Source organism: Oncorhynchus gorbuscha, unplaced genomic scaffold (assembly GCF_021184085.1).
Source record: "Oncorhynchus gorbuscha isolate QuinsamMale2020 ecotype Even-year unplaced genomic scaffold, OgorEven_v1.0 Un_scaffold_1554, whole genome shotgun sequence".
In the NCBI taxonomy this organism is placed as follows: domain Eukaryota; kingdom Metazoa; phylum Chordata; class Actinopteri; order Salmoniformes; family Salmonidae; genus Oncorhynchus; species Oncorhynchus gorbuscha.
This window is the reverse complement of record NW_025744799.1, coordinates 4,417-76,505: the sequence shown is the minus strand read 5'-3', so window position 1 is coordinate 76,505 and position 72,089 is coordinate 4,417. Positions and strand designations below refer to the sequence as shown.

The following is a 72,089-nucleotide window of genomic DNA, read 5'->3' as shown; positions in this document are numbered from 1 at the left end:
TAACAGGGATGTAAATATATACCATATGTTACAGGGGCAGTCAAGAAATGGAACAGCAAGGCCACAGAGCATGACATAAGTAGAGCTGTGGGAGACCACCTCAAGCCCCTGGTAGAGCAGGGGGTGGTGTTTACCACTCCACCACACCTACAGCAGGCTGGAAAAGTGGGATTGATACTGTTTGATCCATTTGTTTGTTTCAGTTTTCAGGAGTTGAATCCTTTGACATATGGTTGATTTTTACATTTTCAACAAAAAAAATGTACTGGATTGGTTGAAAAGAGAAATTTACATATCATGCACTATTTTACCAGTGGCTGCATTTATACTGTTATTCATACTAAGATACTATTCATGGACCAAGATATTTTTTGTTGCCTTTGGACATGTTTATTCATTGGTTTTTGAGTCTGTTGATTGGTCGGTCATTGGTTTTGAGTCTGTTGATTGGTCGGTCATTGGTTTTTGAGTCTGTTGATTGGTCGGTCATTGGGTTCATTGGTTTTGAGTCTGTTGATTGGTTGGTCATTGGTTTTGAGTCTGTTGATTGGTCGGTCATTGGGTTCATTGGTTTTTGAGTCTGTTGATTGGTCGGTCATTGGTTTTTGAGTGTTGATTGGTCGGTCATTGGCTTCATTGGTTTTTGAGTCTGTTGATTGGTCGGTCATTGGCTTCATTGGTTTTTGAGTCTGTTGATTGGTCGGTCATTGGGTTCATTGGTTTTTGAGTCTGTTGATTGGTCGGTCATTGGGTTCATTGGTTTTGAGTCTGTTGATTGGTCGGTCATTGGTTTTTGAGTCTGTTGATTGGTCGGTCATTGGGTTCATTGGTTTTTGAGTCTGTTGATTGGTCGGTCATTGGGTTCATTGGTTTTGAGTCTGTTGATTGGTCGGTCATTGGGTTCATTGGTTTTTGAGTCTGTTGATTGGTCGGTCATTGGTTTTGAGTCTGTTGATTGGTCGGTCATTGGGTTTTGAGTCTGTTGATTGGTCGGTCATTGGTTTTGAGTCTGTTGATTGGTCGGTCATTGGTTTTGAGTCTGTTGATTGGTCGGTCATTGGGTTCATTGGTTTTTGAGTCTGTTGATTGGTCGGTCATTGGTTTTGAGTCTGTTGATTGGTCGGTCATTGGGTTTTGAGTCTGTTGATTGGTCGGTCATTGGGTTTATTAGTTTTGAGTCTGTTGATTGGTCGGTCATTGTTTTTTGAGTGTGTTGATTGGTCGGTCATTGGGTTCATTGGTTTTTGAGTCTGTTGATTGGTCGGTCATTGGTTTTGAGTCTGTTGATTGGTCGGTCATTGGGTTTATTGGTTTTGAGTCTGTTGATTGGTCGGTCATTGGGTTCATTGGTTTTTGAGTCTGTTGATTGGTCGGTCATTGGTTTTGAGTCTGTTGATTGGTCGGTCATTGGGTTTATTGGTTTTGAGTCTGTTGATTGGTCGGTCATTGGGTTTATTGGTTTTGAGTCTGTTGATTGGTCGGTCATTGGTTTTGAGTCTGTTGATTGGTCGGTCATTGGGTTTATTGGTTTTGTGTCATGCAGGTGAAAGAGGACCCAAAAGCGACTTAACAGAAACAGAGTTTATTCAAGTCCAAACAGAAAACGACAAATCCTGAATCCTTAACAGGAAATGTCCAAACAGGGAATAACAGAAATCCTCTAGTCTGTAGAGGGGAATAACAGGAGAAGCGGCCACAGACTGCAGGTCGCCGGGTAGGCGCAGGCCGTAGTTGACAGAGACACCTGCTCACGCGCAGCATCTGATGAAGGCAAAAACACGACAGGACAGGGCGATACACAATCACAGCACGGTGAATTCTAAACAAGGAACCGACAGGACAGGAACGGAACACAAAGGAAGAAATAGGGACTCTAATCAGGGGAAAGGATCGGGAACAGGTGTGGGAAGACTAAATGATGATTAGGGGAATAGGAACAGCTGGGAGCAGGAACGGAACGATAGAGAGAAGAGAGAGCGAGAGAGTGAGAGAGGGAGGGGGAGAGAGAGGGATAGAAAGAGGGAAAGAACCTAATAAGACCAGCAGAGGGAAACGAATAGAATGGGGAGCACAGGGACAAGACATGATAATAAATGACAAACATGACAGTACCCCCCCACTCACCGAGCGCCTCCTGGCGCACTCGAGGAGGAATCCTGGCGGCAACGGAGGAAATCATCGATGAGTGAACGGTCCAGCACGTCCCGAGACGGAACCCAACTTCTCTCCTCAGGACCGTAACCCTCCCAATCCACTAAGTATTGGTGACCCCGTCCCCGAGAACGCATGTCCATGATCTTATGTACCTTGTAAATAGGTGCGCTCTCGACAAGGACGGGAGGGGGAGGGAAGACGAACGGGGTGCGAAGAAAGGGCTTAACACAGGAGACATGGAAGACAGGATGGACGCGACGAAGATGTCGCGGAAGAAGCAGTCGCACAGCGACAGGATTGACGACCTGGGAGACACGGAACGGACCAATGAACCGCGGAGTCAACTTACGAGAAGCTGTCGTAAGAGGAAGGTTGCGAGTGGAAAGCCACACTCTCTGGCCGCAACAATACCTTGGACTCTTAATCCTGCGTTTATTGGCGGCTCTCACCGTCTGTGCCCTGTAACGGCAAAGTGCAGACCTCACCCTCCTCCAGGTGCGCTCACAACGTTGGACAAACGCTTGAGCGGAGGGAACGCTGGACTCGGCAAGCTGGGATGAGAACAGAGGAGGCTGGTAACCCAGACTACTCTGAAACGGAGATAACCCGGTAGCAGACGAAGGAAGCGAATTGTGAGCGTATTCTGCCCAGGGGAGCTGTTCTGCCCAAGACGCAGGGTTTCTGAAAGAAAGGCTGCGTAGTATGCGACCAATCGTCTGATTGGCCCTCTCTGCTTGACCGTTAGACTGGGGATGAAACCCGGAAGAGAGACTGACGGACGCACCAATCAAACGACAGAACTCCCTCCAAAACTGTGACGTGAATTGCGGGCCTCTGTCTGAAACGGCGTCTAACGGGAGGCCATGAATTCTGAATACATTCTCAATAATGATTTGTGCCGTCTCCTTAGCGGAAGGAAGTTTAGCGAGGGGAATGAAATGTGCCGCCTTAGAGAACCTATCGACAACCGTAAGAATAACAGTCTTCCCCGCAGACAAAGGCAGACCGGTAATGAAGTCTAAGGCGATGTGAGACCATGGTCGAGAAGGAATGGGGAGCGGTCTGAGACGACCGGCAGGAGGAGAGTTACCCGACTTAGTCTGCGCGCAGTCCGAACAAGCAGCCACGAAACGGCGCGTGTCACGCTCCTGAGTCGGCCACCAAAAGCGCTGGCGAATAGACGCAAGAGTGCCTCGAACACCGGGATGACCAGCTAACTTGGCAGAGTGAGCCCACTGAAGAACAGCCAGACGAGTGGAAACAGGAACGAAAAGGAGGTTACTAGGACAAGCGCGCGGCGACGCAGTGTGTGTGAGTGCTTGCTTAACCTGTCTTTCAATTCCCCAGACTGTTAACCCGACAACACGCCCATAAGGAAGAATCCCCTCGGGATCAGTAGAAGCCACAGAAGAACTAAACAGACGGGATAAGGCATCAGGCTTGGTGTTCTTGCTACCCGGACGGTAAGAAATCACAAACTCGAAACGAGCGAAAAACAACGCCCAACGAGCTTGACGGGCATTAAGTCGTTTGGCAGAACGGATGTACTCAAGGTTCTTATGGTCTGTCCAAACGACAAAAGGAACGGTCGCCCCCCAACCACTGTCGCCATTCGCCTAGGGCTAAGCGGATGGCGAGCAGTTCACGGTTACCCACATCATAGTTGCGCTCAGATGGCGACAGGCGATGAGAAAAATAAGCGCAAGGATGAACCTTATCGTCAGACTGGAAGCGCTGGGATAGAATGGCTCCCACGCCTACCTCTGAAGCGTCAACCTCGACAATGAATTGTCTAGTGACGTCAGGAGTAACGAGGATAGGAGCGGACGTAAAACGTTCTTTTAGAAGATCAAAAGCTCCCTGGGCGGAACCGGACCACTTAAAACACGTCTTGACAGAAGTAAGAGCTGTGAGAGGGGCAGCAACTTGACCGAAATTACGAATGAAACGCCGATAGAAATTAGCGAAACCTAAAAAGCGCTGCAACTCGACACGTGACCTTGGAACGGGCCAATCACTGACAGCTTGGACCTTAGCGGAATCCATCTGAATGCCTTCAGCGGAAATAACGGAACCGAGAAAAGTAACGGAGGAGACATGAAAAGAGCACTTCTCAGCCTTTACGTAGAGACAATTCTCTAAAAGGCGCTGTAGAACACGTCGAACGTGCTGAACATGAATCTCGAGTGACGGAGAAAAAATCAGGATATCGTCAAGATAGACAAAAACAAAGATGTTCAGCATGTCTCTCAGAACATCATTAACTAATGCCTGAAAAACAGCTGGCGCATTGGCGAGACCGAACGGCAGAACCCGGTACTCAAAATGCTCTAACGGAGTGTTAAACGCCGTTTTCCACTCGTCCCCCTCTCTGATGCGCACGAGATGGTAAGCGTTACGAAGGTCCAACTTAGTAAAGCACCTGGCTCCCTGCAGAATCTCGAAGGCTGATGACATAAGGGGAAGCGGATAACGATTCTTAACCGTTATGTCATTCAGCCCTCGATAATCCACGCAGGGGCGCAGAGTACCGTCCTTCTTCTTAACAAAAAGAACCCCGCCCCGGCCGGAGAGGAAGAAGGCACTATGGTACCGGCGTCAAGAGACACAGACAAATAATCCTCGAGAGCCTTACGTTCGGGAGCCGACAGAGAGTATAGTCTACCTCGAGGAGGAGTGGTCCCCGGAAGGAGATCAATACTACAATCATACGACCGGTGAGGAGGAAGGGAGTTGGCTCGGGACCGACTGAAGACCGTGCGCAGATCATGATATTCCTCCGGCACTCCTGTCAAATCGCCAGGTTCCTCCTGAGAAGTAGGGACAGAAGAAACGGGAGGGATGGCAGACATTAAACACTTCACATGACAAGAAACGTTCCAGGATAGGATAGAATTACTAGACCAATTAATAGAAGGATTATGACATACTAGCCAGGGATGACCCAAAACAACAGGTGTAAACGGTGAACGGAAAATCAAAAAAGAAATAGTCTCACTGTGGTTACCAGATACTGTGAGGGTTAAAGGTAGTGTCTCAAATCTGATACTGGGAAGATGACTACCATCTAAGGCGAACATGGGCGTAGGCTTCTCTAACTCTCTGAAAGGAATGTCATGTTTCCGAACCCATGCTTCGTCCATGAAACAACCCTCAGCCCCAGAGTCTATCAAGGCACTACATGTAGCACCCGAACCGGTCCAGCGTAGATGGACCGACAAAGTAGTACAGGATCTTGATGGAGAGACTTGAGTAGTTGCGCTCACCTGTAGCCCTCCGCTTACAGATGAGCTCTGGCTTTTACTGGACATGAATTAACAAAATGTCCAGCAACTCCGCAATAGAGGCACAGGCGGTTGGTGATCCTCCGTTCCCTCTCCTTAGTCGAGATGCGAATCCCTCCCAGCTGCATGGGCTCAGTCTCAAAGCCAGAGGAGGGAGATGGTTGCGATGCGGAGCAGGGAAACACCGTTGATGCGAGCTCTCTTCCACGAGCCCGGTGACGAAGATCTACCCGTCGTTCTATGCGGATGGCGAGAGCAATCAAAGAGTCCACATCTGAAGGAACCTCCCGGGAGAGAATCTCATCCTTAACCACTGCGTGGAGTCCCTCCAGAAAACGAGCGAGCAGCGCCGGCTCGTTCCACTCACTAGAGGCAGCAAGAGTGCGAAACTCAATAGAATAATCCGTTATGGACCGTTCACCTTGGCATAAGGAAGCCAGGGCCCTAGAAGCCTCCCCACCAAAAACTGAACGGTCAAAAACCCGAATCATCTCCTCTTTAAAGTTCTGGAACTTGTTAGAGCAATCAGCCCTTGCCTCCCAGATAGCTGTGCCCCATTCTCGAGCCCGGCCAGTAAGGAGTGAAATGACGTAAGCAACCCGAGCTCTCTCTCTAGAGTATGTGTTGGGTTGGAGAGAGAACACAATCTCACACTGCGTGAGAAAGGAGCGGCACTCAGTGGGCTGCCCGGAGTAGCAAGGTGGGTTATTAACCCTAGGTTCTGGAGGCTCGGCAGGCCAGGAAGTAACAGGTGGCACGAGACGTAGACTCTGGAACTGTCCAGAGAGGTCGGAAACCTGAGCGGCCAGGTTCTCCACGGCATGGCGAGCAGCAGACAATTCCTGCTCGTGTCTGCCGAGCATGGCTCCTTGGATCTCGACGGCAGTGTAACGAGCGTCTGAAGTCGCTGGGTCCATTCCTTGGTCGGTTCCTTCTGTCATGCAGGTGAAAGAGGACCCAAAAGCGACTTAACAGAAACAGAGTTTATTCAAGTCCAAACAGAAAACGACAAATCCTGAATCCTTAACAGGAAATGTCCAAACAGGGAATAACAGAAATCCTCTAGTCTGTAGAGGGGAATAACAGGAGAAGCGGCCACAGACTGCAGGTCGCTTCGGGTAGGCGCAGGCCGTAGTTGACAGAGACACCTGCTCACGCGCAGCATCTGATGAAGGCAAAAACACGACAGGACAGGGCGATACACAATCACAGCACGGTGAATTCTAAACAAGGAACCGACAGGACAGGAACGGAACACAAAGGAAGAAATAGGGACTCTAATCAGGGGAAAGGATCGGGAACAGGTGTGGGAAGACTAAATGATGATTAGGGGAATAGGAACAGCTGGGAGCAGGAACGGAACGATAGAGAGAAGAGAGAGCGAGAGAGTGAGAGAGGGAGGGGGAGAGAGAGGGATAGAAAGAGGGAAAGAACCTAATAAGACCAGCAGAGGGAAACGAATAGAATGGGGAGCACAGGGACAAGACATGATAATAAATGACAAACATGACATTTTGAGTCTGTTGATTGGTCGGTCATTGGTTTTGAGTCTGTTGATTGGTCGGTCATTGGTTTTGAGTCTGTTGATTGGTCGGTCATTGGGTTTGAGTCTGTTGATTGGTCGGTCATTGGGTTTATTTGTTGTACGATATGTTCAAACCGAGCATTATTTATGAAGCACATTTCAGACACAGATGCAACGCAGTGCGCTTCACAGGGAAAACTAATAAATTATATGAAAATAAAAACGGAAATATTTACACCACAACAAACATAAGAGGATTAAAAAAAACTAAAGAATAACAAAAACTGAAAGACTAATGATCTAAGGAAGTGACGTTGATTAAAATAGTACGGACTGGGTGTAATATCCAATAGAAAAAAAATAAGCTTGTTTTACAACATCGTTTGTAAACAACATAATTGCAACAAAAAAAAATTCAGTTGGTAGCATAAATATTTATGATTACAACATTTTACATGAATTGTAAATATGCTGAAATATCAAAACAGAATATACACTCCTTCGCTTCGCAATAATTCACTTCATGGTGAGGCGTAATATTTGTTCCCGGCACCCCAGTGCGCATGTGCATTTCCTATTCGGTGAAGTAACGTAACACTGCCGTAATGCATTACTGCTTAGTAACAGCACAGTAACTACTATAAACAGATGTAGATCCCAGATACTACAGCATGGAATAATAAAACATGTATCTGTTGTCAGGCTGAATGTTTGAAATATGAGGTGATTTGAGTCATGCTTCTTCAGTTGTAGGAAAAAAGACCACATTTACATTTACATTTAAGTCATTTAGCAGACGCTCTTATCCAGAGCGACTTACAAATTGGTGCATTCACCTTATGACATCCAGGGGGACAGTCACTTAACAATAGTGCATCTAAAACTTAGGGGGGGTGGGGTGAGAGGGATTACTTAACCTATCTTAGGTATTCCTTAAAGAGGTGGGGTTTCAGGTGTCTCCGGAAGGTGGTGATTGACTCCGCTGTCCTGGCGTCGTGAGGGAGTTTGTTCCACCATTGGGGGGGCCAGGGCAGCGAACAGTTTTGACTGGGCTGAGCGGGAGCTGTACTTCCTCAGTGGTAGGGAGGCGAGCAGGCCAGAGGTGGATGAACGCAGTGCCCTTGTTTGGGTGTAGGGCCTGATCAGAGCCTGGAGGTACTGAGGTGCCGTTCCCCTCACAGCTCCGTAGGCAAGCACCATGGTCTTGTAGCGGATGCGAGCTTCAACTGGAAGCCAGTGGAGAGAACGGAGGAGCGGGGTGACGTGAGAGAACTTGGGAAGGTTGAACACCAGACGGGCTGCGGCGTTCTGGATGAGTTGAAGGGGTTTAATGGCACAGGCAGGGAGCCCAGCCAACAGCGAGTTGCAGTAATCCAGACGGGAGATGACAAGTGCCTGGATTAGGACCTGCGCCGCTTCCTGTGTGAGGCAGGGTCGTACTCTGCGGATGTTGTAGAGCATGAACCTACAGGAACGGGCCACCGCCTTGATGTTAGTTGAGAACGACAGGGTGTTGTCCAGGATCACGCCAAGGTTCTTGGCGCTCTGGGAGGAGGACACAATGGAGTTGTCAACCGTGATGGCGAGATCATGGAACGGGCAGTCCTTCCCCGGGAGGAAGAGCAGCTCCGTCTTGCCGAGGTTCAGCTTGAGGTGGTGATCCGTCATCCACACTGATATGTCTGCCAGACATGCAGAGATGCGATTCGCCACCTGGTCATCAGAAGGGGGAAAGGAGAAGATTAATTGTGTGTCGTCTGCATAGCAATGATAAGAGAGACCATGTGAGGTTATGACAGAGCCAAGTGACTTGGTGTATAGCGAGAATAGGAGAGGGCCAAGAACAGAGCCCTGGGGGACACCAGTGGTGAGAGCGCGTGGTGAGGAGACAGATTCTCGCCACGCCACCTGGTAGGAGCGACCTGTCAGGTAGGACGCAATCCAAGCGTGGGCCGCGCCGGAGATGCCCAACTCGGAGAGGGTGGAGAGGAGGATCTGATGGTTCACAGTATCGAAGGCAGCCGATAGATCTAGAAGGATGAGAGCAGAGGAGAGAGAGTTAGCTTTAGCAGTGCGGAGCGCCTCCGTGATACAGAGGAGAGCAGTCTCAGTTGAATGACTAGTCTTGAAACCTGACTGATTTGGATCAAGAAGGTCATTCAGAGAGAGATAGCGGGAGAGCTGGCCAAGGACGGCACGTTCAAGAGTTTTGGAGAGAAAAGAAAGAAGGGATACTGGTCTGTAATTGTTGACATCGGAGGGATCGAGTGTAGGTTTTTTCAGAAGGGGTGCAACTCATTAGCACTTGGATGTAGTAAAGAAATACTGGAGTGATGTAGATTTGTTTATAAAATGTATTATAGACCAATTTATTATACTGCTTTAATTATACTATCCCGAAACCGAAGGTAGATTGGACAAAACCAAATGTACATTGGACGTCGGCATAGTCTTGTTTTCAAAGTCATGTTGCTAGATGGGATAGTCTTGTTTTCAAAGTCATTTTGCTAGATGGGATAATCTTGTTTTCAAAGTCATGTTGCTAGTTGGGATAGTCTTGTTTTCAAAGTCATGTTGCTAGATGGGATAGTCTTGTTTTCAAAGTCATGTTGCTAGATGGGATAGTCTTGTTTTCAAAGTCATGTTGCTAGATGGGATAGTCTTGTTTTCAAAGTCATGTTGCTAGATGGGATAGCCCCAATGTCAAAACAGTTTTAACGTGTCCATATCAATCACCAATATGCAGAAACAGTTTGAGATATATTGAAAACCTAAACATAAAATGTACACAAACATCTGCCACAATATTACTTGTATCCTTTTTAAACAAGCTCCTTATAAACTGCACAAGCACCAAAAACACTGTTGTTTTGACAAGTAGCAATAAATCACTGATATCGATTAGGGGGGAAATTAGGTTGTACGTGCTGTTGAAACTGACACAACTAAACAAAACACCTGAAAATGGGAGATATATTTTACCTCACTGGTTAGAGGACAACCTGCAGAAGACAGTCAGCTACATTTTGGAGGGATGCGTTTCAATTATATGTCTCCAAAATTAAACTAGCAGCTCAAACACCACACGGAATCTGGGAATAATGTGTACATCACTGGTTAGAGGACAACTTGTAGACAACAGCTAGCTACATTTTGATGCATTTGAATTCAAGTGGGTTGCCAACGAGGTAAGTGTAACACAACACGTTTTTGGTTAAATAATACTCTTTCAATACAGAGCCTGGATTTTTCCCCTGATGAGGCTCATATCCACATGACACTTAAATCAACAGAACATCATTAAAATACTCCTACTACAATGTTAAACCATTCTACATTGTGACATCATTAAAATACTCCTACTACAATGTTAAAACATTCTACATTGTGACATCATTAAAATAATCATATTACAATGTTAAAACATTCTACATTGTGACATCATTAAAATACTCCTACTACAATGTTAAAACATTCTACATTGTGACATCATTAAAATACTCCTACTACAATGTTAAAACATTCTACATTGTGACATCATTAAAATACTCCTACTACAATGTTAAAACATTCTACATTGTGACATCATTAAAATACTCCTACTACAATGTTAAAACATTCTACATTGTGACATCATTAAAATACTCCTACTACAATGTTAAAACATTCTATATTGTAACATTATTTCATTGATATCATGAAACAACTCCTTCATGTATTTTCTGGTGTTTAATCAGAGATCTTTTATCAGAGTATCTCATGTCACATTGACTACAGCTATGAGGTTTCTCTCCTGTGTGTGTCCGCTGGTGCATAGTCAGACTGCTAGATGTAACAAAACTCCTCCCACATTGATCACAGCTATAAGGTTTCTCTCCTGTGTGTGTTCTCTGGTGTGATTTTAAATTTTTTGATGAAACAAAACTCTTTCCACAGTCCGAGCAGTGGTAAGGTTTTTCTCCTGTGTGGATTCTCTGATGTATTTTAAGATCTGCTAAAAAGATGAATCTCTGCCCACAGTCAGAGCAGCAGTGAGGTTTCTCTCCAGTGTGTATTCTCAGGTGTGCTATCAGGTTGCCTGAGTGAGAAATTCTTCCCACATTGATTACAGCTATAAGGCTTCTCTCCTGTGTGTGTTCTCTGGTGTGATGTTAAATTTCCTGAGATAACAAAACTCTTTCCACAGTGAGAGCAGTGGTAAGGTTTCTCACCAGTGTGTATTCTCTGGTGTATGGTCAGACAGCTAGATGTAACAAAACTCTTTCCACAGTGAGAGCAGTGGTAAGGTTTCTCACCAGTGTGTATTCTCTGGTGTATGGTCAGACAGCTAGATGTAACAAAACTCTTCCCACATTGATCACAGCTATTAGGTTTCTCTCCTGTGTGGATTCTCTGGTGTATGGTCAGGTGGCTAGATGAGGTAAATCTTTTCCCACACTGATAACAGCTGTAAGGTTTCTCTCCTGTGTGTGTTCTCTGGTGTATGGTCAGGTGGCTAGATGAGGTAAATCTTTTCCCACACTGATAACAGCTGTAAGGTTTCTCCCCTGTGTGTGTTCTCTGGTGTGCTTTCAGGCTGCTTGTAACACTAAAACTCTTCCCACATTGATCACAGCTATTAAGTTTCTCTCCTGTATGTATTCTCTGATGTCTTTTAAGGCCAGCTGGTGTTTGAGGTGTTCTGATGTGGAGACTCTTCTCTGTCTCCTCAGCATCATGAGGTTGTTGAGGCTCCCCAGAGGATCCACGGTAGTCACGTCTCTCTCCTGTGTGAACAACAAAGTCAGACAGATGGTTAAAGGCCCACAACAGCAGAAATCCACTATAGAAATACCCATTTACCTGAATATTATACAATGACTTATCAACTATATCTATATACTCAATTAACATCACAAACAGCTAACATTATTAGAGCAACACCTTGCTAAGAAAAGACAATATTTCGCCTTTAATGTAATGGCATGAAAATAATTGGCTGAATATCATACAATGACTTATCAACAGCTCTAACAATTTGACCTCCACAGGAAAACCAACACTGGCAGTTATAGAAAGACCCATATAATATATCACCATTGATTCCTGAAGAATAGAGCTTATAAACGACTCATGTTTCAACTGTCTGTTATATATCCTAGAAACCTGGTTAAACTATCATTATGACATCATGGATGAATTCTAGAATATACTATATATCCTAGAAACCTGGTTAGAAACCTGGTTAAACTATCATTATGACATCATGGGTGAATTCTATTTTCCATATTTGTCGCAGCTGGCCGTGATCGGGAGGTCCATGGGGCGATGCACAATTGGCCTAGCGATGCGCAATGAGACAAGGATATCCCAGTTAGATTTGGGTATGTCTTCTGCCTCTGGGGCTGAGCTACAGGCAGTTAGATTTGGGTTAGATGTCTTCAGGTGGAAATTGAGAACAAACCGATGTAGCCATAACAGGTTAACCTGTTAAGGATACCCCCCCACTTTGTGCAATTTCCGCCTGAAGGCATACCCTATTCTAACAGCCTGTAGCTCAGGCCCAGAAGCAGAAGAGATACCCTATTCTAACAGCCTGTAGCTCAGGCCCAGAAGCAGAAGACATACCCTATTCTAACAGCCTGTAGCTCAGGCCCAGAAGCAGAAGACATACCCTATTCTAACAGCCTGTAGCTCCAGGACCTGAAGCGAAGACATACCCTATTCTAACAGCCTGTAGCTCAGGCCCAGAAGCAGAAGAGATACCCTATTGTAACAGCCTGTAGCTCAGGCCCAGGCCCAGAAGCAGAAGACATACCCTATTCTAACAGCCTGTAGCTCAGGCCCAGAAGCAAGGATATGCATATTCTTGTTACCATTTGATAAAAAAACACTCTGAAGTTTGTGTAAATGTGAATTGAATGTAGGAGAAGATAACACAATAGATCTGGTAGAAGAAAATACAAGGAAATAAACAGGCGTTTTTCAGTTCTTTTATTGTTGTAGCATCTTTAAAATCAACTAGAACATCAAAATATTCAGTTATGCTACTGTGGATACTTTCAAATGAGAGACTAACCAGGAAACAGTATTTGCCCAAAGTTTCAGACAGATACCTCTAGGAATGAGTGAGGTACATGCCATTGGGTATGTAGTCACCCAGGTGTCCCTCACAAGTTTACCAAATGTACCCAAGTGGCCGAATTGGTACATGGGTACATTGCTGAAAAAAACTATATACAAAATACAAAAAAATTATTCCAACATACCGGAAAAATATATTTTGGAAAATTGAAGAAAAAAAATAGACATTTCCAAAACAATAATAATAACAAGGGAAACTATTTACACTCAATGTTCAATAATGTGAAGACCCTCTACACAATATTGTGCTTCTGATGCCACAGCGCATAGCAGTCTCTTTCTGCTGTGAAGCAGAGGGTCACTTCACAGGTGCTGCAGCCGACAGAGGATTTCTTGTGGCAAAGAGCACAACGAAGCCTCCTTACTGAATTCCTTTTGCACTCATTCTCGCCTGCAGTAAGGAATTTCAGCATGTGCAAACCACTGGTTGAAGGAGCAGAAGGGACAGAGGTAGAGGGGACTGAAGGTGCTGCAGTGGACCTGCTGTAGCTAGCAAGCTCACGGACGAGCTGCTCCCTGAATACCAGCTGTGAGATGGGGGGCTGTCCACAGCTCTTAGCCATTTCCTTCTGGAGGATGAAGGCATTCACCACAGCAATGTCAATGAAATGGTAAAACAATGTCTTGTACCATTTCCTTGTCTTATGGAGAACATTGTAGTACCCTATAAGAGCGTCTGACAAGTCTACACCTCCTCTGCTCTGGTTGTAGTCCTTGATGGCTGCAGGAATGGGGACACTTTTTGTGGTCCATGCCCCAGTAGCGTCCTTCACACGCCTGATGACGTGATCGCTACTGAAGGACTTGTGGATTGTGGAGCACATCACCACCTCTCTGGCGTCCATCCACTTCACAAACAGCAGGCCATCTTCTCGGATCCATCGCATGGTCCCGCGCTCAGCCTGCTTGGGCATGTCGTCCACCTTAGTCTTCGGGAAGCCCACCCTGGTGGTACGAATGGTGCCACAAGCCCACACCCCCAGCTTCCTCAGGTCTGCAAACAGGGCAGGGCTTGTGTAGAAGTTGTCCACAAACAGTTTGTAGCCCTTCCCCAGCAGTTGAAAATCCAACAACGCCATTACAGAGGCATAGCAGAGTTCCTTACCGGTAGCAAAACTGTTCTTCCCCTCGTAGACAAAGAAATTGCACGTGTAGGCACACGCAGAATCAGCCAACACAAACAGCTTCAGACCACACTTGGTTGGTTTGTTTCTCATGTATTGTTGGAGGCCAATGCTGTCCTTTGAGGCCACCATCCTCTCATTGATTGACACGTTCTGGGCTGGCTGAAAGTACGTCTTGCAGGCTTCGACAATGCTGTGGTAGAGAGGTTTGATTTTGCACAGTGTATCAAACCTCGCTGTGCCTCTCTTCTTCTCATTCTCTTCATCGACCTTTGGGTCACAGATGTGAAGCGCCTGGGAGAGAACCAGAAACCTTTTGCGGGACATAACAGTCGAGGGGAAAGGCAGTTGGTAGAGAGATGACGTTTTCCAGTAGGCCTTCAGGCTTTTCAGCCTCACAAGCCCCATGTAGATGACCAGAGAAAGGTAGCAGAAAAAGTCTGCCGTGGTTATGGGCTTCCATGCTGCCGTTTTGCCTGCTTGCTTCTTCTTCCCATTCTTATTCGTGTTGGACACGAGCGACTCTACAACGGATTGGGTGAAGAACAGCTGAAAAAGCTGAAGGGGGCTGTACGTAGCAGTCATGTTTAGCTGAGGTCCTGGCTTCCTTTTCGGCCTAAAGGTCGGTTTGGGTGGCTCCACATCGTCTTCTAGGACGGTGTGCCAACGCCAGTCTGTCCCTCTGTTAGCGGGTGGCACACTTCTTCCCCTCTTCCTCTTCTTTGTCGGTCCTCTAGACGGCCCGGGAGGTGTGGAGCCAGAGACAGCAGGGGTACAGCTGGATGAACCAGCTTCAGAGGGGGATGGACAAGTTGGCACTGGGGGCTCCCAGTCGGGGTCAGTGCCACTGTGAAAGAAAATGTTCAGTTAGAATAGTTTCACATATGAGCCCTGCATCAACAGGTATAATAAAAACACACATTATTTATATACATGTGAGTACAGGGAACATAAAGTGCTGTTCCATTTCACTTTGTTGTGGGCTTGTCTGTGTTTGCCTACATTCTACACCATACAATTAATTTATACATATATACACACACATATATACATACATACACAAACATAGGCTATGGGTCGTTCTCATACATACAAACAGACCCTCACTCACAATGACTAGCCAACACCGCCAGCATTCAAAAGCACCGCCAGCATTCAAAAGTGACCAAAACATCAGCCAGGAAGCATAGGAACTGAGAAGTGGTCTGTGGCCCCCACCTGCAGAACCACTCCTTTATTGGGGGTGTCTTGCTAAACGCCTATAATTTTCCACCTGTTGTCTATTCCATTTGCACAACAGCATGTGAAATTTGTCAATCAGTGTTGCTTCCTAAGTGGATAGTTGGATTTCACAGAAGTGTGATTGACTTGGAGTTACATTGTGTTGTTTAAGTGTTCCCTTTATTTATTTTTTGCAGTGTCTATACAGTGGGGCAATAAAAGTATTTAGTCAGCCACCAATTGTGCAAGTTCTCCCACTTAAAAAGATGAGGGGCCTGTAATTTGTAAACATACATATATATATGTCTGTCATAGTTGTAGTGTCTGTCATAGTTGTAGTGTGTAGTGTCTGTCATAGTTGTAGTGTGTAGTGTCTGTCATAGTTGTAGTGTGTAGTGTCTGTCATAGTTGTAGTGTGTAGTGTCTGTCATAGTTGTAGTGTGTAGTGTCTGTCTGTCATAGTTGTAGTGTCTGTAGTGTCTGTCATAGTTGTAGTGTGTAGTGTCTGTCATAGTTGTAGTGAACTTCCGGGTTGGAGCGAGCGGTCGCATCGGCACTTCGCTCCGCAGGTAGTATAACTCTTTCATTACATTTCATTATAGTACAACGGTTTGATTTGTCTAATCTTAGCAATTTCTTCTTAGCTAGCTACATAGCCGTCTTTGTATCAAAGATAATTGCATAATTATCGTATCGTCCTAACGTATTCTTCACTGCTATTTGCCCAGCAGCTTCGTCGTCCTAACGTAGTCTACACTGCTATTTGCCCAGCAGCTAGCCAGCTAGCAAACGCCCACCGATTAGCAGCACTGTAGTAACTATTACACTCAACTGAACGACTTCATTAGTGTAGTGTTAGCTAGCTACATAGCTGTCTTTGCTGTCTTCGTATCCAAGATAATTGTGTAGTTTAGAGTGTGTAGTCTTAGAGTGATTATCTTAATTTACCGAGGTTAGCTAGCCAGCTATTTGTTGTCCTATTTGTCGTCCTTAACGTAGGAGACTCTGCTAGCTAGCCAACAGCTAGCCAACGGCTAGCCAACAGACTCAACAACCCGATCGCATTCACAGGTAGTATCACATTTTCATTTCATTTCATTACAGTACAACGGTTTGATTTGTTTGATCGTAGTTAGCTACATAGCTAGCTACATAGCCGTCTTTGTATCAAAGATAATTGTGTAGTCTAGAGCGATTTTCTAGGTTAGCTAGCCAGCTATTGTCGTTCTTTTAACGCAACGTAACGTAAACAACACTGCTAGCTAGCCAGCTAGCCCCCGAATAGCAACACTGCAGAAACTATTACACTCAACGGAACGACTTGATTAGTGTAGTGTCAACAACGCAGCCACTGCCAGCTAGCCTACTTCAGCAGTACTGTATCATTTAATAATTTTAGTCAATAAGATTCTTGCTACGTAAGCTTAACTTTCTGAACATTCGAGACGTGTAGTCCACTTGTCATTCCAATCTCCTTTGCATTAGCGTAGCCTCTTCTGTAGCCTGTCAACTATGTGTCTGTCTATCCCTGTTCTCTCCTCTCTGCACAGACCATACAAACGCTCCACACCGCGTGGCCGCGGCAACCCTAATCTGGTGGTCCCAGCGCGCACGACCCACGTGGGGTTCCAGGTCTCCGGTAGCCTCTGGAACTGCCGCCAACAAGGCAGAGTTCATCTCAGCCTATGCCTCCCTCCAGTCCCTCGACTTCTTGGCACTGACGGAAACATGGATCACCACAGACAACACTGCTACTCCTACTGCTCTCTCTTCGTCCGCCCACGTGTTCTCGCACACCCCGAGAGCTTCTGGTCAGCGGGGTGGTGGCACCGGGATCCTCATCTCTCCCAAGTGGTCATTCTCTCTTTCTCCCCTTACCCATCTGTCTATCGCCTCCTTTGAATTCCATGCTGTCAGTTACCAGCCCTTTCAAGCTTAACATCCTTATCATTTATCGCCCTCCAGGTTCCCTCGGAGAGTTCATCAATGAGCTTGATGCCTTGATAAGCTCCTTTCCTGAGGACGGCTCACCTCTCACAGTGCTGGGCGACTTTAACCTCCCCACGTCTACCTTTGACTCATTCCTCTCTGCCTCCTTTCCACTCCTCTCCTCTTTTGACCTCACCCTCTCACCTTCCCCCTACTCACAAGGCAGGCAATACGCTCGACCTCATCTTTACTAGATGCTGTTCTTCCACTAACCTCATTGCAACTCCCCTCCAAGTCTCCGACCACTACCTTGTATCCTTTTCCCTTTCGCTCTCATCCAACACTTCCCACACTGCCCCTACTCGGATGGTATCGCGCCGTCCCAACCTTAGCTATCTCTCCCCCGCTACTCTCTCCTCTTCCATCCTATCATCTCTTCCCTCTGCTCAAACCTTCTCCAACCTATCTCCTGATTCTGCCTCCTCAACCCTCCTCTCCTCCCCTTCTGCATCCTTTGACTCTCTATGTCCCCTATCCTCCAGACCGGCTCGGTCCTCCCCTCCCGCCCCGTGGCTCGACGACTCATTGCGAGCTCACAGAACAGGGCTCCGGGCAGCCGAGCGGAAATGGAGGAAAACTCTCCTCCCTGCGGACCTGGCATCCTTTCACTCCCTCCTCTCTACATTTTCCTCCTCTGTCTCTGCTGCTAAAGCCATTTTCTACCACTCCAAATTCCAAGCATCTGCCTCTAACCCTAGGAAGCTCTTTGCCACCTTCTCCTCCCTCCTGAATCCCCCCCCCCCCTCCTCCCTCTCTGCAGATGACTTCGTCAACCATTTTGAAAAGAAGGTCGACGACATCCGATCCTCGTTTGCTAAGTCAAACGGCACCGCTGGTTCTGCTCACACTGCCCTACCCTGTGCTCTGACCTCTTTCTCCCCTCTCTCTCCAGATGAAATCTCGCGTCTTGTGACGGCCGGCCGCCCAACAACCTGCCCGCTTGACCCTATCCCCTCTTCTTCTCCAGACCATTTCCGGAGACCTTCTCCCTTACCTCACCTCGCTCATCAACTCATCCCTGACCGCTGGCTACGTCCCTTCAGTCTTCAAGAGAGCGAGAGTTGCACCCCTTCTGAAAAAACCTACACTCGATCCCTCCGATGTCAACAACTACAGACCAGTATCCCTTCTTTCTTTTCTCTCCAAAACACTTGAACGTGCCGTCCTTGGCCAGCTCTCCCGCTATCTCTCTCTGAATGACCTTCTTGATCCAAATCAGTCAGGTTTCAAGACTAGTCATTCAACTGAGACTGCTCTTCTCTGTATCACGGAGGCGCTCCGCACTGCTAAAGCTAACTCTCTCTCATCTGCTCTCATCCTTCTAGACCTATCGGCTGCCTTCGATACTGTGAACCATCAGATCCTCCTCTCCACCCTCTCCGAGTTGGGCATCTCCGGCGCGGCCCACGCTTGGATTGCGTCCTACCTGACAGGTCGCTCCTACCAGGTGGCGTGGCGAGAATCTGTCTCCTCACCACACGCTCTCACCACTGGTGTCCCCAGGGCTCTGTTCTAGGCCCTCTCCTATTCTCGCTATACACCAAGTCACTTGGCTCTGTCATAACCTCACATGGTCTCTCCTATCATTGCTATGCAGACGACACACAATTAATCTTCTCCTTTCCCCCTTCTAATGACCAGGTGGCGAATCGCATCTCTGCATGTCTGGCAGACATATCAGTGTGGATGACGGATCACCACCTCAAGCTGAACCTCGGCAAGACGGAGCTGCTCTTCCTCCCGGGGAAGGACTGCCCGTTCCATGATCTCGCCATCACGGTTGACAACTCCATTGTGTCCTCCTCCCAGAGCGCTAATAACCTTGGCGTGATCCTGGACAACACCCTGTCGTTCTCAACTAACATCAAGGCGGTGGCCCGTTCCTGTAGGTTCATGCTCTACAACATCCGCAGAGTACGACCCTGCTTCACACAGGCAGGTCCTAATCCAGGCACTTGTCATCTCCCGTCTGGATTACTGCAACTCGCTGTTGGCTGGGCTCCCTGCCTGTGCCATTAAACCCCTACAACTCATCCAGAACGCCGCAGCCCGTCTGGTGTTCAACCTTCCCAAGTTCTCTCACGTCACCCCGCTCCTCCGTTCTCTCCACTGGCTTCCAGTTGAAGCTCGCATCCGCTACAAGACCATGGTGCTTGCCTACGGAGCTGTGAGGGGAACGGCACCTCAGTACCTCCAGGCTCTGATCAGGCCCTACACCCAAACAAGGGCACTGCGTTCATCCACCTCTGGCCTGCTCGCCTCCCTACCACTGAGGAAGTACAGTTCCCGCTCAGCCCAGTCAAAACTGTTCGCTGCTCTGGCCCCCAATGGTGGAACAAACTCCCTCACGACGCCAGGACAGCGGAGTCAATCACCACCTTCCGGAGACACCTGAAACCCCACCTCTTTAAGGAATACCTAGGATAGGATAAGTAATCCTTCTCACCCCCCTTTAAGATTTAGATGCACTATTGTAAAGTGACTGTTCTACTGGATGTCATAAGGTGAATGCACCAATTTGTAGGTCGCTCTGGATAAGAGCGTCTGCTAAATGACTTAAATGTAATGTAATGTAGTGTCTGTCATAGTTGTAGTGTGTAGTGTCTGTCATAGCCTGTAATTACAGGCCTCTCATCTGTTTTGGTTGGTGATCATGTACTAATATCATGCAATAAAATGCTGATTAATTACTTAAAAATCATACAACGTGATTTTCTGGATTTTTGTTTTAGATTCCGTCTCTCACAGTTGAAGTGTACCTATGATAAAAATGACAGACCTCTACATGCTTTGTAAGTAGGAAAACCTGCAAAATCGGCAATGTATCAAATACTTGTTCTCCCCACTGTATATAAATTAATAAAAAAATCTCAAATTAATATGAAACCATTTAAACAACTGCATTAGCATGAGAAACAAACACATTTTTTACTTACTGATCGAAAAGTGTATCTTCTTCCAAAAACATGTCATCCGCGCTGGAATCCAAACTCAGATCACTCACAGAGTCCTCATCCATTCCTTCTGTGTCACTCTCAATTTCTGCAATAATATCATCAACATGTTTATACTTGGACCTTTGATTTAGCTTTTCCACTCTTAGCAGTCCATGTTTAACTATTTCAGATTTCAGAGAAGTTTGTAGAAGAGAACGAACAGCTGTGAAACGTAAACTACAATGAGTCCGGTTTCCTTTCACCAGGGAATGAACTCTGTTGTGCACAGCTCTACCATGATGGCTGTTTGTCCTACAAACGGCGTTCACATACTGCTGGAAATCCCAGCTCATTGGCTACCCAGCTAGGTTTCAAAACGATAGGTGGTCATTGGACACCACCAGGTGTTGTATAGCCAATACATAATGTAGAATGACGAAACGAGTGTCCGAGCATTGAAACGGAACTCGACCGTGTTAAACAACGCTTAGCCAATTAGATTTCATAAAATCGTTTTTGCTGCAAGTTGAAAGAGTCGGGAATTCGTGCAGAATGCCGTTTCCAACATGGACCATGTTGGGATGTACACGACCCTTCTAAAGTTCAGGGTCACTTAGAAATGTCCTTTTGTCAATTAAAATAACATCAAATGGATCATAAATACAGTGTAGACATAGTTAATGTTGTAAATGACTATTTTAGCTGGAAACTGCTGATTATTTGTGGATTATCTACACAGAGCCCCATTATTATCTACAGAGCCCCATTATTATCTACAGAGGCCCATTATTATCTACAGAGGCCCATTATTATCTACAGAGGCCCATTATTATCTACAGAGGCCCATTATTATCTACAGAGGCCCATTATTATCTACAGAGGCCCATTATTATCTACAGAGGCCCATTATTATCTACAGAGGCCCATTATTATCTACAGAGGCCCATTATTATCTACAGAGGCCCATTATTATCTACAGAGGCCCATTATTATCTACAGAGGCCCATTATTATCTACAGAGGCCCATTATTATCTACAGAGAGCCCCATTATTATCTACAGAGCCCCATTATTATCTACAGAGGCCCATTATTATCTACAGAGGCCCATTATTATCTACAGAGGCCCATTATTATCTACAGAGCCCCATTATTATCTACAGAGGCCCATTATTATCTACAGAGGCCCATTATTATCTACAGAGGCCCATTATTATCTACAGAGGCCCATTATTATCTACAGAGGCCCATTATTATCTACAGAGGCCCATTATTATCTACAGAGGCCCATTATTATCTACAGAGGCCCATTATTATCTACAGAGCCCCATTATTATCTACAGAGGCCCATTATTATCTACAGAGGCCCATTATTATCTACAGAGGCCCATTATTATCTACATAGAGCCCCATTATTATCTACAGAGGCCCATTATTATCTACAGAGCCCCATTATTATCTACAGAGGCCCATTATTATCTACAGAGCCCCATTATTATCTACAGAGCCCCATTATTATCTACATAGAGCCCCATTATTATCTACATAGAGCCCCATTATTATCTACAGAGAGGCCCATTATTATCTACAGAGCCCCATTATTATCTACATAGAGCCCCATTATTATCTACATAGAGCCCCATTATTATCTACATAGCCCCATTATTATCTACAGAGGCCCATTATTATCTACAGAGGCCCATTATTATCTACATAGAGCCCCATTATTATCTACATAGAGGCCCATTATTATCTACAGAGCCCCATTATTATCTACAGAGCCCCATTATTATCTACAGAGGCCCATTATTATCTACAGAGGCCCATTATTATCTACAGAGGCCCATTATTATCTACATAGAGCCCCATTATTATCTACATAGAGGCCCATTATTATCTACATAGAGGCCCATTATTATCTACAGAGGCCCATTATTATCTACATAGAGCCCCATTATTATCTACATAGAGGCCCATTATTATCTACATAGAGGCCCATTATTATCTACAGAGGCCCATTATTATCTACAGAGGCCCATTATTATCTACAGAGGCCCATTATTATCTACAGAGGCCCATTATTATCTACAGAGGCCCATTATTATCTACAGAGGCCCATTATTATCTACAGAGGCCCATTATTATCTACAGAGGCCCATTATTATCTACAGAGGCAGAGTTCCTCTGTCCAGTGTCTGTTCTTTTGCCCATTTTAATATTTTATATTTAATGGCCAGTCTGAGATATGGCTTTTTCTTTGCAACTCTGCCTAGAAGTCCGGCATCCCGGAGTCACCTCTTCACTGTTGATGTTGAGACTGAAAAGAGGAACTCTGCCTAGAAGGCCAGCATCCCGGAGTCGCCTCTTCACTGTTGATGTTGAGACTGGACAGAGGAACTCTGCCTAGAAGGCCAGCATCCCGGAGTCGCCTTTTCACTGTTGATGTTGAGACTGGACAGAGGAACTCTGCCTAGAAGGCCAGCATCCCGGAGTCGCCTTTTCACTGTTGACGTTGAGGCTGGTGTTTTGTGGGTACTATTTAATGAAGCTGACAGTTGTGAGGCGTCTTTCTCAAACTAGACACTTATGTACTTGTACTCTTGCTCAGTTGTGCACCGGGGCCTCCCACTGGTTGCTGATAATGGGTTTCTGCCTATTTAGATATTCCATTAAAAAAAACTGGAGTTTCCAGCTACAATAGTCATTTACAACATTAACAATGTCTACACTGTATTGCTGATTAATTTGATGTTATTTTAATGGACAACAAATGTGCTTTTCTTTCACAAACAAGGACATTTCTAAGTGACCCCAAACTTTACAACAGTACTGTATATATAGAAATACACGTTTAAAATGTGTACCAATCGATTGGTCAAAAGAACAGGTGACTGAGTCAAACAAGATTTTTATTAGTCGGGACAGCCCCACTGGTAACAGATACCAGTCCATCTTCATATCAACTAACAGAACTCTGCTGGTTGTCCTGGTAACAGATACCAGTCCATCTTCATATCAACTAACAGAACTCTGCTGGTTGTCCTGGTAACAGATACCAGTCCATCTTCATATCAACTAACAGAACTCTGCTGGTTGTCCTGGTAACAGATACCAGTCCATCTTCATATCAACTAACAGAACTCTGCTGGTTGTCCTGGTAACAGATACCAGTCCATCTTCATATCAACTGACAGAACTCTGCTGGTTGTCCTGGTAACAGATACCAGTCCATCTTCATATCAACTAACAGAACTCTGCTGGTTGTCCTGGTAACAGATACCAGTCCATCTTCATATCAACTAACAGAACTCTGCTGGTTGTCCTGGTAACAGATACTAGTCCATCTTCATATCAACTAACAGAACTCTGCTGGTTGTCCTGGTAACAGATACCAGTCCATCTTCATATCAACTAACAGAACTCTGCTGGTTGTCCTGGTAACAGATACCAGTCCATCTTCATATCAACTAACAGAACTCTGCTGGTTGTCCTGGTAACAGATACCAGTCCATCTTCATATCAACTAACAGAACTCTGCTGGTTGTCCTGGTAACAGATACCAGTCCATCTTCATATCAACTAACAGAACTCTGCTGGTTGTCCTGGTAACAGATACCAGTGGGCAGATCAATTGTATTTGTTCAAACTAAACAACAGCACTTACTTTTATGTGTCAAATCTGATCCGGTCTTCTCTCCTCCTCCTCTCACAGTTCCACTCAGCCCTGTTGCTTTCCTGCAGTCCACCAGCAGCACAGACAACCTCTTCATCCCGGGAGAGGCACGACACTGGGACTCCGGGAGGACGGAACGGCTAGCGTTGTCCTGGTAACCATAAAGAGGGGACACAGACACATATCATTATGGATGCTGATGTCACTGTTGTCATAAAGTGCTTTACAGAAGCCCAGCCCAGACCACAATAGAGCAAGCTGTATGCTAGACCAGACCAAGCTGTATGCTAGACCAGACCAAGCTGTATGCTAGACCAGACCAAGCTGTATGCTAGTCCAGACCAAGCTGTATGCTAGTCCAGACCAAGCTGTATGCTAGTCCAGACCAAGCTGTATGCTAGACCAGACCAAGCTGTATGCTAGACCAGACCAAGCTGTATGCTAGACCAGACCAAGCTGTATGCTAGACCAGACCAAGCTGTATGCTAGACCAGACCAAGCTGTATGCTAGACCAGACCAAGCTGTATGCTAGACCAGACCAAGCTGTATGCTAGGCCAGACCAAGCTGTATGCTAGGCCAGACCAAGCTGTATGCTAGGCCAGACCAAGCTGTATGCTAGGCCAGACCAAGCTGTATGCTAGGCCAGACCAAGCTGTATGCTAGACCAGACCAAGCTGTATGCTAGACCAGACCAAGCTATATGCTAGACCAGACCAAGCTGTATGCTAGGCCAGACCAAGCTGTGTGCTAGACCAGACCAAAGCTGTATGCTAGACCAGACCAAGCTATATGCTAGGCCAGACCAAGCTGTATGCTAGACCAGACCAAGCTGTATGCTAGACCAGACCAAGCTGTATGCTAGACCAGACCAAGCTGTATGCTAGTCCAGACCAAGCTGTATGCTAGACCAGACCAAGCTGTACCATCTGGTGTTCTGATGTGGAGAGACTCTTCTCTGCCTCTTCAGCTTCATGAGGTTGTTGAGGCTCCCCAGAGGATCCACGATTGTCACGTCTCTCTCCTGTGTGAATGAGAACATCAAATGCTTAGCAGGACAGGAAAATGGTCCAATTCACACACTAATCAAGAGAACATCCCTGGTAAATCATTACTGCCTCCGATCTGTCGGACTCAAACTGAAAAATGGATACTCTTAGTGTTTTGTATCCGTAAATAAAAATTAAAAATAAAAACAAGAAAATGGCACCATCTGGTCTGCTTAATATAAGGAATTTGAAATGATTTATATTTTAAGTACATTTTAGACTTTTACTCAAGTAGTATTTTACTGGGTGATTCACTTTTACTTGAGTAATTTTCTATTGAGGTATCTTTACTTTTACTCAAGTATGACAATTGCGTACTTTTCCCCCCACCACTGTGATGCAAATGTTAAAGGGCCGTTCCACAAAATGGATGCCTTTTGCGTCCCTTCGACATTTTAACTATACATTTATACACTGTATATTATATTTTAAACGCCTGTTATAATAGATTAAGTGCACGTTAATATAGACCACATGGAAAATTCAATAAATCAAATTTTGAAGTTCCAAAAATATCTGTACCAATGGCAGATTGCCCCTTAAACAATTCCTACAGTACTGAACAACATACTAAAGTGCAGAACTTCAGTATAATGCCTTTTTTAAAATACATTATTTCAACAACTGCATAGTGCCCCTGTTTATAAAACAGTACTCACTGGTGGTAATCGGATGTTCGGTCTCGTCTTCTTTTATTGAGAAATCCTCCTCTTTTACTTCAAAATGTTCTTCCTCCTTTTTGATTCTGAAAGCTCCTACCCCTTTTTCCACTTTGACAACCTCGTTCCCATATTCCTCTTTCACTGTAATATCATCCTCTTGTTTCACTGTAATATCATCCTCTTGTTTCACTGTAATATCATCCTCTTCTTTCATTCTTCAAGCTTCTTTGCCTCCTTTCACCAGTTTCTTTCTCCGTCGAGATTAGTGAGTTTATGCTCCGGGAGATTAGCCTAGTGCAGCATCAATGTAACACATTTGCTAATTTAACAAGCCAATTACGTTTAAATGAACCAGTAGACAGGTAAACAGAATTATGTTCAAAACACTAAGAGTAATATACACAAGATTAGGTCTAAAGAGCTTCAATTTTTAGGTTTGCTAGCAAAGCACCGCGTGGGTAAACCAGGAACATTTTGTCGCTGTTGAAGAAGTCTCCAGTTCCGTCCACTAGATAATACGTCACGCAAGAAGCATCACCTGAAAAATTCATATCGCCATCTGCTGACTGGAGTGGGTAACGCAAATTGGAAAAATATGAATTACAATGTTCAGTCTGGCAAGCAATGTCATACGAAGTCATTTAAAAAATAACCAGATGTTATGTTTTTACTTCTTACAGCCAATACTTTCCTCCAGGATTGGCCTGCCTATTTAGGCAGGATTAGGTGACAGATAGAATAGGGTGCCATACTCCGAGCTAAATTGACCAAGGCTCATCACGAACAACACATAACACTTCATATAATGCTGCCCAAATACAATGAAAACTTCTCTCACCCAGTGGCATATGGGCTATTTAGGTGAGCGTTGGTGTCTCCCATCTCCACTAGATCTCTGTCAGAGTGACCATCGGGTTCTCGGTAACCTCCCAGACCAAGGCCCTTCTCCCCTGATTGCTCAGTTTGGCCAGGCGGCCCGCTCTAGGAAGAGCCTTGGTGGTTCGAAACCTCTCCTTTTAGGAACGATGGAGGCCACTGTGTTCTTTGGGAACTTCAATGCGGCAGAATTATTATTTTTTTGTCTCCCTTCCCCAGATCTGTGTCGGACCTCTACGGGCAATTCCTTCCACCTCATCTCAAGGATGATTAATGGAAACAAGATGCACCTGAGCTCAATTTCGATTCTCATAGCAAAGGGTCTGAATACTTATGTAAATAAGTTATTTCTGTTTAAATATATATACATTTGTAATCATTTCTAAAAACCTGAATACTTTCCAAAAGCACTGTATGTATAAACATATATTTTCCTTTGTTTTCCACTAACCCTACCACCCCTTCCCTGATTGGAGGAAACTAATGCACAGCAACTATTAGGCTTCTACGTCCAGCTCATACATACTATGTACATTTTAGACACAATGAATTATACAATAGTTATATTTAGTTTGTTTTTAATCCTATCCTTCAGTCACCCTAAACCTCTCCCATCTATCTCTGAAGACCATCCAGTCCTATCCTTCAGTTACCCTAAACCTCTCCCATCTATCTCTGAAGACCATCCAGTCCTATCCTTCAGTTACCCTAAACCTCTCCCATCTATCTCTGAAGACCATCCAGTCCTATCCTTCAGTTACCCTAAACCTCTCCCATCTATCTCTGAAGACCATCCAGTCCTATCCTTCAGTTACCCTAAACCTCTCCCATCTATCTCTGAAGACCATCCAGTCCTATCCTTCAGTTACCCTAAACCTCTCCCATCTATCTCTGAAGACCATCCAGTCCTATCCTTCAGTTACCCTAAACCTCTCCCATCTATCTCTGAAGACCATCCAGTCCTATCCTTCAGTTACCCTAAACCTCTCCCATCTATCTCTGAAGACCATCCAGTCCTATCCTTCAGTTACCCTAAACCTCTCCCATCTATCTCTGAAGACCATCCAGTCCTATCCTTCAGTTACCCTAAACCTCTCCCATCTATCTCTGAAGACCATCCAGTCCTATCCTTCAGTTACCCTAAACCTCTCCCATCGATCTCTGAAGACCATCCAGTCCTATCCTTCAGTTACCCTAAACCTCTCCCATCTATCTCTGAAGACCATCCAGTCCTATCCTTCAGTTACCCTAAACCTCTCCCATCGATCTCTGAAGACCATCCAGTCCTATCCTTCAGTTACCCTAAACCTCTCCCATCTATCTCTGAAGACCATCCAGTCCTATCCTTCAGTTACCCTAAACCTCTCCCATCTATCTCTGAAGACCATCCAGTTTGATTTCTATTTGCCATATATTATTAACTGTGATGTTTCACAAAAGTTCTTGACCTTTATATTCTCATAGTTTCTGCAGATAGTAAATTAAAAATAAACATGTTTGCTAAAAGTATTATTATATTATTGATCAATTGACTATGACTTTTCAAATCCCCCAGTAGTGCTGTCTGCAGAGTTAGCTCCAGGTAAATGTTGCCATTCCTTGACATGCGACCAAAAACAAGCTACATATGGACAGAACTAAAACAAATGATCTAATGATTCTGTCTCTTCGCAGCTAAATCTGCAGAGAGGTTCATTGTGTCCTCCATATATAGAACATTGTATTGGTTGCAAGAATTTTGTATAATAATTCAAATTGAAAAGTTCCAAGTTTTGAATCTTGCGTCATTCATAATTTTGGAATCAGAAGCGTTTTGTCGCTGTTGAAGAAGCCTCCTGTCCCGCCTAAATGAATTTCATGCTCTGCCATTTCAGTGGATGTTGTCTAGGGGTTCCGAGCCTAAATGAATTTCATGCTCTGAACATTTCAGAGGATGTTGTCTAGGGGTTCCTAGCCTAAATGAATTGCATGCTCTGCCATTTCAGCGGATGTTGTCTAGGGGTTCCGAGCCTAAATGAATTGCATGCTCTACCATTTCAGTGGATGTTGTCTAGGGGTTCCTAGCCTAAATGAATTTCATGCTCTGCCATTTCAGCGGATGTTGTCTAGGGGTTCCTAGCCTAAATGAATTTCATGCTCTGCCATTTCAGTGGATGTTGTCTAGGGGTTTCGAGCCTTAAGAAGTTTTAAGGAGAAGTTTATCTTTAAACGCTTCAACGTTTCAGTTTAATGTTCGATAGCAAACCACCGCGTTGGTTGAATCAGAAGCGTTTTGTCGCTGTTGAAGAAGCCTCCTGTCCCGTCCACTAGATTATACGTCACGCAAGAAGCATCACCTGATAGACTCACATTGCCATCTGCTGACTGGAGTGGGGTAACAAACTCTCTCATTATGTCACAAGGCATTTCCTGGCTGTTTAATCTGGCTTTTCCATCAACCAGAAGATGGTTGACATTAGCATCATCGCTAACAGCTACACATAGTGGTAGACTGCACTCAGACAGGGGCATTTCCTGCCTGTTTAATCTGGCTTTTCCATCAACCAGAAGATGGTTGCCATTAGCATCATCGCTAACAGCTACACATAGTGGTAGACTGCACTCAGACAGGGGCATTTCCTGGCTGTTTAATCTGGCTTTTTCATCAACCAGAAGATGGTTGTCATTAGAATCATCGCTAACAGCTACACATAGTGGTAGACTGCACTCAGACAGGGGCATTTCCTGACTGTTTAATCTGTCTTTTCCATCAACCAGAAGATGGTTGCCATTAGCATCATCGCTAACAGCTACACATAGTGGTAGACTGCACTCAGACAGGGACATTTCCTGACTGTTTAATCTGGCTTTTCCATCAACCAGAAGATGGTTGTCATTAGCATCATCGCTAACAGCTACACATAGTGGTAGACTGCACTCAGACAGGGGCATTTCCTGGCTGTTTAATCTGGCTTTTCCATCAACCAGAAGATGGTTGCCATTAGCATCATCGCTAACAGCTAAAGGGAGTGGTAGACTGCACTCAGACAGGGGCATTTCCTGACTGTTTAATCTGGCTTTGCCATTAGCATCATCGCTAACAGCTACACATAGTGGTAGACTGCACTCAGACAGGGGCATTTCCTGGCTGTTTAATCTGGCTTTTCCATCAACCAGAAGATAGTTGCCATTAGCATCATCGCTAACAGCTACACATAGTGGTAGACTGCACTCAGACAGGGGCATTTCCTGCCTGTTTAATCTGGCTTTTCCATCAACCAGAAGATGGTTGTCATTAGAATCATCGCTAACAGCTACACATAGTGGTAGACTGCACTCAGACAGGGGCATTTCCTGACTGTTTAATCTGGCTTTTCCATCAACCAGAAGATGGTTGTCATTAGCATCATCGCTAACAGCTACACATAGTGGATCATTAGCATCATCGCTAACAGCTGCACATAGTGGTAGACTGCACTCAGACAGGGGCATTTCCTGGCTGTTTAATCTGGCTTTTCCATCAACCAGAAGATGGTTGCCATTAGCATCATCGTTAACAGCTACACATAGTGGATCATTATCATCATCGCTAACAGCTGCACATAGTGGATCATTAGCATCATCGCTAACAGCTACACATAGTGGTAGACTGCACTCAGACAGGGGCATTTCCTGGCTGTTTAATCTGGCTTTTCCATCAACCAGAAGTTGGTTGACATTAGCATCATCGCTAACAGCTACACATAGTGGTAGACTGCACTCAGACAGGGGCATTTCCTGACTGTTTAATCTGGCTTTTCCATCAACCAGAAGATGGTTGACATTAGCATCATCGCTAACAGCTACACATAGTGATAGACTGCACTCAGACAGGGGCATTTCCTGCCTGTTTAATCTGGCTTTTCCATCAACCAGAAGATGGTTGCCATTAGCATCATCGCTAACAGCTACACATAGTGGTAGACTGCACTCAGACAGGGGCATTTCCTGGCTGTTTAATCTGGCTTTTTCATCAACCAGAAGATGGTTGTCATTAGAATCATCGCTAACAGCTACACATAGTGGTAGACTGCACTCAGACAGGGGCATTTCCTGACTGTTTAATCTGGCTTTTCCATCAACCAGAAGATGGTTGCCATTAGCATCATCGCTAACAGCTACACATAGTGGTAGACTGCACTCAGACAGGGGCATTTCCTGACTGTTTAATCTGGCTTTTCCATCAACCAGAAGATGGTTGTCATTAGCATCATCGCTAACAGCTACACATAGTGGTAGACTGCACTCAGACAGGGGCATTTCCTGGCTGTTTAATCTGGCTTTTCCATCAACCAGAAGATGGTTGCCATTAGCATCATCGCTAACAGCTAAAGGGAGTGGTAGACTGCACTCAGACAGGGGCATTTCCTGACTGTTTAATCTGGCTTTGCCATTAGCATCATCGCTAACAGCTACACATAGTGGTAGACTGCACTCAGACAGGGGCATTTCCTGGCTGTTTAATCTGGCTTTTCCATCAACCAGAAGATAGTTGCCATTAGCATCATCGCTAACAGCTACACATAGTGGTAGACTGCACTCAGACAGGGGCATTTCCTGGCTGTTTAATCTGGCTTTTCCATCAACCAGAAGATGGTTGTCATTAGAATCATCGCTAACAGCTACACATAGTGGTAGACTGCACTCAGACAGGGGCATTTCCTGACTGTTTAATCTGGCTTTTCCATCAACCAGAAGATGGTTGTCATTAGCATCATCGCTAACAGCTACACATAGTGGTAGACTGCACTCAGACAGGGGCATTTCCTGGCTGTTTAATCTGGCTTTTCCATCAACCAGAAGAGGGTTGCCATTAGCATCATCGCTAACAGCTGCACATAGTGGATCATTAGCATCATCGCTAACAGCTACACATAGTGGTAGACTGCACTCAGACAGGGGCATTTCCTGGCTGTTTAATCAGGCTTTTCCATCAACCAGAAGATGGTTGCCATTAGCATCATCGCTAACAGCTACACATAGTGGATCATTAGCATCATCGCTAACAGCTACACATAGTGGTAGACTGCACTCAGACAGGGGCATTTCCTGGCTGTTTAATCTGGCTTTTCCATCAACCAGAAGATGGTTGCCATTAGCATCATCGCTAACAGCTACACATAGTGGATCATTAGCATCATCGCTAACAGCTACACATAGTGGTAGACTGCACTCAGACAGGGGCATTTCCTGGCTGTTTAATCTGGCTTTTCCATCAACCAGAAGATGGTTGCCATTAGCATCATCGCTAACAGCTACACATAGTGGTAGACTGCACTCAGACAGGGGCATTTCCTGGCTGTTTAATCTGGCTTTTCCATCAACCAGAAGATGGTTGCCATTAGCATCATCGCTAACAGCTACACATAGTGGATCATTAGCATCATCGCTAACAGCTACACATAGTGGTAGACTGCACTCAGACAGGGGCATTTCCTGGCTGTTTAATCTGGCTTTTCCATCAACCAGAAGATGGTTGCCATTAGCATCATCGCTAACAGCTACACATAGTGGATCATTAGCATCATCGCTAACAGCTGCACATAGTGGTAGACTGCACTCAGACAGGGGCATTTCCTGGCTGTTTAATCTGGCTTTTCCATCAACCAGAAGATGGTTGCCATTAGCATCATCGCTAACAGCTACACATAGTGGATCATTAGCATCATCGCTAACAGCTACACATAGTGGTAGACTGCACTCAGACAGGGGCATTTCCTGGCTGTTTAATCTGGCTTTTCCATCAACCAGAAGATGGTTGTCATTACAATCATCGCTAACAGCTACACATAGTGGATCATTAGCATCATCGCTAACAGCTGCACATAGTGGTAGACTGCACTCAGACAGGGGCATTTCCTGGCTGTTTAATCTGGCTTTTCCATCAACCAGAAGATGGTTGCCATTAGCATCATTGCTAACAGCTACACATAGTGGTAGACTGCACTCAGACAGGGGCATGTCCTGGCTGTTTAATCTGGCTTTTCCATCAACCAGAAGAGGGTTGCCATTAGCATCATCGCTAACAGCTGCACATAGTGGATCATTAGCATCATCGCAAACAGCTACACATAGTGGTAGACTGCACTCAGACAGGGGCATTTCCTGGCTGTTTAATCTGGCTTTTCCATCAACCAGAAGATGGTTGCCATTAGCATCATCGCTAACAGCTACACATAGTGGATCATTAGCATCATCGCTAACAGCTACACATAGTGGTAGACTGCACTCAGACAGGGGCATTTCCTGGCTGTTTAATCTGGCTTTTCCATCAACCAGAAGATGGTTGTCATTAGAATCATCGCTAACAGCTACACATAGTGGATCATTAGCATCATCGCTAACAGCTACACATAGTGGCAGACTGCACTCAGACAGGGGCATTTCCTGGCTGTTTAATCTGGCTTTTCCATCAACCAGAAGATGGTTGTCATTAGCATCATCACTAACAGCTACACATAGTGGCAGACTGCACTCAGACAGGGGCATTTCCTGGCTGTTTAATCTGGCTTTTCCATCAACCAGAAGATGGTTGCCATTAGCATCATCGCTAACAGCTACACATAGTGGTAGACTGCACTCAGACAGGGGCATTTCCTGGCTGTTTAATCTTCAAAAAGTTGAAGGGAAATACAAATCAAATAGTCAAATTTAACGACAATTTTGAGGCAGAGAGTTCAGAATAACTATAACAAAAAATGAATACAAATTATACCAGAGCACTTTAGAGACTGGAAGGGTAAAGGGGCATGTGCTCTACACAGGTAGAGTCCTATCTGTCCATGTCACTTTAGAGACTGGAAGGGCAAAGGGGCATGTGCTCTACACAGGTAGAGTCCTATCTGTCCATGTCACTTTAGAGACTGGAAGGGTAAAGGGGCATGTGCTCTACACAGGTAGAGTCCTATCTGTCCATGTCACTTTAGAGACTGGCAGGGTAAAGGGGCATGTGCTCTACACAGGTAGAGACCTATCTGTCCATGTCACTTTAGAGACTGGAAGGGTAAAGGGGCATGTGCTCTACACAGGTAGAGCCGTATCTGTCCATGTCACTTTAGAGACTGGAAGGGTAAAGGGGCATGTGCTCTACACAGGTAGAGCCGTATCTGTCCATGTCACTTTAGAGACTGGAAGGGTAAAGGGGCATGTGCTCTACACAGGTAGAGCCGTATCTGTCCATGTCACTTTAGAGACTGGAAGGGTAAAGGGGCATGTGCTCTACACAGGTAGAGCCGTATCTGTCCATGTCACTTTAGAGACTGGAAGGGTAAAGGGGCATGTGCTCTACACAGGTAGAGCCGTATCTGTCCATGTCACTTTAGAGACTGGAAGGGCAAAGGGGCATGTGCTCTACACAGTTAGAGCCGTATCTGTCCATGTCACTTTAGAGACTGGAAGGGTAAAGGGACTCGTGCTCTACACAGGTAGAGCCGTATCTGTCCATGTTACCTTTTGCAATGTGGGCACTGCTTCATGTTATGTATGCAACTGGGTGAGAAGTTTTCCTTGATTTTTGGGCACCATTATGTGAGGTGTTATTATGTGTTTTTTATTTATTTATTCCAAACTGCGTTACCCACTCCAGCCAGCAGATGGCGATATGAGTATTTCAGGTGATGCTTCTTGCGTGACGTACAATCTAGTGGACGGAACTGGAGGCTTCTTCAACAGCGACAAAGGCTTCTTATTCAACCAACGTTGTGGTTTGCTAGCGAACATTAAACCGAAACATTGAAGCGTTTAAGACAAATCTTGTGTATATTACTCTTCGTGTTTTAAACACAATTCTGTGTACATATCTACTCGTTCATTGAAACGTATATTGCTTGTTAAATTAGCTAATGTGGTAAATTGATATTGCATTAGGCTAATCGCACGGAACATGAGCTCACTAATCTCGACGGAGAAAGAAGCTCTGGTGAAAGGAGAGGAAGAAGCTTTCAGGATGAAAAGGGAGGAAGAGGAGTCTATCACATTGAAAGAAGAGGATGATATTACAGTGAAAGAGGAATATGGGAACGAGGTTGTGGAAGAGGACGAGGTAGAAGCTTTCAGAATCAAAAAGGAGGAAGATGCCGTAATTTTGAAAGAAGAGGAAGAACATTTTGGAGTAAAAGAGGAAGAGGAGGCTATCTCAATTAAAGTGGAGAAGGAAGACGTTTTGGGAGTGAAAAAGGATGAGGCTGAAGATTCGAGTAAGACCAGTGAGCACTGACTTAAAAATGGGCACTAAATATGCATTTCTTGACCTAATGTGGGGTTTGAAAGGGGCATTCTACTGAAGTTCTACACTTTAATATGTTGTTCAGTACTCAATACATTGTTAACGGTGCTATCTGTCATTGGTACATATATTTTTGTGACTTTTCTATTAGATTTATTGAAATATCCATGTAGTCCACATTAATGTGCACTTCATCTAACAGGCTTTTCAGAATTCAACATTGGTGCATAATTTCTACTTAAATTGTCAAAGGGACGTAAAAGACACCCTTTTCGTGGAAAGACCCTTTTTACATTTGCAACAGAAACAATATTTTAGGAAATCACAATGAAAGTTGCCATTAGGCCCTTTTCTTATACATATTCATGCCTCTTGTAAGACTGATTGCAGTAGATGGTCATAAGTTCACCATCTGTTTGATGTTCTCGTTCACACAGGAGAGAGACATGGCTATCGTGGATCCTCTGGGGAGCCTCAACAACCTCATGATGCTGAAGAGGCAGAGAAGAGTCTCTCCAGATCTGAACACCAGATGGTACAGCTTGGTCTGGTCTAGCATACAGCTTGGTCTGGCCTAGCATACAGCTTGGTCTGGCCTAGCATACAGCTTGGTCTGGCCTAGCATACAGCTTGGTCTGGCCTAGCATACAGCTTGGTCTGGCCTAGCATACAGCTTGGTCTGGCCTAGCATACAGCTTGGTCTGGCCTAGCATACAGCTTGGTCTGGCCTAGCATACAGCTTGGTCTGGCCTTGCATACAGCTTGGTCTGGCCTTGCATACAGCTTGGTCTGGCCTAGCATACAGCTTGGTCTGGCCTTGCATACAGCTTGGTCTGGCCTAGCATACAGCTTGGTCTGGCCTAGCATACAGCTTGGTCTGGCCTAGCATACAGCTTGGTCTGGCCTAGCATACAGCTTGGTCTGGCCTAGCATACAGCTTGGTCTGGTCTAGCATACAGCTTGGTCTGGCCTAGCATACAGCTTGGTCTGGCCTAGCATACAGCTTGGTCTATTGTGGTCTGGGCTGTGTTTCTGTAAAGCACTTTATGTCAACAGTGACATCAGCATCCATAATGATATGTGTCTGTGTCCCCTCTTTATGGTTACCAGGACAACGCTAGCCATTTGGTACAGCTTTTTAAAATGTATTTATTTTTATTTCACCTTTATTTAACCAGGTAGGCTAGTTGAGAACACCTTTTTTTAACCAGGTAGGCTAGTTGAGAACACCTTTATTTAACCAGGTAGGCTAGTTGAGAACACCTTTATTTAACCAGGTAGGCTAGTTGAGAACACCTTTATTTAACCAGGTAGGCTAGTTGAGAACACCTTTATTTAACCAGGTAGGCTAGTTGAGAACACCTGTATTTAACCAGGTAGGCTAGTTGAGAACACCTTTATTTAACCAGGTAGGCTAGTTGAGAACACCTTTATTTAACCAGGTAGGCTAGTTGAGAACACCTTTATTTAACCAGGTAGGCTAGTTGAGAACACCTGTATTTAACCAGGTAGGCTAGTTGAGAACACCTTTATTTAACCAGGTAGGCTAGTTGAGAACACCTTTATTTAACCAGGTAGGCTAGTTGAGAACACCTTTATTTAACCAGGTAGGCTAGTTGAGAACACCTTTATTTAACCAGGTAGGCTAGTTGAGAACACCTTTATTTAACCAGGTAGGCCAGTTGAGAACACCTTTATTTAACCAGGTAGGCCAGTTGAGAACACCTTTATTTAACCAGGTAGGCCAGTTGAGAACACCTTTATTTAACCAGGTAGGCCAGTTGAGAACACCTTTATTTAACCAGGTAGGCCAGTTGAGAACACCTTTATTTAACCAGGTAGGCCAGTTGAGAACACCTTTATTTAACCAGGTAGGCCAGTTGAGAACACCTTTATTTAACCAGGTAGGCTAGTTGAGAACAAGTTCTCATTTGCAACTGCGACCTGGCCAAGATAAAGCATAGCAATGTGACACATACAACAACACAGAGTTACACATGGAATAAACAAAACATAGTCAATAATTCAGTAGAACAAAAGAAAACAAAAAGTGTTCCCTTTATCTTTTTGAGCATATATATGTATATATGTATATTGTTATGTTATATGGTGTGGATAAGAGCGTCTGCTAAACGACTTAAATGTAAATGTAAATGATCAAAAGTTTTAGAACACCTACTCATTCCAGGGTTTTTCTTTATTTTTACTGTTTTCTACATTGTAGAATAATAGTGAAGACATCAAAACTAGGCAATAACACATATGGAATCATGTAGTAACCAGAAAAGTGTTAAACAAACCAAAATGTATTGTATATTTGAGAATGTTCAGTGTTCAGTGTAGTATCGAGGCACAGCTGGGGGCAGAGGAAGGTCTTTGTGTTGTTTAAGTGTTCCCTTTATCTTTTAGGTAGGATGTGAGTACATTGGAGGTAAACCTAGGCATTGAGTAATGATGAGAGAGATATAGTCTCTAGAGATGTTTAAACCAGGTGATGTCATCGCATATGTAGGAGGTGGAACAACATGGTTGGTTAAGGCATATTGAGCAGAACTAGAGGCTCTACAGTGAAATAAGACAGTAATCACTAGCCAGGACAGTAATGGACAAGGCATATTGAGCAGAACTAGAGGCTCTACAGTGAAATAAGACAGTAATCACTAGCCAGGACAGTAATGGACAAGGCATATTGAGCAGGGCTAGAGGCTCTACAGTGAAATAAGACAGTAATCACTAACCAGGACAGTAATGGACAAGGCATATTGATATTAGAGAGAGGCATGCGTAGCCTAGTGAACATATGGGTCCAGTGAGTGGTTGAGCTGGCTGGGGACACGGTGATTCAGACAGTTAGCAGGCTAACAAGCTAACAGTTAGTAGGCCGGAGCTAAACAAGCTAGCAGCTAGTAGACCAGGGCAAGCTAGCAGTTAGCAAGGGCTAGCAGTTAGCAGGCCGGGCAGGCAAGCTAGCAGTTAGCAAACCTGGTTAGCAAGCAAGCAGTTAGCTAGGGCTAGCAATTAGCAGACTGGGCAGGCAAGCTAGCAGTTAGCAGACCTGGTTAGCAAGCAAGCAGTTAGCAAGGGCTAGCAGTTAACAGACCGGGCATGCAAGCTAGCAGTTAGCAGACCTGGTTAGCAAGCAAGCAGTTTGCAAGGGCTAGCAGTTAACAGACCGGGCAGGCAAGCTAGCAGTTAGCAAACCTGGTTAGCAAGCAAGCAGTTAGCTAGGGCTAGCAATTAGCAGACTGGGCAGGCAAGCTAGCAGTTAGCAGACCTGGTTAGCAAGCAAGCAGTTAGCAAGGGCTAGCAGTTAACAGACCGGGCATGCAAGCTAGCAGTTAGCAGACCTGGTTAGCAAGCAAGCAGTTTGCAAGGGCTAGCAGTTAGCAGACCTGGTTAGCAAGCAAGCAGTTAGCAAGGGCTAGCAGTTAGCAGACCGGGCAGGCAAGTTAGCAAACCAGGGCCCGGCAGTTTAGCAATTAGCAGACCAGGTTAGCAAGCAAGCAGATAGCAGGGGCTAGAAAGTTAGCCTTGGGGGGGACGTCGCGATGGGGGTAAGTCTGTTTTTGCCTCTTTGTGCGGTGACGTCGATAGACCAGCTTGGTTTGGTCTAGCATACATATTGCTCTATCAGAGGCTGGGTTTCTGTAAGGCACTTTACAGTGACATCAGCATCCATAATGATGTGTGTCTGTGTCCCCTCTTTATGGTTACCAGGACAACGCTAGCCCTTCCTCCCTCCCGGAGTCCCCGTGTCGTGCCTCTCCCGGTAGCACCTTACTGCTGGGTATGAAGAGGTTGTCTGTGCTGCTGGTGGACTGCAGGAAAACAACGGGGCTGAGTGGAACTGTGAGAGGAGGAGAAGAGAAGAAAGGATCAGATTTGACACATCAAAGTAAGTGCTGTAGTTTAGTTTGAACAAATACAATAGATCTGCCCACCGGTATCTGTTACCAGGACAACCAGCATAGTTCTGTTAGTTGACATGAAGATGGACTGGTATCTGTTACCAGGACAACCAGCAGAGTTCTGTTAGTTGACAGGAAGATAGACTGGTGGATATGGATGTTATGAATATCATAACACTGAAAAAGGATTCTGCCAATGAAAAGAGAGAAACCAATCGACCATATAAAACCTTGATGAAAGTTAGCTTTAGAGAGAAACCAATAGACCATATAAAACCTTGATGAAAGTTAGATTTAGAGAGAAACCAATAGACCATATAAAACCTTGATGAAATTTCGCTTTAGAGAGAAAGTTTCAAGATGATCTGATATAAGGTGCTCGTTTTACAAAAACGTTTCCATAAAACATTATGTATGTTACATTGCCTGTCCCAGTCAACCCCCCTCTCTTTACTAGACTGTAGAACAGGCAAACTAAACTCAAGACACTGTTAATTATCTAATACTGGAGGAAAGCTGTGATCAGGCTGCCCACTCAAGAGAAAGCTTCAAACTGTAACCAGTGCCTGCAACCTGGTTCAGGTTATCAATCAACCTACCAGGGTAGTGACAAACAGTAGAGGAATTAAATCATCAACATGGTTTGATCATATCTTTACTAATGCTGCAGAAATGGGTTTTAAAGCAGCATCCAGATCCATCAGATGTAGTGATCACAATATAGGAGCCATGTCTAGGAAAACCACCGTTCCAAAGGCTGGGACTAATATTGTGTATAAGAGGTCATACAATTTTTTTGTAATGATTCCTATGTTGTTGATGTAAATAATATTTGTTGGTCTGTGGTGTGTAATGAGGAGCAACCAGACGCTGCCCTTGACACATTTGAAACTGCTTATCCCAGTTACTAATAAGCAGCACCCATTAAGAAAATGACTGTAAAAACGGTTAAATCCACGTGAATTGATGAGTAATTACAAAATGGTATGATGAAGAGGGAGGCAAAAGAGATGGCAAATAGGTCTGGCTGAATAACTGATTGACAAACATATTGCAAATTGAGAAATCATTTGACTAAACTGAATAAAAAGAACTACACTATGAAACAAAGATAAATGACATGAAGAATGATTGTAAAAAGCTTTGGAGCATCTTCAATGAAATTTTGTGCAAATAAAATCTACAATGACAAGTCACTGGTGTTTGACAACGTGGATGGAAAATGATTGAGGATAATAGCAGCCGATATTGCCATTCCTATTTGCCTTGTCTTGAATTTAAGCCTACTAGAAAGTGTTCCCTCAGGCCTGGAGGGAAGCTAAAGTCATTCCACTACCCAAGAATAGTAAAGCTCCCTTTACTGGCTTAAATAGCCGACCAATCAGCCTGTTACCAACACTTACAATTTTGGAGAAAAATAGTTTGTCCAGATACGATGCTATTTTACAGTAAACAAATTGATACTTTCAGCTTATAGGGAAGGACATTCAATAAGCACAGCACTTACAAATGACTGATGGCTGAGAGAAATTGATGATAAAAATATTGTTGGGGCTGTTTTGTTAGACTTCAGTGCAGCTTTTGACATTATCGATCATAGTCTGCTGTTGAAAAAAAACGTATGGCTTTCCACCCCCTGCTGTATTGTGGATAAAGAGTATTTTTAAATTTTTTAAAGCGAACCTTTATTTAACTAGGTAAGTCAGTTAAGAACAAATTCTTTTTTTCAATGACTGCCTAGGACTGCCTTGTTCAGGGACAGAAGGACAGAGTTTTACCTTGTCAGCTCGGAGATTCGATCCAGCAATCTCTCGGTTACTCTCCTACCACTCTAACCGCTAGGCTACCTGCCGCACCAGAGCTACCTGTCTAACAGAACACAGTGTTCTTTAATGGAAGCCTGTACAACAAAATCAAGGTAGAATCAGGAATTCCACAGGGCAGCGGTTTGGCACCTACCCTTTTCAATCTTTACCAACAACATGCCAATGACATTTGAGTAAAGCCAGTGAGTCTATGTATGTGGATGACTCAACACTGTACACGTCAGCTACTACAGAGACTGAAATGACTGCAACACTTAACATAGAGCTGCAGTTAGTTTCAGAATAGGTGGCAAGGAATAAGTTAGTCCTAAATATTTCTTATTACTTTAAGTTACATGGACTACTATGCTAATTCTGTAGCGGTATTGTTAGAGGGGGGTAAATATGAAGATTTTGTTGGTGCGCCAGGCAGATATTAACCCTAGTTATTAAAGTTATTACCTATTATAACATTATTATTATTATTAACATTATTATTATTAAATATTATTAAAACTGAAAGGATGAGAGTAGAATAGATAGAGTAGCGCTTCAAGACACATTCTAAACATGATGGAGTATTAAAGGAGGACTGTAGCATCTAATGATGAAACATTATGGAGTCTTAAAGGAGGACTGTAGCACCTAATGATGAAACATTATGGAGTCTTAAAGGAGGACTGTAACAGCTAATGATGAAACATTATGGAGTCTTAAAGGAGGACTGTAGCATCTAATGATGAAACATTATGGAGTCTTAAAGGAGGACTGTAGCATCTAATGATGAAACATTATGGAGTCTTAAAGGAGGACTGTAGTATCTAATTATGAAACATTATGGAGTCTTAAAGGAGGACTGTAACAGCTAATGATGAAACATTATGGAGTCTTAAAGGAGGACTGTAGCATCTAATGATGAAACATTATGGAGTCTTAATTACTATGGAGTCTGATGCTTTAAAGGGGAAGTTTACCCAACATCCAGGAACTCCTAAGTGATTCCATACATTGAAACTAGTCCAGTGGATTTTCCCTCTCCCCCCCTCTCTCCCTGTAGTGCTGTACTGAAACAGCTGCTCTCTCTCCCTGTAGTGCTGTACTGAAACAGCTGCTCTCTCTCCCTGTAGTGCTGTACTGAAACAGCTGCTCTCCCTCTCTCTCCCTGTAGTGCTGTACTGAAACAGCTGCTCTCTCCCTCTCTCTCCCTGTAGTGCTGTACTGAAACAGCTGCTCTCCCTCTCTCTCTCCCTGTAGTGCTGTACTGAAACAGCTGCTCTCCCCCTCTCTCTCCCTGTAGTGCTGTACTGAAACAGCTGCTCCCCCTCTCTCTCCCTGTAGTGCTGTACTGAAACAGCTGCTCCCCCTCTCTCTCCCTGTAGTGCTGTACTGAAACAGCTGCTCCCCCTCTCTCTCCCTGTAGTGCTGTACTGAAACAGCTGCTCTCCTCCTCTCTCTCCCCGTAGTGCTGTACTGAAACAGCTGCTCTCCCTCTCCCTGTAATGCTGTACTGAAACAGCTGCTCTCTCTCCCTGTAGTGCTGTACTGAAACAGCTGCTCTCTCCCTCTCTCTCCCTGTAGTGCTGTACTGAAACAGCTGCTCTCCCTCTCTCTCCCTGTAGTGCTGTTCTGAAACAGCTGCTCTCCCCTCTCTCTCCCTGTAGTGCTGTACTGAAACAGCTGCTCCCCTCTCTCTCCCTGTAGTGCTGTACTGAAACAGCTGCTCCCCTCTCTCTCCCTGTAGTGCTGTACTGAAACAGCTGCTCCCCCTCTCTCTCTCCCTGTAGTGCTGTACTGAAACAGCTGCTCTCCTCCTCTCTCTCCCTGTAGTGCTGTACTGAAACAGCTGCTCTCCCTCTCTCCCTGTAATGCTGTACTGAAACAGCTGCTCCCCCCCTCTCCCCCAGTAATGCTGTACTGAAACAGCTGCTCTCCCTCTCTCTCTCTGTAGTGCTGTACTGAAACAGCTGCTCTCCACCTCTATCTCCCTGTAGTGCTGTACTGAAACAGCTGCTCTCCTCCTCTCTCTCCCTGTAGTGCTGTACTGAAACAGCTGCTCCCCCTCTCTCTCCCTGTAATGCTGTACTGAAACAGCTGCTCCCCCTCTCTCTCCCTGTAATGCTGTACTGAAACAGCTGCTCTCCCTCTCTCTCTGTAGTGCTGTACTGAAACAGCTGCTCTCCTCCTCTCTCTCCCTGTAGTGCTGTACTGAAACAGCTGCTCCCCCTTTCTCCCCCTGTAATGCTGTACTGAAACAGCTGCTCTCCCTCTCTCTCTCTCTGTAGTGCTGTACTGAAACAGCTGCTCCCCCTCTCTCTCCCTGTAGTGCTGTACTGAAACAGCTGCAAAACGTGACTCGTGGCGTTGCTGGATGCGCGCCTCGCTCTGCTGCTTTGCCAGTTAATTTGTTATTTTATCACAGCGATGGCCTTTGTCTTTCACCTGGAGTTGTTTGTTTGTGTCTCCGAATCCGGGAGAATTGTCATCAACTGACACTAAGTAGCATAACGCAACGGACAAAAAATCTTACTAGAAAATATTCATATGTGTGTCTCTGTGTCTCTGTGTGTGTCTCTGTGTGTGTCTCTGTGTGTGTCTCTGTGTGTGTCTCTGTGTGTGTCTCTGTGTGTGTCTCTGTGTTTGTGTGTGTCTCTGTGTGTGTCTCTGTGTCTGTGTGTGTGTCTCTGTGTGTGTCTCTGTGTCTCTGTGTGTGTCTCTGTGTGTGTCTCTGTGTGTGTCTCTGTGTGTGTGTGTGTATACTGAAACCAAAATATAAACAACAATTTCAAGGATTTACAGTTCATATAAGTCAGTCATTGTAAGTAAATAAATAAATTAGGCCCTAATCTATGGACTTTACATGACTGGGCAGGGGTGCAGCCATAGGTGGGCCCTGGAGGGAATACCCCCACCCATTGCGTGGCCCAGCCAATCAGAATGAGTTTTTCCCCACAAAAGTGCTTCATTACAAAGAGAAATACAACTCTGGTGGCCTCAGACAATGTAGAGGTCCTGGGCGTTGTTATATGTCATTATGACATCATGGACGAATTCTAGAATATACCATATATCCTAGGTCCTGGGCTGGCGTCGTTATATGTCATTATGACATCATGGATGAATTCTAGAATATACCATATATCCTAGGTCCTGGGCTGGCGTCGTTATATGTCATTATGACATCATGGATGAATTCTAGAATATACCATATATCCTAGGTCCTGGGCTGGCGTCGTTATATGTCATTATGACATCATGGATGAATTCTAGAATATACCATATATCCTAGGTCCTGGGCTGGCGTCGTTATATGTCATTATGACATCATGGATGAATTCTAGAATATACCATATATCCTAGGTCCTGGGCTGGCGTCGTTATATGTCATTATGACATCATGGATGAATTCTAGAATATACCATATATCCTAGGTCCTGGGCTGGCGTCGTTATATGTCATTATGACATCATGGATGAATTCTAGAATATACCATATATCCTAGGTCCTGGGCTGGCGTCGTTATATGTCATTATGACATCATGGATGAATTCTAGAATATACCATATATCCTGGGTCCTGGGCTGGCGTCGTTATATGTCATTATGACATCATGGATGAATTCTAGAATATACCATATATCCTAGGATGGTCTGTGGTTGTGAGGCAGTTGGATGTACTGCCAAATTCTCTAAAACGACATTGGAGGAGGCTTCTGGAAGACAATTTAACATTCAATTCTCTGGTAACAGCTCCAGTGGATATTCCTGCAGTCATTGCCAATTGCTCCCTCAAAACTTGAGACATTCTGCGGCATTGTGTGAGAGAGTGGCCTTTTATTATCCCCAGCACAAGATGCACCTGTGTAATAATCAAGCTGTTCAATCAGCTTCTTGATTGGTGGATGGATTATCTTGGCAAAGAATAAATGTTCAATCAATTCTGCAATCTTTTTTTTTTCAGCTCATGAAACATCCAACACTTTACATGTTGTGTTTTATATTTTTGTTTATTGTAGCTACTATCAGTTTTAGGGACATCTTTCCAAATATTTCACCTTTTTTTTTACCCAAAATATGACATCAGCGATAAGCAAAATGTTGAAAATCTGTGAATGTCTAAATAAGAAATTGGTCCATTTAAACAGCAATGTGTCGAACCCTTTCAACAACGGGGAGATGTTACTGATGTGCTTTGTCTTTCAACAACGGGGAGATGTTACTGATGTCCTTTGTCTTTCAACAACGGGGAGATGTTACTGATGTGCTTTGTTGTCTTTCAACAACGGGGAGATGTTACTGATGTGCTTTGTCTTTCAACAACGGGGAGATGTTACTGATGTGCTTTGTCTTTCAACAACGGGGAGATGTTACTGATGTGCTTTGTTGTCTTTCAACAACGGGGAGATGTTACTGATGTGCTTTGTCTTTCAACAACGGGGAGATGTTACTGATGTGCTTTGTCTTTCAACAACGGGGAGATGTTACTGATGTGCTTTGTCTTTCAACAACGGGGAGATGTTACTGATGTGCTTTGTTGTCTTTCAACAACGGGGAGATGTTACTGATGTGCTTTGTCTTTCAACAACGGGGAGATGTTACTGATGTGCTTTGTTGTCTTTCAACAACGGGGAAATGTTACTGATGTGCTTTGTATCTTCGCGGGAAAAAAATAGTTTTTTTTTATTTTAAATTACTTCTTTACTTATTTTATGTTTAAGGAAGTGTGTTCAGTCCTGGGCAAAAGTTGAGACACAAATATTAATTTTCACAAAGTCTGCTGCCTCAGTTTGTATGACGGCAATTTTCATATACTCCAGAATGTTATGAAGAGTGTTCAGATGAATTGTAATGAATTGCCAAGTCCCTCTTTGCCATGCAAATGAACTGACCCCCCCCCCCCCCAAAAAAAACTGGAAGCTTCAAAAGGAGGGTGCGGCTTGGAATCATTGTTCTTCCTCTGTCACCCATGGTTACCTGCAAGGAAACACGTGTCATCATAGTTTCTTTGTACAAAAAGGGCTCAACAGGATATTGCTGCCAGTAAGATTGCACCTAAATCAACCATTTATTGGATCATCAAGTACTTCAAGGAAAGCCGTTCAATTGTTGTGAAGAAGACTTCAGGGTGCCCAAGAAAGTCCAGCAAGCGCCAGGACCGTCTCCTAAAGTTGATTCAGCTGCGGGATCGGTGCACCACCAGTACAGAGCTGCTCAGGAATGGCAGCAGGCAGGTGGGAGTGCATCTACACGCACAGTGAGGGGAAGACTTTTTGAGGATGGCCTGGTGTCAAGAAGGGCAGCAAATAAGCCACTTCTCTCCAGGAAAAACATCAGGGAGACTGATATTCTGCAAAAGGTACAGGGATTGGACTGCTGAGGACTGGGGTAACGTCATTTTCTCTGATGATCCCCTTTCTGATTGTTTGGGGCATCCGGTAAAAAGCTTGTCCGGAGAAGACAAGGTGAGTGCTACCATCAGTCCTGGGTCATGCCAACAGTAAAGCATCCTGAGACCATTCATGTGTGGGGTTGCTTCTCAGCCAAGGGAGTGAGCTCACTCACAATGTTGCCTAAGAACACAGCCGTGAATAAAGAATGGTACCAACACATCCTCCGAGAGCAACTTCTCCCAACCATCCAGGAACAGTTCAGTGACGAACAATGCCTTTTCCAGCATGATGGAGCACCTTGCCATAAGGCAAAAGTGATATCTAAGTGGCTCAGGGAACAAAACATCAATATTTTGGGTCAATGGCCAGGAATCTCCCCAGACCATAATCCCATTGAGAACTTGTGGTCTAGATATCCAAGATGGCATAGCAGTCGGACGTGTGTTTTGTCTTGTCCCGTCCTGTCTGGTGTAAATATAGTTTTCCTCGTTTTTTTCTGTATATATTTCGTACATATTTTTAATCTCACTTTCCAACTATAGGCTGAATATACTCTCCTGCAACCCGCATCACCCAATGTGGTACGGATCTGCTTTTTCTATACTTTAGAACCGGAACCCCCATCAGAAGCTAGCCAGCTAACTAGCTACTACTCAGTTAGCTTTGAAGACCGCTAGCAGTGGCTAACTAGGACACCAGCGCGACATCAACCCAGAGCATATCAGACTGCTTTTCTCTACCACATCTCCGGTTCCTACCGCAAGCTCTGAACCTTTACAACGGATCATCGCAACTAGCTAGCTGCAATCCGTGTGGCTACTCCTGGCTAACGTCTCTGCCCCAAAGCAAGCACCAGTTAGCCTTGAGCTAGCCTCGAGCTAAGCCCATCTCCCGACTAGCCGAAGAGGCCCAACAATACCTCTTTTGCCAATTGGCCTGGACCCTTTACTGCCGACACGGAGCCCCGCCGATCCATCACGACTGGTCAGCCGACATAATCGTCCGAAGTGGTTTCAACAGGCTTTTCCGTTGCGACATCGTCAAAGACCCATCTGCTGGCCAAGGCCCGCGAGCTTTCTGAAACGCTGTGTCTCCAGCTCACCTAGCGTACTAGAGCACCTGTAGCATACTCCTGGGCTACAATTACCCGGGCCCACGACCGGTCTGTCGATGTGACCGCATGAAGAGGAATAAACAGACTCACCCCATCGCGACGTCCCCCCAAAGGTTAACTCTCTAGCCCTCGCTATCTCCCTGCTTGCTAATTCGGCCTGCTAACGGCTAGCTTGTCTAGCCCGGGCCTACGAACTGTTAGCTTGTTAGCACAGGCCTGCTAACCATCTGAATCACTACATCCCAAACACTCTGAACTCATTTACTTTCTATCTCTTTTTGATTTTTATTTTGTTTATACCTTCCGGAAACCTGCCTCACCCACTGTGATACGGAATCGCTATTACTTTTAATTTTAATTTTATTTTTATGACTCACTCAAGAACCTCCAGACGCTAACCAGCTAACTAGCTACAAACTATTTAGTCATTGTTGGTTTCTTTTTAAACCTGGATAACACTCGCCAGTCCAGCTTCCCTGCCCATCCACCGCTGCCCCCTGGACACTGATCTCTTGGCTACATAGCTGACGCACACTGGACTGTCCATTAATCACGGTACTCCATTCTGCTTGTTTGTTTTATCTGTCGGCCCAGTTGCCTAGTCAACGCCATTTTACCTGCTGTTTGTTGTGCTAGCTGATTAGCCTCGCCTACTGTTTTCAGCTAGCTTTCCCAATTCAACACCTGTGATCACTGTATGCCTCGCTGTATGTCTCTCGCAAATGTCAATATGCCTTGTAAACTGTTGTTCAGGTTAGTTATCATTGTTTTAGTTCACAATGGAGCCCCTAGATCCACTCTGCATACCCCTGTTACCTCCTTTGTCCCACCTCCCACACAGGCGGTGACCTCACCCATTACAACCAGCATGTCCAGAGATACAACCTCTCTCATCATCACCCAGTGCCTGGGCTTACCTCCGCTGTACCCACACCCCACCATACCCCTGTCTGCGCTTTATGCCCTGAATATATTCTACCATGCCCAGAAACCTGCTCCTCTTATCCTCTGCCCCCAACGCTCTAGGCGACCAGTTTTGATAGCCTTTAGCCGCACCCTCATACTACTCCTTCTCTGTTCCGCGGGTGACGTGGAGGTAAGCCCAGGCCCTGCATGTCCCCAGGTACCCTCATTTGTTGACTTCTGTGATCGAAAAAGCCTTGGTTTTATGCATGTCAACATCAGAAGCCTCCTCCCTAAGTTTGTTTTACTCACTGCTTTAGCACACTCTGCTAACCCTGATGTCCTTGCCGTGTCTGAATCCTGGCGCAGGAAGGCCACCAAAAATTCAGAGATTTCCATACCCAACTATGACATCTTCCGTCAAGATAGAACTGCCAAAGGGGGAGGAGTCGCAGTCTACTGCAGAGAGAGCCTGCAAAGTAATGTCATACTTTCCAGGTCCATACCCAAACAGTTTGAACTACTAATTTTGAAAATTACTCTCTCCAGAAATAAGTCTCTCACTGTTGCCGCTTGCTACCGACCACCCTCAGCTCTCAGCTGTGCCCTGGACACCATTTGTGAATTGATCGCCCCCCATCTAGCTTCAGAGTTAGTTCTGTTAGGTGACCTAAACTGGGATATGCTTAACACCCCGGCAGTCCTACAATCTAAGCTAGATGCCCTCAATCTCACTCAAATCATCAAGGAACCCACCAGGTACAACCCTAACTCTGTAAACAAGGGCACCCTCATAGACGTCATCCTGACCAACTGGCCCTCCAAATACACCTCCGCTGTCTTCAACCAGGATCTCAGCGACCACTGCCTCATTGCCTGTATCCGCCACGGAGCCGCAGTCAAACGACCACCCTCATCACTGTCAAACGCTCCCTAAAACACTTCTGTGAGCAGGCCTTTCTAATCGACCTGGCCCGGGTATCCTGGAAGGACATTGACCTCATCCCGTCAGTTGAGGATGCCTGGTCATTCTTTAAAAGTAACTTCCTCACCATTTTAGATAAGCATGCTCCGTTCAAAAATGCAGAACCAAGAACAGATACAGCCCTTGGTTCACTCCAGACCTGACTGCCCTCGACCAGCACAAAAACATCCTGTGGCGGACTGCAATAGCATCGAATAGCCCCGTGATATGCAACTGTTCAGGGAAGTCAGGAACCAATACACGCAGTCAGTCAGGAAAGCTAAGGCCAGCTTCTTCAGGCAGAAGTTTGCATCCTGTAGCTCCAACTCCAAAAAGTTCTGGGACACTGAAGTCCATGGAGAACAAGAGCACCTCCTCCCAGCTGCCCACTGCACTGAGGCTAGGTAACACGGTCTCCACCGATAAATCCATGATTATCGAAAACTTCAATAAGCACTTCTCAACGGCTGGCCATGCCTTCCGCCTGGCTACTCCAACCTCGGCCAACAGCTCTGCCCCCCCGCAGCTCCTCGCCCAAGCCTCTCCAGGTTCTCCTTTACCCAAATCCAGATAGCAGATGTTCTGAAAGAGCTGCAAAACCTGGACCCGTACAAATCAGCTGGGCTTGACAATCTGGACCCTCTATTTCTGAAACTATCTGCCGCCATTGTCCCAACCCCTATTACCAGCCTGTTCAACCTCTCTTTCATATCGTCTGAGATCCCCAAGGATTGGATAGCTGCCGCAGTCATCCCCCTCTACAAAGGGGGAGACACCCTGGACCCAAACTGTTACAGACCTATATCCATCCTGCCCTGCCTATCTAAGGTCTTCGAAAGCCAAGTCAACAAACAGGTCACTGACCATCTCGAATCCCACCGTACCTTCTCCGCTGTGCAATCTGGTTTCCGAGCCGGTCACGGGTGCACCTCAGCTACACTCAAGGTACTAAACGATATCATAAGCGCCATCGATAAAAGACAGTACTCTGCAGCCGTCTTCATCGACCTCGCCAAGGCTTTCGACTCTGTCAATCACCATATTCTTATCGGCAGACTCAATAGCCTCGGGTTTTCGGATGACTGCCTTGCCTGGTTCACCAATTACTTTGCAGACAGAGTTCAGTGTGTCAAATCGGAGGGCATGCTGTCCGGTCCTCTGGCAGTCTCTATGGGGGTGCCACAGGGTTCAATTCTCGGGCCGACTCTTTTCTCTGTATATATCAATGATGTTGCTCTTGCTGCGGGCGATTCCCTGATCCACCTCTACGCAGACGACACCATTCTATATACTTTTGACCCGTCATTGGACACTGTGCTATCTAACCTCCAAACGAGCTTCAATGCCATACAGCACTCCTTCCGTGGCCTCCAACTGCTCTTAAACGCGAGTAAAACCAAATGCATGCTTTTCAACCGATCGCTGCCTGCACCCGCATGCCCGACTAGCATCACCACCCTGGATGGTTCCGACCTTGAATATGTGGAGACCTATAAGTACCTAGGTGTCTGGCTAGACTGCAAACTCTCCTTCCAGACTCACATCAAACATCTCCAATCGAAAATCAAATCAAGAGTCGGCTTTCTATTCCGCAACAAAGCCTCCTTCACTCACGCCGCCAAGCTTACCCTAGTAAAACTGACTATCCTACCGATCCTCGACTTCGGCGATGTCATCTACAAAATGGCTTCCAACACTCTACTCAGCAAACTGGATGCAGTCTATCACAGTGCCATCCGTTTTGTCACTAAAGCACCTTATAACACCCACCACTGCGACTTGTATGCTCTAGTCGGCTGGCCCTCACTACATATTCGTTGCCAGACCCACTGGCTCCAGGTCATCTACAAGTCCATGCTAGGTAAAGTTCCGTCTTATCTCAGTTCACTGGTCACGATGGCAACACCCATCCGTAGCACGCGCTCCAGCAGGTGTATCTCACTGATCATCCCTAAAGCCAACACCTCATTTGGCCGCCTTTCGTTCCAGTACTGTGCTGCCTGTGACTGGAACGAACTGCAAAAAATCGCTGAAGTTGGAGGCTTTTATCTCTCACCAACTTCAAACATCAGCTATCCGAGCAGCTAACCGATCGCTGCAGCTGTACATAGTCTATTGGTAAATAGCCCACCCATTTTCACCTACCTCATTCCCATACTGTTTTTATACTGTTTTTTATTTATTTACTTTTCTGCTCTTTTGCACACCAATATCTCTACCTGTACATGACCATCTGATCATTTATCACTCCAGTGTTAATCTGCAAAATTGTATTATTCGCCTACCTCATGCCTTTTGCACACATTGTATATCAAATCAAATCAAATCAAATTTATTTATATAGCCCTTCGTACATCAGCTGATATCTCAAAGTGCTGTACAGAAACCCAGCCTAAAACCCCAAACAGCAAACAATGCAGGTGTAAAAGCACGGTGGCTAGGAAAAAACTCCCTAGAAAGGCCAAAACCTAGGAAGAAACCTAGAGAGGAACCGGGCTATGTGGGGTGGCCAGTCCTCTTCTGGCTGTGCCGGGTAGAGATTATAACAGAACATGACCAAGATGTTCAAATGTTCATAAATGACCAGCATGGTCAAATAATAATAAGGCAGAACAGTTGAAACTGGAGCAGCAGCACAGTCAGATGGACTGGGGACAGCAAGGAGCCATCATGTCAGGTAGTCCTGGGGCACGGTCCTAGGGCTCAGGTCCTCCGAGAGAGAGAAAGAAAGAGAGAATTAGAGAGAGCATATGTGGGGTGGCCAGTCCTCTTCTGGCTGTGCCAGGTGGAGATTATAACAGAACGTGGCCAAGATGTTCAAATGTTCATAAATGACCAGCATGGTTGAATAATAGTAAGGCAGAACAGTTGAAACTGGAGCAGGAGCATGGCCAGGTGGACTGGGGACAGCAAGGAGTCCTCATGTCAGGTAGTCCTGGGACATGGTCCTAGGGCCCAGGCCAGTTGAAACTGGAGCAGCAGCATGGCCAGGTGGACTGGGGACAGCAAGGAGTCATCATGTCAGGTAGTCCTGGGGCATGGTTCTAGGGCTCAGGTCCTCCGAGAGAGAGAAAGAAAGAGAGAAGGAGAGAATTAGAGAACGCACACTTAGATTTACACAGGACACCGAATAGGACAGGAGAAGTACTCCAGATAAACAAACTGACCCTAGCCCCCGACACATAAACTACTGCAGCATAAATACTGGAGGCTGAGACAGGAGGGGTCAGGAGACACTGTGGCCCCATCCGAGGACACCCCGGACAGGGCCAAACAGGAAGGATATAACCCCACCCACTTTGCCAAAGCACAGCCCCCACACCACTAGAGGGAAATCTTCAACCACCAACTTACCATCCTGAGACAAGGCCGAGTATAGCCCACAAAGATCTCCGACACGGTACAACCCAAGGGGTGGGGGAACCCAGACAGGCCGACCACAACAGTGAATCAACCCACCCAGGTGACGCATCCCCCCCAGGGACGGCACGAGAGAGCCCCAGCAAGCCAGTGACTCAGCCCCCGTAACAGGGTTAGAGGCAGAGAATCCCAGTGGAAAACGGGGAACCGGCCAGGCAGAGACAGCAAGGGCGGTTCGTTGCTCCAGAGCCTTTCCGTTCACCTTCCCACTCCTGGGCCAGACTACACTCAATCATATGACCCACTGAAGAGATGAGTCTTCAGTAAAGACTTAAAGGTTGAGACCGAGTTTGCGTCTCTGACATGGGTAGGCAGACCGTTCCATAAAAATGGAGCTCTATAGGAGAGAAAGCCCTGCCTCCAGCTGTTTGCTTAGAAATTCTAGGGACAATTAGGAGGCCTGCGTCTTGTGACCGTAGCGTACGTATAGGTATGTACGGCAGGACCAAATCAGAGAGGTAGGTAGGAGCAAGCCCATGTAATGCTTTGTAGGTTAGCAGTAAAACCTTGAAATCAGCCCTTGCTTTGACAGGAAGCCAGTGTAGAGAGGCTAGCACTGGAGTAATATGATCAAATTTTTTGGTTCTAGTCAGGATTCTAGCAGCCGTATTTAGCACTAACTGAAGTTTATTTAGTGCTTTATCCGGGTAGCCGGAAAATAGAGCATTGCAGTAGTCTAACCTAGAAGTGACAAAAGCATGGATTAATTTTTCTGCATCATTTTTGGACAGAAAGTTTCTGATTTTTGCAATGTTACGTAGATGGAAAAAAGCTGTCCTCGAAATGGTCTTGATATGTTCTTCAAAAGAGAGATCAGGGTCCAGAGTAACGCCGAGGTCCTTCACAGTTTTATTTGAGACGACTGTACAACCATTAAGATTAATTGTCAGATTCAACAGAAGATCTCTTTGTTTCTTGGGACCTAGAACAAGCATCTCTGTTTTGTCCGAGTTTAATAGTAGAAAGTTTGCAGCCATCCACTTCCTTATGTCTGAAACACATGCTTCTAGCGAGGGCAATTTTGGTGCTTCACCATGTTTCATTGAAATGTACAGCTGTGTGTCATCCGCATAGCAGTGAAAGTTTACATTATGTTTTCGAATAACATCCCCAAGAGGTAAAATATATAGTGAAAACAATAGTGGTCCTAAAACAGAACCTTGAGGAACACCGAAATGTACAGTTGATTTGTCAGAGGACAAACCATTCACAGAGACAAACTGATATCTTTCCGACAGATAAGACCTAAACCAGGCCAGAACATGTCCGTGTAGACCAATTTGGGTTTCCAATCTCTCCAAAAGAATGTGGTGATCGATGGTATCAAAAGCAGCACTAAGGTCTAGGAGCACGAGGACAGATGCAGAGCCTCGGTCCGATGCCATCAAAATGTCATTTACCACCTTCACAAGTGCCGTCTCAGTGCTATGATGGGGTCTAAAACCAGACTGAAGCATTTCGTATACATTGTTTGTCTTCAGGAAGGCAGTGAGTTGCTGCATAACAGCCTTCTCTAAAATCTTTGAGAGGAATGGAAGATTCGATATAGGCCGATAGTTTTTTATATTTTCTGGGTCAAGGTTTGGCTTTTTCAAGAGAGGCTTTATTACTGCCACTTTTAGTGAGTTTGGTACACATCCAGTGGATAGAGAGCCGTTTATTATGTTCAACATAGGAGGGCCAAGCACAGGAAGCAGCTCTTTCAGTAGTTTAGTTGGAATAGGGTCCAGTATACAGCTTGAAGGTTTAGAGGCCATGATTATTTTCATCATTGTGTCAAGAGATATAGTACTAAAACACTTGAGCGTCTCTCTTGATCCTAGGTCCTGGCAGAGTTGTGCAGACTCAGGACAACTGAGGTTTGGAGGAATACGCAGGTTTAAAGAGGAGTCCGTAATTTGCTTTCTAATAATCATAATCTTTTCCTCAAAGAAGTTCATGAATTTATCACTGCTAAAGTGCAAGTCATCCTCTCTTGGGGAATGCTGCTTTTTAGTTAGCTTTGCCACAGTATCAAAAAGGAATTTCGGATTGTTCTTATTTTCCTCAATTAAGTTAGAAAAATAGGACGATCGAGCAGCAGTAAGGGCTCTTCGGTACTGCACGGTACCATCCTTCCAAGCTAGTCGGAAGACTTCCAGTTTGGTGTGGCGCCATTTCCGTTCCAATTTTCTGGAAGCTTGCTTCAGAGCTCGGGTATTTTCTGTGTACCATGGAGCTAGTTTCTTATGAGACATTTTTTTAGTTTTTAGGGGTGCAACTGCATCTAGGGTATTGCGCAAGGTTAAATTGAGATCCTCAGTTAGGTGGTTAACGGATTTTTGTCCTCTGGCGTCCTTGGGTAGGCAGAGGGAGTCTGGAAGGGCATCAAGGAATCTTTGTGTTGTCTGTGAATTTATAGCACGACTTTTGATGTTCCTTGGTTGGGGTCTGAGCAGATTATTTGTTGCAATTGCAAACGTAATAAAATGGTGGTCTGATAGTCCAGGATTATGAGGAAAAACATTAAGATCCACAACATTTATTCCATGGGACAAAACTAGGTCCAGCGTATGACTGTGAGAGTGAGTGGGTCCAGAGACATGTTGGACAAAACCCACTGAGTCGATGATGGCTCCAAAAGCCTTTTGGAGTGGGTCTGTGGACTTTTCCATGTGAATATTAAAGTCACCAAAGATTAGAATATTATCTGCAATGACTACAAGGTCTGATAGGAATTCAGGGAACTCAGTGAGAAACGCTGTATATGGCCCAGGAGGCCTGTAAACAGTAGCTATAAAAAGTGATTGAGTAGGCTGCATAGATTTCATGACTAGAAGCTCAAAAGACGAAAACGTCATTTTTTTTTGTAAATTGAAATTTGCTATCGTAAATGTTAGCAACACCTCCGCCTTTGCGGGATGCACGGGGGATATGGTCACTAGTGTAGCCAGGAGGTGAGGCCTCATTTAACACAGTAAATTCATCAGGCTTAAGCCATGTTTCAGTCAGGCCAATCACATCAAGATTATGATCAGTGATTAGTTCATTGACTATAATTGCCTTTGAAGTAAGGGATCTAACATTAAGTAGCCCTATTTTGAGATGTGAGGTATCATGATCTCTTTCAGTAATGACAGGAATGGAGGTGGTCTTTATCCTAGTGAGATTGCTAAGGCGAACACCGCCATGTTTAGTTTTGCCCAACCCAGGTCGAGGCACAGACACGGTCTCAATGGTGATAGCTGAGCTGACTACACTAACTATGCTAGTGGCAGACTCCACTATGCTGGCAGGCTGGCTAATAGCCTGCTGCCTGGCCTGCACCCTATTTCATTGTGGAGCTAGAGGAGTTAGAGCCCTGTCTATGTTGGCAGATAAGATGAGAGCACCCCTCCAGCTAGGATGGAGTCCGTCACTCCTCAGCAGGTCAGGCTTGGTCCTGTTTGTGGGCGAGTCCCAGAAAGAGGGCCAATTATCTACAAATTCTATCTTTTGGGAGGGGCAGAAAACAGTTTTCAACCAGCGATTGAGTTGTGAGACTCTGCTGTAGAGCTCATCACTCCCCTAACTGGGAGGGGGCCAGAGACAATTACTCGATGCCGACACATCTTTCTAGCTGATATGCACGCAGAAGCTATGTTGCGCTTGGTGATCTCTGACTGTTTCATCCTAACATCGTTGGTGCCGACGTGGATAACAATATCTCTATACTCTCTACACTCGCCAGTTTTAGCTTTAGCCAGCACCATCTTCAGATTAGCCTTAACGTCGGTAGCCCTGCCCCGGGTAAACAGTGTATGATCGCTGGATGATTCGCTTTAAGTCTAATACTGCGGGTAATGGAGTCGCCAATGACTAGAGTTTTCAATTTGTCAGAGCTAATGGTGGGAAGCTTCGGCGTCTCAGACCCCGTAACGGGAGGAGTAGAGACCAGAGAAGACTCGGCCTCTGACACCGACCCGCTGCTTAATGGGGAGAACCGGTTGAAAGTTTCTGTCTGCTGAATGAGCGACACCGGTTGAGCGTTCCTACAGCATTTCCTTCCAGAAACCGTGAGAAAGTTGTCCGGCTGCGGGGACTGTGCCAGGGGATTTATACTACTATCTGTACTTACTGGTGGCACAGACGCTGTTTCATCCTTTCCTACACTGAAATTACCCTTGCCTAACGATTGCGTCTGAAGCTGGGCTTGCAGTACAGCTATCCTCGCCGTAAGGCGAGCACAGCGGCTGCAATTAGAAGGCATCATGTTAATGTTACTACTTAGCTTCGGCTGTTGGAGGTCCTGACGAATCGTGTCCAGATAAAGCGTCCGGAGTGAAAAAGTCGAGGAAAAAATAAATATATGAACGGTAATTAAAAAGTGAAACCCGTAAAGTTGTCAGGTAGCAAAATAGGTTGGCAACAAAACGCACAGCAATTTGAAAACAAGCCTGCAAGTTGTGACTCTCCTTTTTTCTACTGTATTATTGACTTGTTAATTGTTTACTCCATGTGTAACTCTGTGTTGTCTGTTCACACTGCTATGCTTTATTTTGGCCAGGTCACAGTTGCAAATGAGAACTTGTTCTCAACTAGCCTACCTGGTTAAATAAAGGTGAAATAAATTTAATAAAAAATAATCCTCGAGGCAGGTGGACAAACAAAAACCCACAAATTCTGACAAACTCCAAGCATTGATTATGCAAGGATGGGCTGCCATCAGTCAGGATGTGGCCCAGAAGTTAATTGACAGCATGCCAGGGCGGATTGCAGAGGTCTTGAAAAAGAAGGGTCAACACTGCAAATATTGAATCTTTGCATCAACTTCATGTCATTGTCAATAAAAGCCTTTGACACTTATGAAATGCTTGTAATTATACTTCAGCATTACATAGTAACATCTGACAAAAATATCTAAAGACACAGAAGCAGCAAACGTATTGGAAATGTAATATTTGTGTCATTCTCAAAACTTTTGGCCACAACTGTAGGTCGCATTCTGTATCATACAGCTATGAAAGTTATATATTTAGAACCACCTGCTCGATTGGAATCCAGTGACGTCTGTGTCTTGAGTGTTCTAGAACTGTCTAGTTTTTTTGTGTTCTGACTTGTAAAACAGGATGAATAAATCAGTCTTGTAAACATCAGTAATTACCAGGAAACTCTAAAATATTTGTTTTAAAATCACACCAAGATTGTTAAAACTGGCCTCGGGTTATTGAGGGATCTGATTAGGATTTACCCTCGTATCAAGGCCGTTTCATCATGTGGAGGTTTCATTCGGGTCTCTATTTAAAAAAACACTTTTTCTCTTTGGCAGGAGACAGACCAGGCTCAGAGGAACCAGAGCCAGGGACGTCCAAACCAGCAAGACGACACCACTGTTCCCACTGTGGAAAGGGTTGTAACCTCTTATTGGAGCTGAAACAACATGAGAGAATACACACAGGGGAGAAGCCTTACCACTGCTTCCAGTGTGGAAAGAGTTTTAACCTGTTAGGGTCTCTGAAACGACATGAGAGAACACACACAGGGGAGAAGCCTTACCACTGCTCGCAGTGTGGAAAGCGTTTTAACCAGAAAGTACACATGAAAGCTCACGAGAGAATACACACAGGGGAGAAGCCTTACCACTGCTCCCAGTGTGGAAAGAGTTTTAGCTGGTTAAGGAACCTGAAAGTTCATGAGATAATACACACAGGGGAGAAGCCTTTCCAGTGCTTCCAGTGTGGCAAGTGTTTTAACAATTTAGGGGCCATGAAAGCTCATGAGAGAATACACACAGGGGAGAAGCCTTACCAATGCTCCCAGTGTGGAAAGAGTTTTAGCTGGATAAGGAACCTGAAAGTTCATGAGATAATACACACAGGGGAGAAGCCTTTCCAGTGCTTCCAGTGTGGCAAGTGTTTTAACAATTTAGGGGCCATGAAACAACATGAGAGAATACACACAGGGGAGAAGCCTTACCACTGTTCCCAATGTGGAAAGGGTTGTAACCTCTTATGGGAGCTGAAACAACATGAGAGAACACACACAGGAGAGAAGCCTTACCGCTGCTCGCAGTGTGGAAAGCGTTTTAACCAGAAAGGACACATGAAAGTTCATGAGAGAATACACACAGGAGAGAAGCCTTACCACTGCTTCCAGTGTGGAAAGAGTTTTAACCTCTTATGGGAGCTGAAACAACATGAGAGAACACACACAGGGGAGAGGCCTTACCACTGCTCGCAGTGTGGAAAGAGTTTTAACCAGAAAGGACACATGAAAGCTCATGAGAGAACACACACAGGAGAGAAGCCTTACCACTGCTTCCAGTGTGGAAAGAGTTTTAACCTCTTATGGGAGCTGAAACAACATAAGAGAACACACACAGGGGAGAGGGCCTTACCACTGCTCGCAGTGTGGAAAGAGTTTTAACCAGAAAGGACACATGAAAGCTCACGAGAGAATACACACAGGGGAGAAGCCTTACCACTGCTCGCAGTGTGGAAAGAGTTTTAACCAGAATGGACACATGAAAGCTCACGAGAGAATACACACAGGGGAAAAGCCTTTCCAGTGCTTCCAGTGTGGCAAGTGTTTTAACAATTTAGGGGCCATGAAACAACATGAGAGAATACACACAGGGGAGAATCCTTACCGCTGCTCCCAGTGTGGAAAGTGTTTCAACTGGTCAGGGGATCTGAAAAAACATGAGAGATTACACACAGGGGAGAAGCTTTACCATTGTTCCCAATGTGGAAAGGGTTGTAACTTATTATGGGATCTGAAACAACATGAGAGAACACACACAGGGGAGAGGCCTTACCACTGCTCACAGTGTGGAAAGAGTTTTAAACTGAAAGGACACCTGAAAGCTCACCAGAAAATTCACACAGGGGAGAAGCCTTACCACTGCTCCCAGTGTGGAAGGTGTTTCAGCCGGTCAGGTGATCTGAAGAGACATGAGAGAATACACACAGGGGAGAAGCCTAACCACTCCTCACTGGGTGCAAAGCTTTTGCCCATTTAGGAAGCATGGAAGAACACATGAGACTGCACACAGAGGAGAAGGCTTACAAAAGCTCAGACTGTGGGAAAACATATGAATCATATTACTCTGAACATATTACACTTAAATGTCATTAGAGAATCCACACAGGACAGAGAAATTACTTCTCTTAGCGTGTATATTGATATTTCACATCACATTGACTCAACATTCATCAGAGAACATACACAGTGCTCCCTTTGTCTTATATTGTTGACTGACAATGTGTTTACCTGTCTTTACCATATGAAATTAAATGGTACAGGGTATACTCAAACATATATTTGTTTGTTTTTATTAGAAAACATTACCATGTTAAATTGTTTCTTCCAATTATTGATAAACATGAACCTGTTAAGAAACTGACTGTTAGAACTGTTAAGGCTCCATGGATCGACGAGGAAATGAAAAACTGTCTGTTTGAAAGAGTTGGGGGCAAAAGGAGTGGCTGATAAGTCTGGCTGTTTTATGTACTGCAAACTGAGAAATGATGTAACCAAACTCAACAAAAAGAAGAAGAAACTTTATTATGAAGCCAAGATCAATGATATAGAGAATGATGGGAAGAAAACAGGGAGCAATTATATTATAATTATATTCATGCATAAAATAAACACATAATGAAAGAAAAGCAGTTTGTTTGAATTTTGTAAAGTTATTGTGGGAGAATTGTTATCGATCAATAATGACAAACCTCCTGGGATTGACAACAGATGGAAAGCTACTGAGGACGGTAGCTGACTCTATAGCCACTCCTACTGAGGACGGTAGCTGACTCTATAGCCACTCCTACTGAGGACGGTAGCTGACTCTATAGCCACTCCTACTGAGGACGGTAGCTGACTCTATAGTCACTCCTACTGAGGACGGTAGCTGACTCTATAGCCACTCCTACTGAGGACGGTAGCTGACTCTATAGCCACTCCTACTGAGGACGGTAGCTGACTCTATAGCCACTCCTACTGAGGACGGTAGCTGACTCTATAGCCACTCCTACTGAGGACGGTAGCTGACTCTATAGCCACTCCAACTGAGGACGGTAGCTGACTATAGCCACTCCTACTGAGGACGGTAGCTGACTCTATAGCCACTCCTACTGAGGACGGTAGCTGACTCTATAGCCACTCCTACTGAGGACGGTAGCTGACTCTATAGCCACTCCAACTGAGGACGGTAGCTGACTCTATAGCCACTCCTACTGAGGACGGTAGCTGACTCTATAGCCACTCCAACTGAGGACGGTAGCTGACTATAGCCACTCCTACTGAGGACGGTAGCTGACTCTATAGCCACTCCTACTGAGGACGGTAGCTGACTCTATAGCCACTCCTACTGAGGACGGTAGCTGACTCTATAGCCACTCCTACTGAGGACGGTAGCTGACTCTATAGCCACTCCTACTGAGGACGGTAGCTGACTCTATAGCCACTCCTACTGAGGACGGTAGCTGACTCTATAGCCACTCCTACTGAGGACGGTAGCTGACTCTATAGCCACTCCTACTGAGGACGGTAGCTGACTATAGCCACTCCAACTGAGGACGGTAGCTGACTATAGCCACTCCTACTGAGGACGGTAGCTGACTCTATAGCCACTCCTACTGAGGACGGTAGCTGACTATAGCCACTCCTACTGAGGACGGTAGCTGACTCTATAGCCACTCCTACTGAGGACGGTAGCTGAACATCTCTAAAACTAAGAGCATTGAATTTGGTACAAATGATTCCTTAAGTGCTAGACCTCAGCTGAATCTGGTAATGAATTGTGTGGCTGTTGATCAAGTTGAGGAGAATAAATTACTTGGCATTACCTTAGATTGTAAACTGTCATGGTCAAAACATATCGATCAAATGGTTGTAAAGATGTGGAGAGGTCTGTCCGTAATAAAGAGATGCTCTGCTTTTTTGACACCACACTCCAATAAGCAAGTTCTGCAGGCTCTAGTTTAGTCTAATCTGTGGTCCAGTGCTGCAAGGAAACACCTAGTTAAGCTGCAGCTGGCCCAGAACAGAGCGGCACGTTTTGCTCTTAATTGTAATCACAGGCCTGATATAAACACTATGCTGCAAGTCTCTCTTGGCTGAGAGTTGAGGAGAGACTGACTGCATCACTTTTGATAAGAAACAATGTGTTAAAAATCACAAATTGTTTGCATAGTCTGTAAGGGAATTCTGCCCTATGTGCACAGAAGAGACCACAGGAAAACTTCTTTGATCAGAGGTTAGTTTGTTTAATAAGGATTGTAACCCGGAGTTTACACTTACAGTAATATGCAAGGAAACACACTCAGTTCAAAAGATGGTGTTTTCCCTTTTTATCCCCTACTGAGGATCACCCCGCCCAGGGGGATGTCCCTTAACTTTAATACCATATAAGGTCATAATTAATCCCCTACTGAGGATCAACCCGCCCAGGGGGATGTCCCTTAACTTTAATACCATATAAGCTCATAATTAATCCCCTACTGAGGATCACCCCGCCCAGGGGGATGTCCCTTAACTTTAATACCATATAAGGTCATAATTAATCCCCTACTGAGGATCACCCCGCCCAGGGGGATATCCCTTAACTTTAATACCATATAAGGTCATAATTAATAGTTGCTAATACAAAGATGTCTGCTAGGCGGAGTTCAGCTTATTGCGTTATTGGCAGTTAGTTTCCCAATGACTCTTCCCCTTATTGCTGTCATACTGAAACATAGGCTACAGCTACTGCAGTGCATAACATGTGGTGAGTAGTTGAAAAATACAATAGTTGAACAGTTTTGAACAAATTATTTTATTCCAAAATGAAGGAGAAGCGAGAGAGTCATTTATTTTCCACTTTCAGTTTCACACCCCCAGTTTTATTGTCCTTATGGTTGCTATCTATGAAGCAGGAATGTCTGGGAGGGTGAGTGTGTGTGTGTGTGTGTGTGTGTGTGTGTGTGTGTGTGTGTGTGTGTGTGTGTGTGTGTGTGTGTGTGTGTGTGTGTGTGTGTGTGTGTGTGTGTGTGTTAGAAACAAGGTCCCTTGGCATTGTGTCCATTTCAAGTTTTCAACAACAATAAAACAGCCATCTAAATAATGTTTCTCAGCCTAACACACTGCCTAACACACTGCCTAACACACTGCCTAACACACTGCCTAACACACTGCCTAACACACTGCCCAACACACAGCCCAACACACTGCCTAACACACTGCCTAACACACTGCCTAACACACTGCCTAACACACAGCCCAACACACTGCCTAACACACTGCCTAGCACACTGCCTAGCACACTGCCTAACACACAGCCTAACACACTGCCTAACACACTGTTGAGTTTCCTCTGCTAGGAGATATTCAATGTACAACAGTAGTATTCTGTAACAAGCAATACGTGTTAAATATGTGTCACAGTCAATCATGACAGCCTCTTTATGAAAGGCCTTTACCTATGTGGTCCTTCTGTAGCTCAGTTGGTAGAGCATGGCGCTTGTAACGCCAGGGTAGTGGGTTCGATCCCCGGGACCACCCATACATAGAATGTATGCACACATGACTGTAAGTCGCTTTGGATAAAAGCGTCTGCTAAATGGCATTTATTATTATTATTTATTACTAAACAGTTTCTGCCCATCTTATTCATTAATTAGTGGGCATACCCAGGATTTACATGCCGGACGGATGATCTACCCATGGAGGGAAAACTTACAGAGCTTTGATGGAGCAGGCAAGCGTCTTTGTGATGGTGAATTGAAACGGATAATGGTCAGGGCTAACCGGACCCTTTATCTGTAAGAAATAGTTTTAAAAATGTTGAATTATAACGTGTGTTAAAATGTACTAAATATTTTTAATGAAATAAATGGTTTTAAAAATGTATCTCACCATTTAACGAAAGGGGAAGCTGTCTTTTATAGTCTTTCCTACAATGTTATGTTATAAACATGACTGGTTATTAAAGTTTGTAATGATGTACAACTGTAGGCCTCCAACGTTTTTACATAAAACACTCGTGATGCATGTTTAAATATTAACATATTATATAATAATAATAATTAACATATTATATATAATATAAACATTGATATCTCTAATCAGTGCCCCCACCCCGGGGTTAAACATTGATATCTCTAATCAGCGCCCGGTGCCCCCACCCCGGGTTAAACATTGATATCTCTAATCAGCGCCCGATGCCCCCACCCCGGGGTTAAACATTGATATCTCTAATCAGCGCCCGATGCCCCCACCCCAGGGTTAAACATTGATATCTCTAATCAGTGCCCCCACCCCGGGGTTAAACATTGATATCTCTAATCAGCGCCCGATGCCCCCACCCCGGTTGTAGACAAAATGTCTCGACATCCCCTCCTGTTGTTTGAATTCACTGCCTTTGTTCTCTACACCAAATATACAGGATGTTGCATACATGATATCTCCCGGGAAAATGCCACCACGGCCCTGTAAACACATTCCTTACATTCTCTAGTTAGGGACACGAACGCGGAGCGAGTCTAGTGGAGCATATACTTTAACACTATGTTAGCACAGCTTTAGCACAGGCCAACAGCCCCGAATATATAGTGGCCAGGACAGATTAAAAAGATAGTCTGGGAATCCCTCCTAACGGATATTTCTGAAGGCTACTGGATATAAGTGATTGGGGAAGCGACTGTTAGACGGGGATTCTCAGAACCTTCTCCCTGTGCGACTGTTAGACGGGGATTCTCAGAACCTTCTCCCTGTGCGACTGTTAGACGGGGATTCTCAGAACCTTCTCCCTGTGCGACTGTTAGACGGGGATTCTCAGAACCTTCTCCCTGTGCGACTGTTAGACGGGGATTCTCAGAACCTTCTCCCTGTGCGACTGTTAGACGGGGATTCTCAGAACCTTCGCCCTGTGCGACTGTTAGACGGGGATTCTCAGAACCTTCGCCCTGTGCGACTGTTAGACGGGGATTCTCAGAACCTTCGCCCTGTGCGACTGTTAGACGGGGATTCTCAGAACCTTCGCCCTGTGCGACTGTTAGTAGGGGATTCTCAGAACCTTCTCCCTGTGCGACTGTTAGACGGGGATTCTCAGAACCTTCGCCCTGTGCGACTGTTAGTAGGGGATTCTCAGAACCTTCGCCCTGTGCGACTGTTAGACGGGGATTCTCAGAACCTTTTCCCTGTGCGACTGTTAGACGGGGATTCTCAGAACCTTCGCCCTGTCCGACTGTTAGACAGGGATTCTCAGAACCTTCGCCCTGTTCGTTACGTAGCCCTTCACCATCACACGGCGTAAGTCCAAATAACCGCATACCCAAGAATATTTAGATAGTTAAAAAACTAAAAGTGTGCACTCTGAACGACTTCGGAAGAGCAGATGAAACAGATGCAATTCTACGTTTTTGTACTGACGGCCTTACCCTAACTCCAAACACCAGGCTGCAGTCCCAGGACAGGACGGGGAATCCTTCCTTCCTCACGGCCTTACCCTAACTCCAAACACCAGGCAGCAGTCCCAGGACAGATAAAAACGATCCTCAGGAATCCTTCCTTCCTCATGGCCTTACCCTAACTCCAAACACCAGGCAGCATTGGATTGGTTGAAAAGAGATAGTAAACTTGCATATCATGCACTATTTTACCAGTGGCTGCATTTATACTGTTATTCATACTAAGATACTATTCATGGACCAAGATATTTTTTGTTGCCTTTGGACATGTTTATTCATTGGTTTTTGAGTCTGTTGATTGGTCGGTCATTGGTTTTTGAGTCTGTTGATTGGTCGGTCATTGGGTTCATTGGTTTGAGTCTGTTGATTGGTCGGTCATTGGGTTTATAGGTTTTTGAGTCTGTTGATTGGTCGGTCATTGGGTTTATTGGTTTTGAGTCTGTTGATTGGTCGGTCATTGGGTTTATTGGTTTTTGAGTCTGTTGATTGGTCGGTCATTGGTTTTGAGTCTGTTGATTGGTCGGTCATTGGTTTTGAGTCTGTTGATTGGTCGGTCATTGGTTTTGAGTCTGTTGATTGGTCGGTCATTGGTTTTGAGTCTGTTGATTGGTCGGTCATTGGTTTTGAGTCTGTTGATTGGTCGGTCATTGGTTTTGAGTCTGTTGATTGGTCGGTCATTGGTTTTTGAGTCTGTTGATTGGTCGGTCATTGGTTTTGAGTCTGTTGATTGGTCGGTCATTGGGTTTATTTGTTGTACGATATGTTCAAACCGAGCATTATTTATGAAGCACATTTCAGACACAGATGCAACGCAGTGCGCTTCACAGGGAAAACTAATAAATTATATGAAAATAAAAACGGAAATATTTACACCACAACAAACATAAGAGGATTAAAAAAAAACTAAAGAATAACAAAACTGAAAGATGATCTAAGGAAGTGACATTGATTAAAATAGTACGGACTGGGTGTAATATCCAATAGAAAAAATATAAGCTTGTTTTACAACATCGTTTGTAAACAACATAATTGCACCAACATTTTTTCAGTTGGTAGCATAAATATTTATGATTACAACATTTTACATGAATTGTAAATATGCTGAAATATCAAAACAGAATGTACACTCCTTCGCTTCGCAATAATTCACTTCATGGTGAGGCGTAATATTTGTTCCCGGCACCCCAGTGCGCATGTGCATTTCCTATTCGGTGAAGTAACGTAACACTGCCGTAATGCATTACTGCTTAGTAACAGCACAGTAACTACTATAAACAGATGTAGATCCCAGATACTACAGCATGGAATAATAAAACATGTATCTGTTGTCAGGCTGAATGTTTGAAATATGAGGTGATTTGAGTCATGCTTCTTCAGTAGTAGGAATTAAGACAATTAGCACTTGGATGTAGTCAAGAAATACTGGATGTAGTATATCTGGTAATGAGGAAACCACTAGTTATGGATGTAGTATATCTGCTAATGAGGAAACCACTCGTTATGGATGTAGTATATCTGGTAATGAGGAAACCACTAGTTATGGATGTAGTATATCTGGTAATGAGGAAACCACTAGTTATGGACGTAGTATATCTGCTAATGAGGAAACTACTAGTTATGGATGTAGTATATCTGGTAATGAGGAAACCACTAGTTATGGATGTAGTATATCTGGTAATGAGGAAACCACTAGTTATGGATGTAGTATATCTGGTAATGAGGAAACCACTAGTTATGGATGTAGTATATCTGGTAATGAGGAAACCACTAGTTATGGATGTAGTATATCTGCTAATGAGGAAACCACTAGTTATGGATGTAGTATATCTGCTAATGAGGAAACCACTAGTTATGGACGTAGTATATCTGCTAATGAGGAAACCACTAGTTATGGATGTAGTATATCTGGTAATGAGGAAACCACTAGTTATGGATGTAGTATATCTGGTAATGAGGAAACCACTAGTTATGGATGTAGTATATCTGCTAATGAGGAAACCACTAGTTATGGATGTAGTATATATTGACCTTCGTGGAATAATTGGTGAGTAATGGTGGTTGACCTTTGTGGGATAATTGGTGAGTAATGGTGGTTGACCTTTGTGGGATAATTGGTGAGTAATGGTGGTTGACCTTCGTGGGATAATTGGTGAGTAATGGTGGTTGACCTTCGAGGGATAATTGGTGAGTGATGGTGGTTGACCTTCGTGGGATAATTGGTGAGTAATGGTGGTTGACCTTCGTGGGATAATTGGTGAGTAATGGTGGTTGACCTTCGTGGGATAATTGGTGAGTAATGGTGGTTGACCTTCGTGGGATAATTGGTGAGTGATGGTGGTTGACCTTCGTGGGATAATTGACGTGTTGCATAGCCAATATGTAATGTAGAATGATGAAACAGGTTTGGTTGTCTTCTAGAGTGTCTGGGAGAACAGGCACAGGAACCAAACTTGACCCGGGTTAAACAACGTTTTGCCGATTTAGATTTCATAAATTGTTTTGTTGCAAGTTGAAAGAGTCTGGAATTAATGCAAAACACTGGATATAAAAACAAAAGTACGCTACATTTTTATCTCTGGGATGCAGCAACTGTCCAGACTTTGGGACAGTTTTTCCTGTAGAAGTTCAATAACAAAGATGTCACTCTGCCCCCCCCCCCCCCCCAAAGCCACAATCAAATCAACCAACCACTCTGCAGCTCAAACAATAAAGCGTCATTCCGCCACTTCATAAACGTTTATGATGTAACAATGATGTGATGATGTAATTCCACATTCCACCACTGTTTAGGTAATGAGATGATGATGGATGTGGCTGGAGAAATGTAACTACTCTAAAATTATCATCCACGATATATTAACATTCTAGTTTTAACCACGTTTTGAAGCTACACAGTGTTGGTTTACATTTACATCGTTTCAACCAATCTGCAGTTCAACCAATAACAAAGCTGTAATTCCACCACTGTGTTGGTTTCCATCCACCACAAACCCTTGACGTGCCTTATCCATATAAACTGGTTACCAAGGTAATTAGAACAGTAAAAAGTTGTCATACTCGTGGTATACGGTCTGATATACCATGGCTGTCAGCCAATCAGCATTCAGGGCGGGAACCACACAGTTTATAATCTTCAAAAATCAATGGCTATAAATAAATAATTTAAAAGCATTTCCTTTTAAAACCACACACCAGTTCAACTGCAGAGTTTATGCCTCTGTTTTTAAGACAGTACTTAGTGTTTTTCAGGCCCCGGTTTCCCAAAAGCATTTCACGGCTAACTCCACCTGTAGAACCATGCCTAGACGCCTTAAGATAACTTTGGGAAACGGGGCCCAGATATCCAGTTTCCTCCTCTCCCTTTTTCGATATAACAGTCATCTCCCCCTATACGGTCAAGACTGGAGTTAAGTCCTGAATTAGGTCTTAATTAAGTCTTCTTCAACAACAACAGCTAGTCAGCCACATCGGTAGCTTGCAACTGACATTATACAGTCAAGACTGGAGTTAAGTCCTGAATTAGGTCTTAATTGTTTAACATGTTACTCATTAAATGAGGGTATGTCTTCTGCCTCTGGGTCTGAGCTACAGGCAGTTAGATGAGGGTATGTCTTCTGCCTCTGGGTCTGAGCTACAGGCAGTTAGATGAGGGTATGTCGTCTGCCTCTGGGGCTGAGCTACAGGCAGTTAGATTAGGTATGTCTTCTGCCTCTGGGGCTGAGCTACAGGCAGTTAGATTTGGGTATGTCTTCTGCCTCTGGGGCTGAGCTACAGGCAGTTAGATTTGGGTATGTCTTCTGCCTCTGGGGCTGAGCTAGATTTGGGTATGTCTTCTGCCTCTGGGGCTGAGCTACAGGCAGTTAGATTTGGGTATGTCTTCTGCCTCTGGGGCTGAGCTATACATACACACATACACATACACACATATATCTACATACACACATATATGTGTGTGCACACACACACACACACACACACACACACACACACACACACACACACACACACACACACACACACACACACACACACACACACACACACACACACACACACACACACACACACACTATGGGTTGTTCTCATACATACAAACAGACCCTCGCTCACAATGACTAGCCAACACCGCCAGCATTCAAAAGCACCGCCAGCATTCAAAAGCACCGCCAGCATTCAAAAGCACCGCCAGCATTCAAAAGCACCGCCAGCATTCAAAAGCACCGCCAGCATTCAAAAGCACCAGCATTCAAAAGCACCGCCAGCAAAGTGACCAAAACATCAGCCAGGAAGCATAGGAACTGAGAAGTGGTCTGTGGCCCCCACCTGCAGAACCACTCCTTTATTGGGAGTGTCTTGCTAATTGCCTATAATTTCCACCTGTTGTCTATTCCATTTGCACAACAGCATGTGAAATGTATTGTCAATCAGTGTTGCTTCCTAAGTGGACAGTTTGATTTGATTAGAGTTACATTGTGGGGCAATAAAAGTATTTAGTCAGCCACCAATTGTGCAAGTTCTCCCACTTAAAAAGATGAGGGGCCTGTAATTTGTAAACATACATATATATATATTGTGCAAGTTCTCCCACTTAAAAAGATGAGGGGCCTGTAATTTGTAAACATACATATATATATATTGTGCAAGTTCTCCCACTTAAAAGATGAGGGGCCTGTAATTTGTAAACATACATATATATATATTGTGCAAGTTCTCCCACTTAAAAAGACGAGGGGCCTGTAATTTGTAAACATACATATATATATATTGTGCAAGTTCTCCCGCTTAAAAAGACGAGGGGCCTGTAATTTGTAAACATACATATATATATATTGTGCAAGTTCTCCCGCTTAAAAAGACGAGGGGCCTGTAATTTGTAAACATACATATATATATATTGTGCAAGTTCTCCCACTTAAAAAGATGAGGGGCCTGTAATTTGTAAACATACATATATATATATTGTGCAAGTTCTCCCACTTAAAAAGACGAGGGGCCTGTAATTTGTAAACATACATATATATATATTGTGCAAGTTCTCCCGCTTAAAAAGACGAGGGGCCTGTAATTTGTAAACATACATATATATATATTGTGCAAGTTCTCCCACTTAAAAAGATGAGGGGCCTGTAATTTGTAAACATACATATATATATATTGTGCAAGTTCTCCTGCTTAAAAAGATGAGGGGCCTGTAATTTGTAAACATACATATATATATTGTGCAAGTTCTCCTGCTTAAAAAGATGAGGCAAAAACTTATTTTCCACCATAATTTGCAAATAAATTCATTAAATTCATTTCTGGATTTTTTTCTCATTTTGTCTGTCATAGTTGTAGTGTGTAGTGTCTGTCATAGTGTGTAGTGTCTGTCATAGTAGTAGTGTCTGTCATAGTGGTAGTGTGTAGTGTGTCATAGTGGTAGTGTGTAGTGTGTCATAGTGTGTAGTGTGTAGTGTGTCATAGTGTGTAGTGTGTGTCATAGTGTGTAGTGTGTCATAGTGTGTGTGTGTGTCATAGTGGTAGTGTGTATAGTGTGTCATAGTGGTAGTGTGTAGTGTGTGTCATAGTGTGTAGTGTGTGTCATAGTGTGTAGTGTGTCATAGTGTGTAGTGTCTGTCATAGTGTGTAGTGTCTGTCATAGTGTGTAGTGTCTGTCATAGTGTGTAGTGTCTGTCATAGTGTGTAGTGTCTGTCATAGTTGTAGTGTAGTGTCTGTCATAGTTGTAGTGTCTGTCATAGTGTAGTGTGTAGTGTCTGTCATAGTAGTAGTGTCTGTCATAGTGTAGTGTGTAGTGTCTGTCATAGTAGTGTAGTGTCTGTCATAGTGTAGTGTGTAGTGTCTGTCATAGTGTGTAGTGTCTGTCATAGTAGTAGTGTGTAGTGTCTGTCATAGTTGTAGTAGTGTCTGTCATAGTTGTAGTGTCTGTCATAGTAGTAGTGTGTAGTGTCTGTCATAGTAGTAGTGTGTAGTGTCTGTCATAGTAGTAGTGTGTAGTGTCTGTCATAGTTGTAGTGTGTAGTGTCTGTCATAGTTGTAGTGTGTAGTGTGTCATAGTTGTAGTGTGTAGTGTCTGTCATAGTGGTAGTGTGTAGTGTCTGTCATAGTGGTAGTGTCTGTCATAGTGTGTAGTGTCTGTCATAGTGTGTAGTGTCTGTCATAGTAGTAGTGTGTAGTGTCTGTCATAGTAGTAGTGTGTAGTGTCTGTCATAGTAGTAGTGTGTAGTGTCTGTCATAGTAGTAGTGTGTAGTGTCTGTCATAGTAGTAGTGTGTAGTGTCTGTCATAGTAGTAGTGTGTAGTGTCTGTCATAGTAGTAGTGTGTAGTGTCTGTCATAGTAGTAGTGTGTAGTGTCTGTCATAGTTGTAGTGTGTAGTGTCTGTCATAGTTGTAGTGTGTAGTGTCTGTCATAGTAGTAGTGTGTAGTGTCTGTCATAGTTGTAGTGTGTAGTGTCTGTCATAGTTGTAGTGTGTAGTGTCTGTCATAGTGTGTAGTGTCTGTCATAGTAGTAGTGTGTAGTGTCTGTCATAGTAGTAGTGTGTAGTGTCTGTCATAGTAGTAGTGTGTAGTGTCTGTCATAGTAGTAGTGTGTAGTGTCTGTCATAGTAGTAGTGTGTAGTGTCTGTCATAGTAGTAGTGTGTAGTGTCTGTCATAGTTGTAGTGTCTGTCATAGTTGTAGTGTCTGTCATAGTGTGTAGTGTCTGTCATAGTGTGTAGTGTGTAGTGTCTGTCATAGTTGTAGTGTCTGTCATAGTAGTAGTGTGTCATAGTTGTAGTGTGTAGTGTCTGTCATAGTTGTAGTGTGTAGTGTGTCATAGTTGTAGTGTGTAGTGTCTGTCATAGTGGTAGTGTGTAGTGTCTGTCATAGTGGTAGTGTCTGTCATAGTGTGTAGTGTCTGTCATAGTGTGTAGTGTCTGTCATAGTAGTAGTGTGTAGTGTCTGTCATAGTAGTAGTGTGTAGTGTCTGTCATAGTAGTAGTGTGTAGTGTCTGTCATAGTAGTAGTGTGTAGTGTCTGTCATAGTAGTAGTGTGTAGTGTCTGTCATAGTAGTAGTGTGTAGTGTCTGTCATAGTAGTAGTGTGTAGTGTCTGTCATAGTAGTAGTGTGTAGTGTCTGTCATAGTAGTAGTGTGTAGTGTCTGTCATAGTAGTAGTGTGTAGTGTCTGTCATAGTTGTAGTGTGTAGTGTCTGTCATAGTTGTAGTGTGTAGTGTCTGTCATAGTGTGTAGTGTCTGTCATAGTGTGTAGTGTCTGTCATAGTAGTAGTGTGTAGTGTCTGTCATAGTAGTAGTGTGTAGTGTCTGTCATAGTAGTAGTGTGTA

The 72,089-nt window shown here is 44.6% G+C and overlaps 2 protein-coding genes across 2 annotated transcripts; one reads left to right on the top strand and one right to left on the bottom strand.

Annotated features, from left to right (window-relative positions):
• Positions 1 to 12,933: 12,933 nt before the first annotated feature.
• LOC124017107 (piggyBac transposable element-derived protein 4-like) lies at positions 12,934 to 26,140 on the bottom strand. Its single transcript, XM_046332499.1, has 5 exons — positions 25,735 to 26,140; positions 24,953 to 25,050; positions 24,019 to 24,178; positions 20,357 to 20,462; positions 12,934 to 15,057 (listed from the first exon to the last, which is right to left on the bottom strand). The coding sequence occupies exons 1-5, from the start codon at positions 25,949 to 25,951 to the stop codon at positions 13,320 to 13,322; spliced, it is 2,319 nt and encodes a 772-aa protein (XP_046188455.1). The 5' UTR covers positions 25,952 to 26,140; the 3' UTR covers positions 12,934 to 13,319.
• Positions 26,141 to 34,417: 8,277 nt separating this feature from the next.
• LOC124017105 (zinc finger protein 436-like) lies at positions 34,418 to 64,611 on the top strand. Its single transcript, XM_046332497.1, has 5 exons — positions 34,418 to 34,826; positions 35,293 to 35,390; positions 38,573 to 38,750; positions 57,643 to 57,917; positions 64,057 to 64,611. The coding sequence occupies exons 1-5, from the start codon at positions 34,514 to 34,516 to the stop codon at positions 64,609 to 64,611; spliced, it is 1,419 nt and encodes a 472-aa protein (XP_046188453.1). The 5' UTR covers positions 34,418 to 34,513.
• The last annotated feature ends 7,478 nt before the right edge of the window (positions 64,612 to 72,089 follow it).

Excerpts from the sequence above, each read along its gene's own strand:
- LOC124017107 (XM_046332499.1), bottom strand. The coding sequence starts at position 25,951 with ATGAAAGAAGAGGATGATATTACAGTGAAACAAGAGGATGATATTACA. Across the intron at positions 25,051-25,734 it reads CGAACATCCGATTACCACCA|GAGAGAGACGTGACAATCGT; the intron begins GTGAGTACTGTT and ends TCATTCACACAG. Across the intron at positions 15,058-20,356 it reads GAAGATACACTTTTCGATCA|TGGCACTGACCCCGACTGGG; the intron begins GTAAGTAAAAAA and ends TTTCTTTCACAG.
- LOC124017105 (XM_046332497.1), top strand. The coding sequence starts at position 34,514 with ATGAGCTCACTAATCTCGACGGAGAAAGAAGCTCTGGTGAAAGGAGAG. Across the intron at positions 35,391-38,572 it reads CCAGATCTGAACACCAGATG|GACAACGCTAGCCCTTCCTC; the intron begins GTACAGCTTGGT and ends TATGGTTACCAG. Across the intron at positions 57,918-64,056 it reads ACCAGAAAGTACACATGAAA|AACCTTCTCCCTGTGCGACT; the intron begins GCTCACGAGAGA and ends GGGGATTCTCAG.